The sequence below is a fragment of the Gossypium hirsutum genome, chromosome D10 (assembly GCF_007990345.1).
Source record: "Gossypium hirsutum isolate 1008001.06 chromosome D10, Gossypium_hirsutum_v2.1, whole genome shotgun sequence".
Taxonomy (NCBI): domain Eukaryota; kingdom Viridiplantae; phylum Streptophyta; class Magnoliopsida; order Malvales; family Malvaceae; genus Gossypium; species Gossypium hirsutum.
The window spans coordinates 61,102,875-61,174,433 of NC_053446.1; the positions used below are offsets into that span (position 1 = coordinate 61,102,875).

The window sequence follows — 71,559 nt, forward strand, 5'->3', positions numbered from 1 at the left end:
GTTTTTGCCACACTTTTAATTTTGAAACACACAATGAAAACAAAAGCTATTTTTTTAAAACAAATGATATCAAATTAAGAGTTTTCTGTGAAATAAATCAGTTTTTTGCGCAATTTTCAAAATAACATATAAAAGATTTGCTAAAAATTAATATTTTCGAATCACGTGATTACTAAAGTTAGAGTGCAATTTCTAAAAGTTTCTGTTGTTTTATAAGTAAATGTTTAAGAGGTTGTGTTGTGAAATAGATGTCGTCAAAATTGTGATTTTCCTGAAGCTCATATAAGCTTAGCTAAATTGAGATTTCAGGTCATACGATTTCTAAGCTAGATTTTAAATTAGTTTTTCATACAAGTTGATTCGGTAATAACGTCTAGGTCGAGTTTAGGGTGTTACATTCAGTGCTTATTGTGGAGTGTTAGGGGTTAAATTTGTGTACTCGCACTTGTGTCGACATCCAACTATTAGCGGCTATAAGTGAATAATGATAAGTCACCCTGATTTTGATATGAAATGTTATTTTTATTCTAATAATGAAATGCCATCTTGATTCTGGTAATGAAATTTCATTCTAAAAATAAAATACGATAATGATCATCCTAAAAATGAATATGAATATTATTGATACTGAAAATTGATAAAATGAAATGATATCCTGAAATTATTTTTTAATCGATTCAGTGTAATAGTAGTATGCTTATTATTTTAATGGTTTTTATGTTTAAATTGAAATTATGTTAGTACCACTAAGTTACTTAGTATTTGGATTTGTTTGTTTCCATGCACCGACTTGAATTAGGTCATTGAAGTGATTGTGTACTCGTCAACATCCAAATCATCAACCCTTAGTTCAACCATTAGTTGTAATGTTTTACTATGTCATGTTTTATATGGCATGTACCTAAGCCATTAGGAAGTCTTTTGGTTGAGTGATTTTGGTTTTACTTACCCTATGGTATATGGATATATATAGATATGTGTAAGTAACTTTAGTTGAATGGCTAGTTGTGCACAAGTTAATATTTAGTTTAATTGGACTACTTATGTTAAAATGAATGATATGATCTTTAGGTGTTTAAATGCAAATATACATGTTAAATAGATGTGCATTGGATTTATTACAGACATGTAAATGAAATGTGTGATCACGTACAGCGTACGATATGAAAAACGAATAATTACAGGGATATGTGATAGTTATATGTGTAAAAGATGCTCGTATAAACTTAGAAAGGGTTAGTAAATGATTGGCATGCCAATAGGGTCTTATGCACGCTTGTACAAGATTTGTGGTTATATGGAGACTGTCATAGGGTTATATTGAGATCTAGCATTTGTTGCGTATCATCGAGTTTTATGTCTCTACAAAGACATTGGTGTCGTGGATGCGTGTATTAGCATTTGGACATGCATATGATGCTTAAGACTTTACACTTTGATGCCCTAGTGTGGTGTAGTTTCAGCTTGAATGAGCAACTTGGTGTGGTGTAGTTTACCTGTGCATTCGAGTCCGTTTACTAAGGTTCCATCGGATGAAATGGTATAAATGAAATTGGAAACTTGAAAACATGATGAAATGTACTTGATAGTCAATTAGAAATGCCATTGCAAATGATTCAAATGCCAATATTATATAATTATGTGTTGATGTTAGGAAATGTGTTTGCAAATGGATCATAAATGCATGTTTTTATACTTATCAATTGTTGGTTGAAAATGTTTTGTCATAGATTATATGAACTATTATGAATTGATATAATTTGAGTTGTTTATAATGTTCATGGATATGTATAAATAAATATATGTTCATCTTGTGAATAATGTAAAGTGCTATTATCTAGCCAACACTATGCCAAACTAAGGTAGTTATCATGTTTAGATCTAAATAAGGTAAGCATATGTTTTCCTTTTTGAACTTACTAAGCATTGTTGTTGCTTACCTTAGTTGTTTTCTTTCCCTCGTAGATTGTCACCTTGCAAAACTTGTCAAGCCGGATCGTCTTGAAGCTCACACTATCATTGAATCGGTAATTATACACTTATTTTGAGTTTAGGGTTGTGGCATGTATATAAGGGCCTTAATGTGTACTTTGGCATTTTGAGATTGTTTGCTATTTGGTAAATACGGTGATGATTGAGATGAATGTTTGGCATTAACATAACTTATGGATGCATATTCGATCATATTGATGCTTTGAAAATGGTAAATATACTCTTGAATGGTTTAACTTGTTAATGTTGAAAATGTATTATTTGATTTAGCTAGATTGGTTGATGTACTAAACAGGTAGGTTAATGTGGATTACGATACTTAATTTAGTGTATGTATGTCTAATTCAAGTCAAGGCATGACATTGTTTACTCCTAAAATGGTAGTTGAAACACAATTGAATAGGTGAATGGTATGCTTTGAGAATGTAAAGTTGATATGAAAATTTCATATGTAAAATATTTGAATAGTTGGATTGTTGACATTGAATGGTTGATTAGGTTGAGTTTATGTTTGGTTTGGAGTGGATTGGAATGGTTAGGTGATTTTTTTTGCATGAAATGATATGGATTTGAGTTTTTTTTTATGGTATAAGGTTCTGTGAACCATTTATATAGTATTGCACCTTGATGAATGGGAATCAAATGGTGTTTTTGCAAAAAAAAAAAAAATAGGGTCCTCGTTACGACCTCCAACTCTCAACGTTGCAACGTGGTGCCGAAATAGAATGTTGTTGTTGCGATGTCAATAGGTATGAAGCCGCAATGTGACATACTGAGATGGCGACGTCATGACATGGAGAGTGTAAAGTCGAGATGTCAGCCCAAAAGTGTTCAAGCCTTACAAGTTCGTCCTAATTCTAGTTTGGGTTAAAAAAAGAGCTTTTGTAAGCTCGTGTAGGACCCAATAATGATTGTGTAATGTATTATGTATGTGAGTGTTATTTATTTACTTGTTTAAATGATTGAATATTGCATAGTGGCCTAAAATTTACTTCGTCAATAAATGTAACATCTCGTAGTTCGAACCCAACGACCGGGTCAAGTATAGGGTGTTACATAATTGGTGCAACTTTTTTTTTCTAACAATGAATCTCATCACATGTGCTAACTTTTAGTAAGGTCCTTCAAAAAAAAACATGCCGATGAGATGTGTTTAAATGAAAAAAACTTTATGTTATTAAAGGGATAATTTTCATTGATAAGGTAGTTGATTGTGGTTGACTGATAGTTTATGATATTCATGCACTAATGTTGCATAAAAGTTTTTTTTAAAATTTTATAAACGATTCACATTGTGGAGGTGTGAAAGGTCATACAACTAGCTAAGTAAGAAACAATTGAGAGTATTATTTGATATCTTAAGAGTAAATGTTGTCTCTAGGTTGATAGAAGGTACTCATAGGTTCTTCATGTGGATCCCATGAAGCTAATTGGCCCACAAATTAACATATTTAAACCTTTGACACGTGCATTTAGGAACTATAGAAAGTTCTTCATAGGTTGTCTTAAGTAAGTCTTAAAGTGATCAAGTGAGGTTTACATATAGAACATGCAAGAGACATGTGCCAATGACCATGTAAAGTAAGGTGTAGCCTTTTAATGATATATTTTCAGTGAGAAAAAGAAAACATCTTATTGGTAAAGATATTGACTTGGCGAGAACCTCCGTGCTAAATGAAAATATATAACAAACTTCATACCTAAAAAGATCAACCATTTGTTTTTAATTTTTAGTGAATTTTTAATATTTATTTAGATATTATTGTACTTGAATATTTTTAGGTCTTTTTTGTGTTTGCTTTAATAACTAAAACTTAAAATCTCTTTGATAAAAAAAACCCTAAAAGATATCTCCATTCCAAAGTCTAAAAGGGCCAATAACTTTTGAAGGAATTAAATTGACGTGAATTTTCAATGGCTACAAATGATCAAAGGAGGATTAAATTTCATGGGTGAAAATAGAAAATAAAACAATTAATGGGAATGGGTACAGGTAAAATTTTGCCATAGTCTAAAATGGAATTATCAAAGGCCCACTTCAAGAAAGACAACCAGAAGACAACCATTTTTAGAGATAGGATTGGGGTAATGTTGTTTCAAATCTAAGCAAAATTGTAAACAATATACATATGCATATAGTTATGCTTTCTAATATGGGTCCCCTACTGTCTTTAATTAACAATTATTTTGTTGTCATTTTAAAAATATATATATTACATTTACTAAAAAGATTGAAAATAAGACATCGATGGTAAGTATGAACATATAAATTTTAATTCAATATGCATCATAATACATGAATTTTAATTATATGCAATTGCATATATGGAATTTTTATTTTGGATTAGTTTTTCGCAAAACATATTTTGGTCTAAGACCTTTTGGTATCTAGTGGCTACATCAAACTTCAACCAGATCTAAAGTCGAGCCAACTCTAAATACAATTTTCTTGTACTAGTTTTCTTTTTAACAATATTCAAACAAAAAACTTGGTATTTGAAGTTGTTGAACTTTTACTTTATTTTCTGTTAAGATCAATAATTATAATCAAAATAAAATGTTATTTGAAACAAAATTTTTACATGACTCAAACCTGAAATTATCACACTGCTAAAGCCTCATTACCTAAGCTATCTGAATTTTAAAGGTATACAATTGAATTCAATTTAAAATTATAATAAAATAAAAAATAATATTTTATATGCATAATGATATTAATTTAAAGTAGAGTTATATATAAATTTAAGATTTTCCTTTTTAATTTAATATTTACCAATTAAAATATTTGATAATAGTTAAATTAAAAGTTTTGGTATGCTTTTAGAGTGTAGGGTAGACCCTCCCATGTTTAGTGAAATGGAGTAACCAATTTCATTTTGGTTACAATAATATTAGTTAGTGGAAGCTGAAAAAGGGCATTACCAACAATGCAGACTTTAGACAAGATTGATGTCATTTTCAATGTTTGGTTTCATCTCCAACTGTTTGTGTCTGATCCATTCATGTCTATTTGTAGTTTATATGTCTGGTTAAAGGGTCACTTTCTTGTTGCTCTGGATGTGTTATTAGATTGTCCATAATGTTTTGTTTTGATTGGATGCCTTCATTTCTCCTTTTTATTATCCCCAATAACTAAATAAATCAAGTGTGAGAATATTATATTAACACTATTATTCACTTTTTTTATGTGAAATTATATATTTTATTTTTTTAGGAAAAAAAAAGAGTGGTTAAGTTATTCTTTTAAAAAAAGTTTAATTTATTTGTGTATTTATATGAAATAATAATAATTTATATATTAAATAATAATAAGACATGAGTTTAAGTGTGTTCAAATACGCTTTACCCTTCTATTTATATACTAAATAAAAGTTAATATTTCTATGCATAATATAAAAAATTAATTTTTGTGAATATAAAACCCTATATTTTTTATTGATATGGAGCAACTAATCTTTATAATTTAGAAGAAGAAATTAAAATCGAATAAAATATTAATCCCAATCATATTAAAAAGTAGAAAACATAAAATTAAAATTAAATAAATATTAATAAGTCACCAAAATATTTTAAAAAATATTGGATGTTTATTTATTCTCTCAAAAAGCTTATTTAAAAAATTAAAAGAAATCATAGCATAATTGATTTTTTTTTAAGGGTTTGGCCATAAGACATTCACACAATTTATTTATTTTTTCATTGGCAAATATTATTAGAACATTGAAGTGCTAGACAATGGCTTACCTTTCTCCATGACCAATGTTGTCATAAATGTATATTTATAGTTTAAATAGATTGGTACCCTGTCTATATCAAATAATTAATATTGGGAAAATGATATATTTGTTGTTGAAGTTTGCTTTCCACTACTTAGCAAATTTTGTGAAAATATTATAATTATTATTATTTTATTTCATAACCATTAATGACAATTATTTCCATAAATAGCTCAAATGTAAAAAAAAGGCACCCAAAAAGCTAGCACTAACCATAATCAATTATTAAGAATTTTTTTAATTTATTCATCTCTTTTAACTTAATATTTGTGTTTTTATTTCATGTTGAAAAAAATAATAAATTCAAAATTTACCTCTAACCTTAATATGAGCTTGTAATATATCACTCTCTGTATATTTCCAAATGCACATAGTAAAAATCTTGATTTGGTAATTTTATACTTAAAAAAATTAGGTGAAACAATGTTTGAACTCATCATTGGTTGGATTGGGAATCGGTTGAGATATCGGTCCGAAGAATGATTTTGAATAAATTAAATTGGGAATCAATATAGACCAATTTAATCAACTAAAAAACTGGTTGAGTTGATTATTTTTATTTTTAATTTTTTAATCAAACATGTCGGGTCGACGAACCCATGACCTGATTAGTCCGACCATCGGTCTGATTTTAAAAAAATTGACTAGATGTGAAAAAAAAAACACAAGGAGAATGGAATATAAAATACAAAAAGGACACAGAAAATAACACAGACACATCAAAAATTCATGAATGTTTTAAAGCCTACTCACAATGATAGTGAAAAATATATGTAACAATTTTTAAAAAAAATAATATAATAATCAAATATGACTTTGATTGAAATGATAAATTTGAGAATAAAATTTATAAAATTTTAGGTTCAAATCCCGTCAAATGCAAGTAGTTTTCTAGATTCTAAATGAAAAGATAAAATTACCCTTAAAATAATATTTATTACTTTATAAAAATAAAAAATCTTTTATATTTTTTTTATGATCTAATTGATGGATCACATCAACTCCATTATAATGTTAAACATAATACAGGAAAATCTGTCATCATGTCAAGATATATACATTGTCTTTCCAAATTAAATTGCCACATTTAACTTTCTAAAATTTTGGTCAATTATTCTTTTCAGAACAATATATTTTAAAAAATTGTCAGAAACTATTCACCGTTAAAAATAATAAATGCAACAATTTTGTGAGACAAAAGATACATATATACATGTCACAACTTAAAATACTTGTTATACATACAAAAGTAATAACATGAATGCACAAATTGATAAATTTCTAAAACTTAAAATCAATTAAATATAAAAAAAATCTCTTCCAGGAGTATTTATTTTTCACTCTAAATATAAAACAGTTTTAAAATTCATGACCAATATCTACCTCCTAACGCAGAAAGATGATCGCTGATATAAATACATTGAAGAAAAGAAAACCCAACACCAATTGAAAAAATTACAAAAATTATTTTGGGGGGAGGGGGGTTGATTTGTTGGCTAAAATTTTGGTACCCTAAAAAGAGGGTCTAAAACAAGACCGACCAAGGTCTTAATCAAGTGCCGAATAATTTGGTTTTTTCATGCAACACTTGTAATCAAACAGATTAAATTGTCCTTAATCTCAATGTCACCATCATCTAATTTTACCAACTAATATTCCTTAATCCATGCATAGTCTCTCGCTTTTAATTATTGACCTATAATAATTATCATTATATTAACACTCTTTTTTTTCCCCAATTCAACAAGTCTAAAATTAATTTTAATACCCTGTTTAATTATAATTACTATAAATCCATACTCCATTAGTAATACCAACACCTTTTAATTTTTAATTTTTATTTATATATATCATTCCATTAAATAATAACCCTAATTTCAAGGGTAAATTTGTAATTTCATATTTTGATAAAAAAGTGTTTTTTTTCTTTGGAAAAAAATGTTAAACCCTAATCCGAGTAGTAAGGATAAAATCTTGTTCTTCGGATCTTAGGATCAAGAAAGACAATAACAAACACTGAAAAGAAGAGTCAAAGTGTTGACCAGTTAATTAAAAAGATAATTAATATAAATAGATTAATTAGTTTAAAAAAAGAGCCTTTAGATTTTGTAGTTTATGTAAGATAAAGAAAAAGTTAAAATACACTTGGCACTTACTTAATGGATTAAATAAAAATAAAAAGAGAGAGAAAATAGGTGGAAAAATATTTTTAATTTTCTTTGATGGAAAAAAATGTATTGATTTTTATAATAATAAAAAGAACTGAAATATTTTTCAATGGCAAGTGACATACATGATAATATTTTGGGAAATAAAAGTTTTTGCTTTAAATAAATATTTTCCTTAAATAATAACTAAATAATCTATTATAAATTACTCACCAAAAAATGATAATTTTTCGTTTCTTTTGGAGAAAAATATTGAATAGCTAATAAATTTTTAAACATTATTTATATAAATTAAAAAAATAAATAAATTAACCATGGTTAGTCCCGAAGAGTTAGGGCCTCGGACAAAATGAAAACTTTAAGTGTAGTCAGCCTTGATTTCAGAGTTGCATGAAAATCGTGATATCTTCCAGCAAAATATCGTGATATTTAAAATCAACATAAAAAATAACTTTTAATTTTGGGGATTATCTAAATATTTTAATTTAGGAGAGAGAGAGATTTATTAAATAATTATAAAATTAAATTCTCTGATTAATTTTTTATTCGTTGGATGTTTCCTTTTTCTGATTTATAGGGGATATGTTCCCACTTGCTTCCATGCCGCGTGGTCAACACTCCTTGTCAAAATAAAGCCACAACTGTCCAGGTCTGAAACAATAAAATAAAATAATTTATATTTTCATTTCAATTTTTATAAATCCTTTCCCGAAGCGAACCGGAACCGGAACCGGACCGAAGTAAATACTGACAAGGGCTTTTAACTGAGAGTTCCTGGTCGGCAAATAACACAAAATCTTTCATCTCATCTCCTCTTCTCATCTTCTTTAAAACTCTCACTCGCTCTTCACTTTCCCTTTAACTAAAACACCCTTTTACTCTCTTTTCTTATTTCCTTCTCAAAGTTCTTCAATTGTTCTTTCTCTCTTTTTCTTTTTTTTTTCCTTTTTGGCTTTAAAAAAGGGTTTAGTTTTAGTTTCTTTTCTTTTTTTTTTGCATTGTTATTCTTCTTTTTGATTCATCTTAATCTGGGTTTTCCTTCTTTTGGTGGAAAAATATCTCCTTTTGTTCAAAAGGTAAGGTCTTTTAATTCTTTTCTAATTTCTCATTTAAAAAAATAATAATTATGAATGTATTGTTCCTTTCTTTTTCTTTATTTTTTTCTGGGTTTTGTTCAATTGTAGCTAATTTGTGGATTTATATATATGTGTGTGTGTATAAATTTTGTTTCTTTAATATTTACTGAGGCATGTCTTTTGATTTTCATGTACTAACAGGTAATCATCAAGTGAGAAAAAAACAGAGTAAAGAAAGGGTTTGTTTTTTTCTTTTTGTCCATATAATTGGGGAAAAAATGATAACAGTCATGGATTCTAGGAAAGAAGTTGTGAAAAATTCAGAAAAATGCTTAGATCCTCAGCTATGGCATGCTTGTGCTGGTGGTATGGTACAAATGCCATCAGTGAACTCTAAGGTGTTCTATTTCCCTCAGGGTCATGCTGAGCATGCCAATGGGAATGTAGATTTTGGGAATCTCCCGATTCCGTCACTCGTCTTGTGTCGGGTTTCCGCCGTTAGGTTTATGGCGGATCCCGAAACCGATGAGGTTTATGCTAAAATCATGTTGGTTCCTTTGAGAGAGAACAGTTTTGGGGTTGAAGATGATGGTTTTGATGGGAATGTTGGGGTGGAGAACCCTGAAAAATCTGCTTCCTTTGCTAAGACATTGACTCAGTCTGATGCTAACAACGGTGGGGGGTTCTCGGTTCCGCGGTATTGCGCGGAGACTATATTTCCTAGGTTGGATTATAATGCTGAACCCCCTGTTCAGACTATTCTTGCTAAGGATGTTCATGGTGAGGTTTGGAAATTTAGGCATATATATAGGGGGACGCCTCGTCGACATCTTTTGACGACGGGGTGGAGTAATTTCGTGAACCACAAGAAGCTTGTGGCTGGTGATTCGATTGTGTTTCTTAGAGCTGATAATGGAGATCTTTGTGTGGGGATTCGTAGGGCGAAAAGAGGACTTGGGGGTGGACATGAATTTCCGGGATGGAACTCTGCGAGTGGAACCTCTGGTTCACAAATTGGGAGTTATTCTCCGTTTTTGAGGGAGGGGGAGAGTAAATTGATGAGGAAGGATTGTAATGGGGATCCAAGGGGAAGAGTAAGGGCTGACTCCGTGATTGAAGCTGCGAGTCGTGCAGCTAGTGGGCAGCCCTTTGAGGTCGTTTACTATCCACGAACTAGCACTCCTGAGTTCTGCGTGAAGGCCTCATCCATTAGAGCTGCAATGCAAATCCAGTGGTATCCTGGGATGAGGTTCAAAATGCCTTTCGAAACTGAGGACTCTTCACGGATTAGCTGGTTCATGGGAGCGATATCTACTGCTAAGGTTGTCGATCCCATCCGTTGGCCTAATTCTCCATGGCGACTACTGCAGGTATTTTAGTTTTACATTATCAACTGTCATTGAATTAACTTAGTCCTTGTATGTTAGAAGAACAGTTAACATCCATGTTTTAGTCTGCTCATAGATCTGTTTGATTTACCGTCTTTGCAGGTAGCATGGGATGAGCCAGATTTACTCCACAATGTGAAGCGTGTTAGCCCATGGTTGGTTGAATTGGTCACAAACATACCAGCTATTAATCTTAATCCTTTCTCGCCACCAAGGAAAAAGATGCGGCTTCCACAACACCCAGACATTTCCTTTCTTAACCAAATTCCAATGCCATCATTTTCCGGGAACTCTTTCAGATCCAGCAGCCCCATGCGTTGCATTACTGACAACATTCCTGGAGGTATACAGGGAGCCAGGCATGAACCGTTCGGATTATCTTCATCAGATCTCCGCTCCAACAAGCTGCATTCAGGTCTGTTTCCATCTGGTTTTCATCAACTTGATCGTACTGCCCCACCTACTAGACTTTCCGGCGACAACTTTTGTAGCGACAACGCGAACAATACCAATATATCTTCCTTGTTGACAATAGGAAATCCGACCCAGAGTTTGAAACAAAGCAATGATAGCAAGACACCCCATATTGTATTGTTCGGTCAACTCATTTTCTGTGAGCAGCGGGCTTCTCAGAGCTGCTCAGGTGATACAGTTGGAAACAGTTCATCAGATGGGAATACAGAGAAGACTGCTATTTCCTCTGATGGAACTGGATCTGTGTTACATCAAAATGTTCGGGAAAATTCTTCGGATGAAGGGTTTCCTTGGTGCAAAGAGCATCAAAAAACTGATCTAGGATTGGAGACTGGTCATTGCAAAGTGTTTATGGAATCAGAGAATGTAGGTAGAACCCTTGATCTTTCAGTTCTGGGATCATATGAAGAGCTGTTTGGGAAGCTGGCCAACATGTTTGGCATAGAAAGTTCAGAGATGCTGAGCAGTGTGCTCTACCGCGATGCTGCCGGTTCAGTTAAAAACACTGGAGATGAGCCCTTCAGGTACAACAACTTCCTTAGCATCACTTCCCTTAAGCTTACCAAATATTTTAGCTTTCAATTTATCTAAAACATTTAATTATGTCTTGCAGCGAGTTTATGAAGACAGCAAGGAGGCTAACGATTCTCATGGATTCAAGCAGTGACAACTTAGAAAGATAGAGAGATGAATTTGCGCCAAATTGTACAGTTTTCCCAGCCGTCGGTTTCCGATTTTCATTTCTTCTACGGTAGTTGTGAGAAATCTCCACTTGACCCATTTTGATGGAACTGTAAAACCACGTTTTGTTGGTTAACTCGAATTTTTCTTTCCAACATAAAAAGGATCTATGTCCTTTGTCATGTTTATTAAATCCCAGTCCTAGAAACTGTATATTTATGGAAGAAAATGGTGCTCGCATCATGTTGGAATAAACCGTTCATTTGTTTCATGTTCTTTGTTTTCCGTTGCCAAGCAATGAAACCCATTGTTACTCCGAAAATGTCATGGTCATTGTATGAACACAAGGTGGTCTTTGAACATTGCAAGAATCAGAAAAAAAAAACATCCTTAACTTTAAACCTGTTGGATGAACTAACCGAATCAAACTTCGGGATTTCTATTTCTTTAATGAGAGGGGGAGGGACATTTCAATTGCCTAGGTGGGAATGTCTTTGTTAGCTTTTTTTTCTTTGATGTTGAATCAATTTTTCTTAATAAATTTATTTGTTCAGATTAAGACAAAAAATAAAGACTTGTTTTTATGGGACCCTTTTTTTGTACATGTGTTATGTAAAAAGGTTTGTAGAAATCTAGAGATCCTAACCCATCCGAAAGTTGATCGTCATGTCTGTCTGAAAATTCCCAGATACGGATAAAAAACCAAACCAATAACTCTGCAAAGTAGCTGCTTTTGTGTTTCACATTTTGTGGCAACTCTATGGTGCTCGAGAACCATAAATCAGGGTTCTTTTTCTTCAATTAAAAACTTTGATATTTACTTTTAAAATGTGTATTTGATTAAATGGTAAAAAGTTTCAAAAACTTCAATTTTCTTTACATTATACTATTTAATAATATAAAAAAAAGTTTCAAATTGATTTTCTACCATCATTCTTTTGGTTTAACTAGTTTAAATAATTATCAATTAAATGAGGGTAAAAATATCATGGAGATCTTTATATTAAGAATCCAATTATATTTTGTCTTTTTTTCATAAAAAAAGGACAATTTAGTTATTTTACGTTAAATCAATGAGTAAATTGATCATTTTATTAAAATTTTCATTCATTCCTACTATAAAATACTGGTCTTTGCACGTCAACATGAGGCATACGTTATTTATTATTTTGTCAGACACATTAATGTTTAATTTTAGAAACAAATAAAACTTTTAACATAAAGAATCAGTTTACTCTTTAATTAATAAAAAGATAAAATATAATTTAACTTTTAATGCGGTAACTATTTTTGGCATGAAAAAAAGCAAAATACTTTGGAGTTGAGGTGATGTAATTATTGGAACCTGATAAAAATGTGTAAAGCCATAGGATCCATTTGATAACATATTTTAATGGCGGTGCTAAGATCTAAAAGTCAATGTTTACGCAAAACAAGTTTATATATATATATAAAAATAAAAAAATAGAACCATGGCATTGGGATCTATCACATGAAACAGTGCAAATGTATAGGGTCAACAAACATTTAGTCCTGAAAGACATAACATTTTATATTTTTAAAATTTCAAGTTGCCATCTTCAAATGTATACATAAAGCGAAACAAAGCCCTAAGTTTTTGTAAACTTGGGTTGGAATTTAATTTTTTTTATAAAATATCAACATTTACAACTCTCATTTTTTTACTTTAAAATTAAGAATTCTTTTGTACTAAAATATAATGCATGAGATGAGCAAAGATTATATATATATATTGCACAAACATCTCCTAGGGATTGTTGATTTACAGCATTTAAAACCAAAGTCCACTCCCACGAGCCATGCAACACTCTCTCTCACCTATATGCCCATTTATTTATTTATTTTTCACGTTAAAATTTCAATATAAAAAAAATTCACATCTAGAAATTTTTTCATAACTCAATAAAAAAATTGGTATCAAGTTGATTCATGACACCAATTCAATCGGTTACTTTATATATAGTATAGATATAGATACACAAATATACAAAAAATTTATATAATAAATATATTTACTAAAGTTTCATACAAAATAAAAAAAAATTGATGATCTTCATTGAATTAAAATGTTGTGAAATGGTGGTAAGAAAAAGTTTAAATTATTGCCAACGAACGAGAGTTTAGATTCGATCCCAAATAATACCATTTCCTTTCAATTATTAAAAAATAAATAAATTACCTATTCATTAATGTTTATGTTGTATCATTTATTATATATAAAATAGTTTTAATCGAAATTGTTGAAACAATTTGATGAAATCCATGCACCCAATCCTGTCTGGGGTTTATTTTCTTCAAGAAAACAAAAAATAAAATGGTTTTAAAATTTCAACCATCAAAGTTGACTCTTGCATTGGACAACAAAATAAAAATAAAAACATAGGGATTTGAATTATAAGAACGAAAAGAAAACCTAATTGCTTGGCTTCGCTTAATAATCTCTGTAGAGATTTAAATGTAATTTGAGTTATAATTTTATTATTTTTGAAAGAATTAAATACTTAAGAGGTCAAAGTACAATTTTATTATTTTTAGAGGGACTTAACTAAAACATTTCCTATTTTAAGGGGACAAGGCCTCTCCCTCAACTTTGCAACTTTGAAAATTCCGAGTTTCACCTCAATTCCAAAACATTGTATGCTACCAAATACATGAATAATGTTAAAAATAAAATAAAAAAGATGGAAATTTTTTATTTTACGTTTATAGTAAAAAATTTGAAAAGAAAAAAGAGGTGAAATAGGCAAAGCGTTGAACAGACTTTTCACTTGGAATTGCACGAGGCAGACAAAGATTCGCGAGTCAAGGAATGGTGCCCCACTTTTCTTTTTTAAATATTAATTATCTCAAATAACTTTGCTTTTAAAAAAATAAAAATAAAGAGAAAATGGATTCTCTAGATACTATCGTTCTGTCATTTCTCCTCCGTTAATTAAACCATATTAGAAAGGACATGAATGAAATCAACATTACAATTAATATTTTGGTGCTTTAGTTTATTTCTATTACAACCATATATATGAGCTATAGAGATGGTAGGATAGTAGTCGGTAGAGATTAAAATATTTAGCCCGCTCGAAAAATGAGCTTAAAATTTTACCTAAATTCGATTTGAAAAAAATATTAAAATTCGACCCGACTTGCATGTATTAAATTTTTTATATAAAAATAAATTTAAAAAAATATAATATATCAAATATACTAAAAAACTAAAATAATTGCTTCTCAATAAATGAAAATAATAATAAACTAACATATTTAAATAACGCTAAGATAAGTGCAACTTAGCAAACAAATAGATCTACATTAGTAGCAAAATTAATAATAAAACAAGAGTTATACAATATCCAAACAATGTCAATAAAATAGTAGCAGCAATATAATAGTAAAGTGATAGCAAAACAATAAAAAACAGCAATAGCTTACTCGATGCCCGACCCATTTAGAAAACGAGCCTTATCTTTTTATCCAAACTCTTTCACTTTTCAAGCGGGCCTTCAGATCAGACCACCCATGGACAAATCTATTAGTCATTTTGTGTTTTGAGATTTCTGCAATCAATTATCTGTAACGCCCTGAATATTTTATGCATGTTTTTATAAAAATTTACACAAATGTGTGTTTGCTTCAGTAGTTAAGTGTTTTGGTGTGTGTGTGAGATCTTGGGTTCAAGTCACTTTTTTGTCAAAATTTTGTTATTTTAGATCCAAGCCTTACCCTTGTTGAGTGGGCTTATATAAAATTGTTTGTTAATTCATATTAGAATGAGTTTGCAGGTTCGAGTGGTAAGGAGTTAGTGTCTTGGAGGTCTTGTGTTTGAGTCATTGTGTGAGCATGGATGTTAATTTTTGTTTCGGTTGGCTTAGAGAGTTTGAGTGGTCTTGAAATTCTGAGTTGGTTCTGTTGATAATTCTTTTCCCCTGCTTTCTGCCACAATTTTATTGTTCAATCCCAGTTTTGCGCTTCTTCGATGCTCTTGTGCATTTTAGTAAATGGCGATAGATGTTTTGCTCGGGTTAAAGTGAATTTTCTTTAAATCCGTTTAGAACGGTGTTGATTGTTTCATTGGTATTGAACTTGTGTTTTGGCAGCAGCGAATCGTGAAGAACGGGACTCTCCTCTCGCGAAATCGTAGTTGGAGTCGTTCAGGAAATCGGGTAAGCGTTGAGCACTCAAATTTTGCCTTTTTCGGTTTCGTTAGTTCGGTTTAACTGTGAATTTAGACTGATTTTGGGAGATTTTGTTGTATTGAATTTAGGTGTGGGTTGGCTCGGAAGTATTTTCGCATAAAAAACCAAAACAAGTCTGTTCCCAAAACGCAAAAAATCAGGTTTCAGCGAAAGCAAAAAAGCATTCTGTCAATGCCACACCGGCGTATGCCTGGCTGTGTGGTTGGCCGTGTGCAAGACACGACCGTGTGTTTGACGAAGGCGTGGCCTTGCGCAAGACACGGCCGTGTGATGGCGTGAGTGTGGTCGTGTAGGCTACACGGGCTAGGCCATATTGGGCGTGTGGGTTTTGGGCTAGGCCGTGTGAACCACATAGGCAAGGCCAATCTGGGCGTGTGGGCCCATACGGGCATGCAAACCCATAATTCTGAAATTTTCCCTAGAGTCGCACTGGTCGTTCCGATCGACTGTGGACTTACTGTAGGGCCAGTAAGGGCTAACCATAACCTTAATTGTGTGGTCTGATATTCTGATAGACTGCTCTGAGTAGGACACCGTTATGCATGTCTGACTATTCTGTTAAATATATATGTTATCTGTATACGAGTATGTTAAGCATGATATTTCTGTATATGTATTCTATATATATGTTTGGTTGGGAATCGTGTATGTGGAGGAAGTGATATGTACGACGACCTTTCGCCTATATTCTGGCAACTCGACTACATATTATCTGTGATGTGTCGTATCGACGCTATATGGTGTGTAGGGATGGATGGATGTTTTTAACCCCACATGGTGTAATGGGATGGTCAGAGCTGGTGTGTAGAGGATGGGGGTAAGATTCTGTATAACTGTTTTGCTTATCTAATTATGTTATTTGTATATGTAAAGGACTTAAGTCCGAATCTGAATTTGATTGTATATGTGTTTTCTGTATGTATAGCATGTCTATTTCTATTGGGTTACGCACTGAGTTTACGAAAACTCACTTCTGTTTATCTATTCTGTACAGGTAATCCACAAACTTAGGTGGATTGGTGCAGTGAAGTCTCACGGTGACCACAAGTTTGTGAACTATTTTTAATTAGTGGTTTTTGTTTAATTATGAATTATTTCTGGGAGTTTTGTAATTAAGGGACTCACCGGACTATTTGGTTTATTTTAGATTTGAATTTTCAATTTAACTCTTTATTGCGACGGTTGGCTAAAAACATTGTTTTTACTAAAACAAAGGTTTTTCTGAAAATACGAACGGGATTTTAAAATATAACGATTTCTAAGACTTCCGCTGTAAATTATGTGTTGGTAAGTGAATTAATTAAATAATATTTTTAGTAATAGTTATAAAAGGATATGGGTTATAAAACTTGGATGATTTATCGAAATGGCTTTGTTTTCTGTTTTTAAAACCCTTCTTTGTGACATCTCCATATTCGACCATAACGTTTAGGTCGAGTTTAGAGTGTTACAGTATCCCTCATTGTTCACAAAGTATTCTACATTTTTGTTTGGATAGTTGGTGAGAAAAAAATATATCATTTATGATAAAAATAATTTTAAGTATGTAGATGGAAAAAAAATTTAATCTAAATATCAATTTATGCGTTAAGCTTTAATGTTACTTCTAGTCTAAAAATTATTTTGTATTTGAACTTCTCTTTTAAAGATATTTTATCATGACATTAAATTAGAATTAAGTTATCTTTTGTTTTTATTGATTTAGTTAATTTTTAGATTGTATTTTAAATTATTTTAGGAGTTTGTATTTAGTAAAAAATTCTTTCTTTTTAACATTAAGGGTGGGTTTGGATGGGCGATTGGGTGCGATGCGGTGCGTTTAGTTTACTTTTTATCTCACGCTACAGTATCACTACAGTACCTAATCTCACCGCCACCGCTGTTTTTACACTAACCGCAGGTAAACGCACCGCCCATCCAAACTCACCCTAAATTCCGCAGTAGTTAAAAGAGGGAGGGACGTCTTTTATATTGTGGTTTTAACTTTTATTTTTATTTGGGTCATTTTAACCTTCAATCTTTAAATTTTAGTTAAATTGTTTGTTTTTGGACGAAAAAAACTAATTAAATTATTAAAATTTTAACAACATTGATGTGCCACTAGCATGGCAGTCCACGTATAATTCAAAAAAAATCATAAAAACTTTTAGAAAATTTATTTATGTTAACAATGAAATTAAAATTTTAACAGTTCAGTTAATTTTTTGTCAAAAAAAGAAGCAATTTGATTAAATTGTAAAAGTTGAGGGCCAAAATTATCTAAAAAGAATAATAAGTGCCAAAATGATAAAAATGAGTAAATGCTAGGGGTTAAATTTATCTTTATCCAATTATATATATTAGAAGGTTTTAGGTCCGAGTGGCATAGAGGTTTAATTTATTGAAACGTGACATACATATTTTATGACACGTGGCAATCGTTTATTTACCACCATTTTTTGTAATTTTAAAATTATATTGTTATATACTCCGATGTGCACGGGTTTTATAAAATTGATAAAATTTTAACAATTAAAAACAACTTGTATTAATGGAACAAAATTTAATTTTATTAAACTATTAAAAATTTGAATTTTTTAAATAATATTATTTCAAATATATATTATTTATAAATTTAAAATAATTATTTTTATTATTAATTAAAATGATGTATGTGAAGATATCAATAACAAAAACGGTTATTTAAGTATAAAATTAAAACTAAATTTTAAATAATGATAATTAAAATCAAATCTTAATTAACGCATGTTGTAATCATTACATAATTAATTTCTTCAATTAATAGATAAATAAATTATTTATTTTAATCACAAGCATTGTATTCTAATAAACTTGCTTCTACCTTTTTGTCAAATTGAAGTAATAATAATAAAAAAAAGACCTTTCATTCATTTAGAATAATCAATAGTATTTGAAATAAGCTTAAGACAATAAAATAAAGATTTATAGATTTTATGAATGGGTAAATTTCTTTTTAAACCCATTCATGTTATGTTAAATTATTTAAAGGTGCTCGACACTTCTAAATCACAATTTAAGTCCTCATTGTCTTCTACCTTTTAAAAATTAAAAAATTCCTTTAATTACAAAATTAGACCCTGTTATTTTTATTTGTTCTAAAAATCACATTTCTGTCAAATCAAACAAATTATTTAATATAAAAATAAATTTTGTCATTGTTATATTCCAAAGTCCGATTTTATAAATACAATCACAAAAAATATATTTTTAGTTTTTAATTACAATATTAATAGAAAATTTAATTATTTAAAAAAAATTAAACGGTAAAGAAAACTAGTATATATTATAAAAAAGTATTCTAACAATTTAGAAAAATTGCTTAAGTGACATGTTGCTTTCATAAATGATGCTTAAATGACAAACTTATTTAATTGACTTCTGGCATTTAATGATTGAACTGTGGATGTTGTAATATTAAGGAAACATAACAATAATGGCTTAGATATAAAATAAATAAAATATTATCTTTATTTATAATTTGACTATTTCACAAATTATAAAAGTAAGGGAAAAATGACTTAATTCCAATTTTATACATTATTAGAGTTGTGTGACTCGAATCCCAATTAATCTAACTTAAAAAGTTTGAGGTGCAACTCACTTGTTAAAGACATAAAAGTACGGACCTTACCGCACAAGTTGAATCCGTATAGTACTATACTTATTTTATTAGACGTTGATTAAAAAAAGTTTTTTTAACCCTTAAAAATTATGCATAGTTGAAAACCTCTTGTATTGTTGTTTTTCAACATTAGTGAATTTCACCTTCTCTGCCCGTATTTTTTCCCGATAAAGACTTTCCAAGTAAAATCTGCATGTTCTTATTTTTCTTTCTTATTACTTTGCGATTATTCATACTACCGTTGTCAACATATAGTTTAACATGCATATATGTAAACTAATAGCTTAATTACTAAAAGAAAAAAAAACCATATTTATACAACTATATACATATTTGTAAACTAATGGCATAAGTATAAAAAAAAGGAATATTTTTATTTTTATTTTTATAAATACACTATACACATTTAGGTAGTGTTTGGAAAGTTACCTAATAATTAGATTTAGGTGTAATTGTCTGTAATTACGCAAGAATGTCATGTTTGGGTAACCATTATAATTGGTGGATCCCACTAAATTGGTATAATTGAAGCACCTCAATTACAGTTTCCAATTCTTAAGAGAGAGTCAAGATTGGAGTAATTATGCACGTAATTACATCCAAATCTATTTTTTTATAAAAATTATATTATAAGCATGAACACATAAGAATGTTGGGAATGATTATGGAAAAAATTCTTATATTATAAATCCTAAAAAATTGTATTAAAAAACAATTTGTATATTTTATAAAATTATAACAAAAATTATATCATTTAAATCTTAAAAAAGTTTAAATTTATGGCAAAAAATTTTATCATAAAAAATAATTTACATGTTATAAAAGTGTTATAATATATTTATTTATAAAAAGTTATGGTTAATAAGTATGAACATCCCTTATTTATGTGTCCATGCTATATATCATAAAAATAATATATTTATTTATAAAAAATAGTTTTTTATCATAACTTATTTATAAAAAATAACTTTTGGCCCCTGAACCTTTTTTTATCCACTTTGACCATTAAACTTGAAAATCGTTATTCATTTAAGATCATCTTGTTAATGACCACGAAAGAAAAAGAGGGATAACGTAACTTTTTAGTTTATTTATTTGTTCCTTGTTCTAGTTTGTTTATCGGTAAAAGCACCTGTCAATTCGATATTGAACAAATTAGTATCTCTAAAAAACTATACTATTTGTAGTCACTTTAGGCTTTTATTTTAAAAAATAAATAAATAATATACATATGATGAGATTCAAATTCATACTTTATGTGTTATTATTAATTAGTTTTAAATCATACATTTCATTATTCATTATAAGTTATTTTTAAATACAAATCCGTATTCTAAATATATAATTTTTATACGCATACATGTGTAATAGAGTTTCTAGTAATACATAATACTTCAAAAAAATAATTCAGAAAATAGTAATGGGCTCCAAATTTAAAAAAGAAATTAAGTCCAGTACTCTATTTTGTAAAGGAGGCCCAAAATCTAGTTAGACTCTAACAAAATGAAAATAATATTATTTTATAGGTCTATCAACTAATTTGATAAATTTTAAAAAATTAAAAAAAAAAGTTAATCTCGTTCAATTCGTGTATCAACCTAGGTTTTGCTCATTTGTGTTTTTCTTCCTAAAAGGAAAAATATTTTTATATAAAAAATAATAATTATCTAAAGGATATTTTGGGTAGAGAAAAGACAGAAGAGAGGGGGGGGGGGGCAATTTGTTTTTATGTTAGAATTAAATTGGATATTCTATGGAATAAGAGATATAAAAGGAGTTACATAAAGAGATATTATTTAGGAGAAATTTTTTCTTTCACAAGGTTATATATATAATTAAAAATTAATATATATATATTTTATATTTCACAAATAACATACTCTGCCACATAAAATTATATAAATAAATAGTGATATCTTTTTGTAAGAAATTATTAATTTTACTGCGACTTATGAAAACAAATATACCCTTTATTAATAATTTATTTCTTTATTTTTTTTATTCATTCTTCTAATTTGTTTAAGAATGAATTTTATTAGTTTTAGAATGTTTTCTTTATTTACAAGCATAATAAGTTTTAGGGATAATGTGATCTTTTATTTCTGAATTTGGTAATTATGTTTACTTTAATACTTGTACTTTTTTTGTTCACTTTAGTCATTGAACTATTTGGTCCTTAAATTTAGAATATATGAAGATTTGATGATGTGATCAATACTATTGGAACAAGATTGGATTGGATGGACCGAGAACTGATCAATATAACGGTCCAAACACATGGGTTGAAAAGATTGACTCAAGAAATACTTGAAATTGGTAAAAGTCGACAATTGAACATGTTGAACCGGTTTAATAATTTTTTATTTTTTTAAATACCTGTAATTAATTATTTAATTATTGTTGGTCCGTTGGTTGAGCTGATCAAACTGGTTAATCAATAATCGGTTGTCTCACCCGTTCAACTATTGATTCGGTTATTAAAACACTAAATGTGACACTATGAGATTATACCACGTCATTACCTGAAAACTTTTATAAATTTTTTAATTTTTAAGTGATGATGTGATATAATCTTAAATTGTCACGTTATCAAACTTTTATATTATTCAAGTCCAAGAACCAAAATGAATCTAATTGTCAAGTTAAAGTGTCAAAATGGACAAAAAATATATAATACCAAAATGAACTTAATTAACAAGTTCAAGTGAGAAAAATTATATTTTCCCTAAATATATTCTAAATTTAAATATATCTTAAGCTTATTTTTAATCAAGTATTTACTAAATTTAAAATAAATGAATTACTATTAAGCACAAAAAAATCTGATTATGATCCATGAGATTTTATTGAAAATAATTTTTTTAATTAAAAACATATTCTTTAATAATATAAGGATTCCATTAATCATTAAAAAATAATTTTTGTTATTAAGAAAACAATTCTCTAACTTATGTGTTGCTTAACAAATTGAAAAATTAAGTGTTAAAAAAAATAAAAAATTTAAGTATTAACAGTATTGAAAAATTAAATACTGAATTTAAATTATAAAATTATTTGATATATTACTTCAAATTGATTATGAAATATAATTATATTTTTTTAATAAACATAAATTTTAAATTATAAAAAAATTCTACATTTTAGCTTTAAATTTTAAGTATTTATTCTTATTCTAAATAAAAAATTAAATTTTAAATGTAAAATTTTATAGGATGATATAATATTAAATTAAATTAATTAAAAATATTCTTCATTAAGTAATAAATATCTAAATATTATTTTCCACATTTTTTATAGAATTTTATTAGATTATTTTTTTTTGGAGTATTAAACATGTGTAAAAAAGTTAAATCATTTTCAATGGATTTAATTTTTTTCAATGGTTTATCAAACAAGGCCTTAATTTCTTTATCAAAAAAATTAAAATCTTGATAATTAACTTAGTGTTAATACACTATTTGGTACTTGAATTTGTAACACCCCTTAACCCCAAACCGTCGCCGGAACAGGGTTACGAGGCATTATCGGACATATCAAACAATTTACAAATAATTCTAAATAAATTACCAACATATTAAAATACTTCATAAATTGTTATAAATTTGTACTAATTGATTTCATTCATTTTTTTTAAATTTCGGCAGCATTTCGACTTATTTTTACATTAAACCCCCTGCAAAATTTCAAACATAACCAACCCAATTTCAGTATTTCAACCAAGGCATTTATATACTTAATCCTACTTGACATATAGACATAACAACTTAAGTAAATAAAATCCTATTATCATTTCTAATTAACACATAAAACTAACTAAGCCATTTCAACTTGATACTAATGCTAAAAAAACCTTATACCATTTTTCTAATATAATCATCAAAACACATAATATCTTACTTTACAACAAAACTATATAACATGCCAAAATAACTATTATAAATCCTATGTACATGCCACTTTCTCTTAAAGGAAGAAAATATCACCAAAATCTTTATGTCGGAGTCGGGATTGTCCTGGATGCTGAACCGAGACACTAACCCCTTTTCAACCTGCACACGGAAACAACCGTACGCTGAGTATTTTATACTCAGTGGTATTACTATAAATTAAACTATTTAATAATAATAAAATTTCAAATATTGACCATAGTCTTTAAAAAAATCACTTTAAACTAAATATAAATATTCATATATCATTCCATAAATCTGAAATTTATATATTTAAATATTTACATACTAAATCAATTCATAATTTATATCATACATTCTTTCTCATATTTTTCAATAGTGTCAAATCAACTAATCTCATTTTTAAATTTCCATTTCAATTTTTACCCTATTAACAAGGCTCGGACTCTGACAGATACGCGGATTCCACCCAAACACACCAAAATATCCAACCTAAACACACCCGAAATAATTTAAATCCTCCATAACACACCAGTATATCATAACCTCCCAAACACACCAATAAGGCATTTAATGCCTCTTCGGATAAACCGAAGCATTTAATAACATAATCATCTTCTCGGCCGAACTACAAATCTCCTCATCACATCACAAATCCTATGGCATGCCATTTGTATTCAATCTAGTCCGATAAGTTAATAGGGTATTATTTTACTTTTCCTATTTCGAATTCATTTCCACAACAATTTCAAATATTCAATCAATACAAAACATCTATTATTTCAATTCACATATAATTCAATATACACATATTCTTACTTAATTTCAAATGTTAATACTTACCTTCCTTTAAATGTCTCATGAATACAATTTCAATATAGCATTTATTAAATAGATTAAGTTATAGTAATACAAACCCGGAATACACGTTTACTCCTCAACGATCTTTTCTTTTCCTTTAGATGCCGATGCCTCGTTTTCCTTGTTAGCTACGAAAATAATAATTATTTTCACTTTTAATTATAATCATTAAAATAATAATAATTATATTAACAATAATAATAATAAAATTTTTATTCAATTCCTACTTATTCCCAATTTAATTCTAACTAAGCTTACTTATTTTTCTAACTTAATTCACACTCTATTTCTATTCAAATTCCTTCTAAATCCAAATTTATCTACTAAATTTTCAGCATTTTTCACTAATTTCGAATTTTCCTCAATTTAATCCCTAAAATTCAAAACTTATAGTTTAGTTCACAATTTAATCCTTTTATTAACTCTAACTAGAAACTCTATCAAATAAACCCTCAATTCCATCATTTATTCAACATAAACCCTAATTTAAGGCTTTTTATAACTTAATCCCAATTATGTAAAACTTACAACTTAGTTCACAAATCATTCTTTTTATCTATTCTAACTAAAAATTCTATCAACTAAACCCCTAATTTAACAACTTGTTCAAAATGAATCATGTTCAAAAACCTATGAACTTCCATAACCTCCACTTAACTTCAACAAAATTTTGTTTTAAAGCTTTTAAAATATCAAAATGAAGAGGAAAGGGCTAAATTTAGCTTACCAATTAACTTGAAGCTTTAAATCCTTAGTTTTCCCTTTTATTTTTCTTTCCCCTTTTCTTCCCCTGTTTTCGTCTCTTTCCCTGCTTCTTTTCTACTATTCTGTTTCTTTTCTTCTTTGTTTCTTTCTTTCTTTTACTTTATATCTTTTATTTTAACTAATAATATATTAAAAAAAAATCTTTTACTTGTTAATTAAGCACATATTTATTTTTATTACAAGTGTACCCATGTAATTATTACTATTACACATGTCTTCAATATTTACCATACATTTGTCATCTTTTTTTTTTACTTATTTAATATAATACAATATAATATAATATAATATATATAAAGCATAAAAATCTAAGATTTTTATCACTTTACCGTCCCATTTCTTATTTATGGCTTTATTGCCATTTTAATCCTTTTTTTATTAATCTATAATTCAACTTTTACCCCTAGATCAATTTAATCCTTTTTCTTAATTTCTCTTAATTAAACTAAATTCACCTAATTAATACCTAATTAAACACACAACTAGTCTAATAAATATTTCTAATAATTATTTTGGAACTCAATTTACTAAGACGGAGGCCCGATAATGTACTTTTTCGGTGCTTGTGAATTTTGGGTCATTACAGAATTTGACTTTAATGTTCAATATGATACTTGAGTTTTTTTGTCCTAATCGGATACTAGAGTTTAGCTCCAATGTTCATTTTGGTACCTAAGCTTTTTCAAGTTGATACTTAAGCTTTTTTGTTCGAGTTAAGTACCTTTATTCTTTTACTAGAGTACATGTGTCAAACATCTATTGGGTTGTTTGATCTTAGTACCGAATTGAATATTGAAGCCAAACTTAGGTACCAAATTGAGATAAAAAAAAACTAAAGTACTAAATTGAATATTAAAGCGAAACTCAAGTACTATATAGTATATTAACTTATTGTATTCACCAGGGATAAACTGTCCAATGCGTTTCAAAATATAAAATTCGGCAGGCATCTGGCAGCTTCTGAGATTACCCAGCTACTCTTTCTTTCCTCAGCTACCCCAATTTTGGTTTCACTTCCTCTTTTTCTCAGCCCATTGATTTTCTTCTCTTTCTGATCAAACCTTCCACCTCTTCAAATGGCAGGTAAAAGTTTTCAATTTTTCATTCATTTTCCCTCTTATTTTAACACAAAAGCTCTCTTTCTTTTGGTTAATTACATACCTCTTGATTAATAATTTTTTATGGGAATTTGATGCCATCTTGTTATTTGAGTAAATATGGTTAACCCTTTTTAGTTTATGCCTTATATCTTACATTTGTTTAGTCATTGAATTAATCTTTACTATGTTTCTGAATTTGGGTTTGATTAAAATATTTAACTTTTTTTTTAAATTTGGATTTGTGGTTGATAATTATTTATGAATTATAATTGAGTTCCTGCTTCCGATTTGCTTAATAGTTAAATAAGTTCAATAGTGATGGCTGGTTTGCGATTCTTGCTTTTGCCTAAGTTCCTGTTTTTTTATACTTGCTTAGAGGCCGCCACATTTCTTCTTGTTTTTTTTTTCCCATTTATTGGGGTGGGCTGTTAGAAGAATATGAACTTTTAAGTGAATAAAAAAAACAATGAATAGAAAAAAGAATGGATACACTAACAGGAATGAAAATTTTGATTTTATTGAATAATAATAGTTAATGACGAGGTTAACTAAATACTAAAGCAAGTTAAAGGAACACAGTCGGTGAAAATTATGGGTTTTGATTGGAGTTGAAGAATTGATAATGATGTAGATGACTCTGAACTATTAATGAAGAGTTTACCCTTGTGTAAATCTGATAAAATTGCAAATTTCATGCAGCATTGTCAGGGAAGGTTGTTCAAAATGTTTTTATTGCACAGTTCTACCAACAGAATAGGCAGTTCGGGACCCAATATCAAAGGGACAGTTGTGTCCCTTATATGCGCGCCTTGCCTCCTTTTCATGGAGGGAAGTTAGCATGGACTAGCAACTCCTCCATGCAAATGCGCAACCTACTGAAATATCAGAATGGTTTTGTTAACCGAAGAACTTTTTACTGCAACGGTCCGTTCAAGTCTCTCTATTTGGTTCATATCAAATACAACAATATGTGTGTTAAATGAAATAAAAGACTAAATTTCTTTTTGTTGTCACCATCCATCGGATTGGTATTGTATTTATCTTTTTGGTTATCAGGGTAGATTCCATTTGTAGGATGTTATAACAACTTTGAAATTTTCTCTTTGTATGGTACATTGAAATTTAAAAGATATCTATCTTCTGAATTCTTGTATTTTCCTTTGAAACCTATACTGCAGCTGCTTCATCTGCTACTGCAATACCATCTCTGGACAAAGTTGATTTTCTGAAGCTTCAGAATGGCAGGTGAGAAGTCCATCCATTGCACCATGCATTTAAACTTATAACTTTCTTAATTTATATTTTAGCATGACTGTTCCTCAACAATTAGTCCGCATATATTATATTCTTCTCTCCTTGGATTATCTGATCTTAACTGCATTTCAAGTCTATTACTCTTGTCTTTTGGATTAATTTTAAAACAAATTTTCTGTGGCTTTTGATCCTATTGAATGGTGGCTGTGTATCCTGTTTATTAACAGTTTAGCAGTAGGATGTATAAGATGATCTGATAGTATAAATTCCTGGTGGGCTGGTTATGATAATACATACTTTATCCACTGGTCCTAGTAGTATAAGTAAGCTTTCTCTTTTTAGGCAGTGCTGCCACTTTAGTTTACAGGTCTTTAGTATTGTAATGGAACCAAAATGCCTTTTTATTGTTTTTAATTTTTTTAACTGTTTGTCTATGGTGATCAAAGATTGCTTCTTCATTCATTCCCTTAATGACCATGCAGTGATATTCGAGGTGTGGCTGTTTCTGGTGTTGAGGGAGAGCCTGTGAGCCTTACCGAGCCAGTTACAGAAGCAATAGCTGCTGGTTTTGCTGCATGGTTGCTAGATAAGAAAAAGGTTGATGCATCTCGAAAGTTGAGAGTTTCCATTGGTCATGATTCTCGTATATCTGCACAGAAATTACAGGTATTTCCCTTACCTTAGTATTCAGTCTAATGTAGTGTAATGGTTTATATGAATCTTACCTGCTATCTGTAGATTTTACATTGTTCCTGTTTGAAAAGTATTTTTCAAGTCGTGGGACCTTCTTATTGTTACTTCTATCATCATCCGTGACATATGTGATAACCCTTGCCTATTTAGTATGATGCTACTTATAGTTGATCTCTGTGGCAAAGCTTTCGCATATAACTTTGATAGTTATTTTAGAATTTTATATATAAAGGGTAAGAAACAAAAATTTCAGTTTCTTTGGGGATAGTATTTACATTTCTCAGGGCCAGTTCTTCTATGCAAAAATGTGTAATCTGATTTAATAAATATTCAAAAACAGGGAGTATATGAATGCTCTTTTTGACTTATATTACTAGAATCATTAATGCTACAGAAAATTTTGTGCCTTTGAATAAATTTGTTTGGCTTTTCAGGATGCTGTTTCTCGAGGCATTGCTAGTGCAGGACTTGATGTTGTTCAATATGGGTGAGTTACAGTGTTCTATTTTAATGTTAATCTAATAATTGGACATGGAATGGTTAATGGGTTTAAGCATGTTTAATCCAGTTTGAAATTACAAGTCTTAACCAAATTCTAGGGTTGGAGATTTAAATTCTTGATTTCTTGTTGGGGACAGGCAGGATTTATGACATGTTCAAAGTGAATAATTTATCTGAACTTTTTAAGCTTGTCTTAAATTGTAGTTATAGGCTGGGAAAAGTAATTCCGGTCAGCTTCTCTACTAGCTGTCTGAGCATGTTTTAGTTTCAATGTAGAGTATTTGGCAACCTATTTTGGGGTCAAACAAATCAAACTATGGCTATAATTCAGGTGCTTCCTTTCTGAATACATGCAAGCAGTTTTATAGATTGATGTAGTTTTTAGTTTATAGTTTTGATGTAGTTTGTAGTTTATGGTTTTTCTGTTAACTGTTATGAACTCTAGTACTAGTCTGAGTGAGTATATTATTGAGAATTAATTCATGTCTTTTTTTCCTTTTTGCAGTTTAGCATCTACACCGGCAATGTTTAATAGTACACTTACAGAAGATGAGGCAATCTTATGTCCAGCTGATGGGGCCATTATGATAACAGGTAGTTTATCACTATGCTCTTCTGTGGATAGCTGATGCCATCCTTGAACATGTAAAAGGTTCAGCCATGGAGTGTCGTAATCATTATATTTGATGAACTATATCGTGAAAACAGGATTTTTAAAATTTAAATTGGTATACTTTTCAAAGTTAATTTGTTTCCTAATAAACTTTTATATTGTGAACAGCTAGTCACCTTCCTTATAACAGGAATGGGTTCAAGTTCTTCACTAATGACGGAGGTCTTGGGAAAAATGACATAAAAGACATCTTGGAACGTGCTGCAAGTATATACAGTAATTTCCTTGCCAAAGGTTACTCAGTAAAGGCTTCTGAATCAGTTAAAAAGATTGACTATATGGCCGTTTATACATCTGATCTTGTGAAGGCAGTCCGAAAGGCTGCTGGGAATATAGGTAATAGCTTCCTGAATTTAAATGATTAATTATTGATCTTTCTTTCTTTCTTCGTCATTGGAAGTGCAATATAAGCCAAGCTGCATGTCTTTCTTTGGCGTTTATCATTCACGAAGGTCGCATAATTATATTTATCAGAACTAATAAGGTTCTTTAACTTTATCTCACTAATCGTTGTTTGGTGTTATCAACTATTAGAGAAGCCATTGGAAGGATTCCACATTGTTGTTGATGCAGGAAATGGTGCAGGAGGGTTTTTTGCAGTAAGTTTTCTTGAGTCCATCAACTGCGTATCTTTCTTTTTTTATTGATATTATTCTGACTGCAATATGTTTCCTGGTTCAGTCCTGAGCTATCTATTCTAATTGCTTTTCCCAGGCAAAAGTACTCGAGCCTCTTGGTGCCATCACTTCTGGTAGTCAGTTCTTGGAGCCAGACGGTATCTTTTTTTCCTGGAAACTATCCCATATGTTAATTTTGTATTTACATATTAATAGTATAAGTGATATGTGGTTATGGGATCAGGTATGTTTCCAAATCATATTCCAAACCCTGAGGATAAGGCTGCAATGAAAGCTATTACGCAAGCAGTTCTAGACAACAAGGCCAACTTGGGGATCATCTTTGATACAGATGTAGATAGGTAATAGGTTCACTACCTATATGTCGGCTTTATCAATGCTTTTTATTTTTCCTCTCTCATAAGCATTTTCTTAAAGGTCTGCTGCTGTGGATTCTACCGGACGTGAACTCAATCGAAATCGCTTGATTGCTTTAATATCCGCCATTGTTCTTGAGGAAGTAAGATTTTTTCAGAATCTACATTTTCAACACCCCCTTTATAAACAAGTGGAAGTTTTAAATTTTCTTTTCCGATGCCGTTTTCCTCTCTACATTTAATCTCCTCATCTTGTTCCCTTCAGCATCCAGGAACGACCATCGTTACGGACAGTGTGACTTCAGACGGGCTTACTTCATTCATTGAAAAGAAACTTGGTATGACACAAACGGAATTGACATGTATGTACTTGCTTTGCCTCTTCTAGAGAAAACTCATAGTCTCAATTTCTTTTAGGGGGAAAGCACCATAGATTCAAAAGAGGCTATAAGAATGTCATTGACGAGGCGATTCGATTGGTAACTTTCATATTCTTTTAACTTAGCTTTTCAATATTTATATCAGTTATAGTTCCGCTGGTAGAGTGCTATCGAAATAAGTGAATGGGATATCAACAACTTATATCAGTTATAGTTCTGCTGGTAGAGTGCTATCGAAATAAGTGAATGGGATATCAACAACTTATATCAGTTATAGTTCCGCTGGTAGAGTGCTATCGAAATAAGCGGATGGGATATCAACAACTTAGCATGAATCATTTCGCCCGATCACTAGTGCTGATCATTAGTCCATTTCCATTTATACATGTAGATAGACTTTAATCGACAGATTGATGCCGACTATTTTCCGACATTAGTCATTGATGAAGTTCTTTCTTTGTTTTCATCCTTTGGAATTTTCCTTCTTAATCATGTTATCATTCGGTACCGAAGATCCTTGTCACCTATTTACACCATGACCCATCATCTCGTCGAACTTTCAGTTTTTTCTTACCTGTACTGAAGTAAAATAATTGCTGACAGAACTCTATAGGAGAGGAATCACATCTAGCTATAGAAACCAGTGGCCATGGAGCTCTCAAAGAGAATCACTGGCTTGATGATGGGGCATACTTGATGGTAAGCTGTTTAATTTTATGTTGCAGAGAAGCCTATTCTTGCATGTATTAGGTTGGCCCATATATATCAATGAAAACATTGACTTAATATACACATCGACTTGTCCATCTCATACAATTCCATTTGACCTTCTGCTGAGCGCAGGTCAAACTCCTAAATAAACTTGCTTCAGCAAGGGCTTCCGGCAAAGGTGTTGGAAGCAAAGTTTTAACCGATCTGGTCGAGGGTCTGGAGGAACCAGCTATTGCTGTGGAGCTGCGACTAAAGATTAATCAGAATCATCCCGATCTTAAAGGACGGTATGGTGCACTATATTGCTCTGATCTTTTTATGTCCGCATAATTTCTGTTAAAGTTGCTGACAGTTAGAACCTCACAGATCCTTCCGGGAATACGGAGAAGCAGTGCTGCAACACTTGGGAAACTCCATTGCTTCAAACCCCAAGCTTCAGAAAGCACCTGTGAACTATGAAGGGGTAACTAGAAGTTAGGTATAGGCTTTCTTTCACCACCTTACGGAAACAGGTTTTGCTAACTCCCTTTGAAAACAGGTTCGAGTTTCCGGGTTTGGAGGGTGGTTTCTCCTTAGGCTTTCACTTCATGATCCCGTCCTTCCTCTTAACATCGAGGTATGAATGTAGCATGCAAAGAATTTCATAAGTTGTCATAAGCATTGTAATTCACTGATTTGATACTAATATAAACAACACGTGTTGTAGGCGCCAAGCCATGAAGATGCAGTGAAACTCGGACTCGAAGTAGCTGCTGCAGTGAAGGAATTTCAAGCATTGGACACATCTGCTTTAGACAAATTTGTCCAACCTTAATGACACTGAATGGGTCGTGCCTTTCAGCATTTGAGTATTGTGTTCCAATAGTTTTGAGGTTGAGGAAGTTTCTTTGTATTCTTTTTTTTTTGAAGGGGGGGGGGGTTGATGTTACTTGAAGACAATAATAGAGATAAGTCTGAAGAGATATATATCCAATCTTAACAGCAACATCCATGGTTTTACTTACACCTATGTTGTTTTGTTTCTCTATATTATAGAATATTAATATTGTATATTTATAATTAAGTTTAAATAATATTTATTTGGCATTCGGGTATTTGGGTGAAATACTTTTTTTAAGTATCTTTATTTTTTTTATTTAATAAATAATTGAAGTTTAATTGATAATTGTGAAATAACTTCCCCTCATAAATTATGTGACATTTGAAAAAAATCTTACATAAATTTAAAATAATAAAATTAATATCAACTTTCAATTCAACTTCTGTCACCTAATCTAATTTAACAGAAATAGAAGTTGGATATCAATTGGACTCTAATTATTAAATAAAAAGATTAAAATTTTGAAATTAAAAATAAATGGAGTAAATTTCAAATGTTAGAAGAATGTAGGGGCTTGGAACAAAATTAGACCAACATTTAAGAAAAGTAAAGCCCTACATGAAATCAAATTTTCCTTAATAATCTTTCAACCTTAATTATTCCACCTAATTAAATAATAATGACGCTAAAGTAAACTATTAACCCTAATTATTCTAACTCTTTATGTTAAATAAATAAAATTAATTAATAATAACAACAAAGGAAAATATAAAATTTAGAGTTTAGTATTATTTCGAGGTTTGATTAGAGATGCAAAAACTAATGGTATTTAATTTGGTGTTGATTGATGTATGATATTACTGATAAAGTCTAAACAAATACAATGCAATAATGCCTTGAAAAATAACATTTAACGGTATCCTAATCCATATTAAACTCATATAAGATATATAAATAATTGTATAACACTAACATTGTTGGATTAAAATATTACTTTCCTAGCAAGTAACGGATTAGGAAACGATCCCTATAAAAAACCCCCCTATTTACCACTTGATCCAAGTCATCTGATTTAGAATATTACGAAAATCTTTCACCATGGCTGACACTATGAGTTTCATCATCATGCATGCATTGCTTGCATTATGGGCACTCATTGTTGCACTGATTATGATACTTATGGCTATCCTTTGTTTTCGTAAGGATTCTTCCAACCGAGATCATGAAATTGGGGTAACCAACTATCCGATAGCTGAACAGGGCATGCATGGACCGCCATTGCAGAAGCACGAAGAAGCTTCAAGGCCGATCATGGTCGGGACCGTTGTTCTGTACAAGAATGAAGAAGGAACTGAATCGCGTTGCACCGAGTGTGTTATATGCTTAGAAGAGTTCAAAGATGGAGATTCTTGTAGGGTTCTTACAAATTGCAACCATCTGTATCATCAACTTTGCATAGATGAATGGCTGGTTAAGGACTCGCATTGCCCCCTTTGTCGTGGTTCGACCATGTAACCATGTATCTTATTATTATTTTCAAGTATTTATCCGGACACGAGTATGAGGATATGATTACTCTTTAAATATAGAAATTCATTTAGAAAAGATTAAACGTATCTGTAACCAACACTCACAGATAATAAATACAGTACCTACAAATATTTGAAGCGAATCCCATCATGTTCAAATTATATACAACTAATTTCAGACACCCTATATATTTGCATCTTTGATGAGTTTTATCCGATTCTCTTTTTCAATGTTTGTGAAAGAATTTATGCAGTGGTAGTAGGGGTGTTTAGAAGCTTCATCATGAAGTTGAACTTCACATCGGGTGCGGTCTTCGGCTGGGGCCAGTTTGCTCCTTCCGACACCGTAATGCATCTGAAACCCTGGTCTTTGTACAGTTTTTTTGCATCGGGGTTGTTCAAATCGCAGTGCAATGCAACGGCACGGAAGCCCCAGCTCTTTGCTTGAGCTTCAGCCTTGGCTATGAGCCTTTTAGCTATTCCCTTACATCGGAATCTCTCCCGAACCGCAACATTTGATATGTATGCAATTCCAGTCCTGTGATAAAGATGCTCAAGTGTGTTATTTAATAATCACAAGATTAATAATTAGAGTACTTTCTGCATGTAAAGAGTCAACTTCAATGAACAAAACAATGAACACCGATATATAATGGTAAGAACGTCCAGCAGGTCTAATCTTACTATAATTGCTTAAAACTGGAACTCTATCATCTGCAGAACACCAATACATAAGGTCTTGAATTAAGAACTGTCTTCAGCCCTCTTAACTCGAGGTGATATATAAGGCTCCGAGTTAAGAACTGTGACTTGACAGAGGTTCATGCCGTCTCACCTCAGTGTCCGTTTTTCAGCCCTCTCACAATCGTTTGCCGGTATATTTTCTGTCCTTGCCAGAAAACTCTGATTACTTCCACTAAATAAGATTAATGGAGAAAGGAGGTTTAAATGAGTTCTCTTATCCCCATAGGCTTTAACAGGCATCAATAGTCGCATAGAACCATTCTTCAATAATGAACCTCTGGCCTTGTGCCGGAAATTTAGTTTTCAAGACACCGACACCAGGCATCCTTACCAACTATTGATTGTATGTATGTTACTGTTGGAACTAAGAAAACAGAATGAGAAATTTGACAGAAACTTAAGCAAGAAGCATCGATGTCTTGCTGAACAAACAAGAGAATTCAGCTTAAGAACTTTGAGTAAAATGCTTAAGTAAAGACCAGAAAAAATGAAGAAGAATTTCTGAAAGATTTCATTAGAAATGAATTGAGGTATAAAGCCATTACATATACCAGTAATTCAGCTGGTCAAAATGAAAACAAAGTCACCTAAACATTTACCTAACTCCACTAATAATCTAGTAACTCGTTAAACATAACTTGCACACTTGGTAAAGTTGATTTATCAGCTCAAACATCACCTAATTACATCAAGTACATTAACAACTTAGTTCTAATCTAACTAAGTTACAAAACATCATTTGAAAGTAACAAAACAAAACAGCAGCATGAGCTTCAGCTGCAATTGCATGGCTCGGCAGCTTGGTCTGCTTCTCTGTCTGCATGCAGGCCAACTTCAACAGTTGCCAAATGAAAATATCGAGAACGGAAAGACAACATAATTTATGTAGAAACTTTGCTAGGTTCACTCGGACTCTCATTGCTTATGAGCTGAAAAATAAAAACTCAGTACAAAAAGAACCGATTAAAATGGAGAAAACCTTTCTTTTTCCATTCCCGGCATTTTGGTATGAAGGGTCAGACAAAGGGTTTGGTTTAGCAAACAAGGTTGGACTAAAATAGTCTGCTAATGGTCCTAAAACCCTTATTTCAAACTAGAACACACTGTCCATAAGTTGTTAATGGATTCCAAAGACAGGACATGTAAGTTGTTTATTGATAACATTAATGGGGTGACATGCAAAATGTAAATTAAAGAAACAAAGACAAAGCTATGGTAAATTTGATGAGCTGCATTTACGCAAACATAAAACCGAAAATTTTCAGACTGTCATTTTGCATCCTAAGTATTTAACGTTTAACGAAACAAGTTTCTTATAGAGTAAGTTTCAAGCGGCATGTCTGTATTAAATGACATTAAACTAGTATAGAAGAGCAGCCAATAATTACACTCACCTTCTCTGTCGAAGTGGTCCTTTTCTAGGAAGAAAATCGGCAACGGTATCGATAGTTAATATACCAGTCACATACCCTTTATTAAGACTGAATTTTCCGTCGAAACCTCCGATTTTGAAATCTTCAGTTCCAAATAAAAACGTATCACCAACTGAACCACCAATGACAGCAACCAAACAAGTTCTCCGGCAACCAGGAGGAATAGAGAATCCAGACAGCATCCCCACCAGTCTATCAACTCGTAGCACGAAATCCAAAGGGAAGGAATATTCGGGGAAGAACGAGCTGCAGTGAGTCTCAGCTACTTCCCAACAATCCTCTAACCGTGCCTCCCGAACAACAATCTCGGGAGACACGGTCGGAAAGAGATCGACAACTTGAGTAGCTCTACATGCTCCTACAAACAAATATAATCCACCTTTCTCAACAAAAATGACCTCTAATCATAGCAATTTCACTTTTATGATTCTTTTTATTATATCCATATAATAGACAATCAAACATGAACTACCTGTTGAATGTCTAGTCAAAAAAAGAAATAAACCCAGATTCCATCACTACCAACCTTCCATAAAAAAGGAATCGTTCATAAATTCCATAAAAGAGGACACTTATAGTCAAAGCCAATTGGCAAATTCAAAGCAAACAACAAAAAATACCCAAATCCAATAAATTCATGTACAACAAAATTCACATGTAGACAAATGCCAAAAACCAATTTTCGTATTGAAAAGCAAAAGAAAGGAATAATCTTTGACATGGGTTAAATCCATTTTCATAAAAAAATTCTAAAAATACCCATTAAAGATAGAATCTTTACCAAATCTTATCAATTAGGATACTAAATTGACAGTGTGACTTCAGACAGACTTACTTCATTCATTGAAAAGAAACTTGGTACGACACAAACGGAATTGACATGTATATACTTGCTTTGCCTCTTCTAGAGCAAACTCATAGACACAATTTCTTTTAGGGGGAAAGCACCATAGATGCAAAAGAGGCTATAAGAATGTCATTGACGAGGCGATTCGATTGGTAAGTTTCATATTCTTTTACCTTAGCTTTTCAATATTTATATCAGTTATAGTTCCGTTGGTAGAGTGCTATCGAAATAAGTGAATGGGATATAAACAACTTAGCATGAATCATTTCGCCCGATTACTAGTGCTGATCATTAGTCCATTGCCATTTACAAATGTAGATAGACTTTAATCGACACTATTTTCCAACATTAGTCATTGATGAAATTCTTTTTTTGTTTTCATCCTTTAGAATATCCATTCTTAATCATGTTATCATTCGGTACCGAAGATCCTTGTCACCTATTTACACCATGGCCCATCATCTCGTCGAACTTTCAGTTCTTTCTTACCTGTACTGAAGTAAAATAATTACTGACAGAACTCTATTGGAGAGGAATCACATCTAGCTATAGAAACCAGTGGCCATGGAGATCTCAAAGAGAATGACTGGCTTGATGATGGGGCGTACTTGATGGTAAGCTGTTTAATTTTATGTTGTAGAGGGGCCTATTCTTGCATGTATTAGGTTGGCCCATACATATCAACGAAAACATCGACTTAATATACACATCGACTTGTCCATCTCATACAATTCCATTTGACCTTCTGCTGAGCGCAGGTCAAACTCCTAAATAAACTTGCTTCAGCAAGGGCTTCCGGCAAAGGTATTGGAAGCAAAGTTTAACCGATCTGGTCGAGGGTCTGGAGGAACCAGCTATTGCTGTGGAGCTGCGAATAAAGATAAATCAGAATCATCCCGATCTTAAAGGACGGTATGGTGCACTATATTGCTCTGATCTTTTTATGTCCGCATAACTTCTGTTAAAGTTGCTGACAGTTAGAACCTCACACATCCTTCCGGAAATACGGAGAAGCAGTGCTGCAACACTTGGGAAACTCCATTGCTTCAAACCCCAAGCTTTAGAAGGCAGCTGTGAACTATGAAGGGGTAACTAGAAGTTAGGTATAAGCTTTCTTTCACCACCTTACGGAAACAGGTTTTGCTAACTCCCTTTGAAAACAGGTTCGAGTTTCCGGGTTCGGAGGGTGGTTTCTCCTTAGGCTTTCACTTCATGATCCCGTCCTTCCTCTTAACATCGAGGTATGAATGTAGTATGCAAAGAATTTCATAAGTTGTCATAAGCATTGTAATTCACTGATTCGATACTGCTATGAACAACACGTGTTGTAGGCGCCAAGCCATGAAGATGCAGTGAAACTCGGACTCGAAGTAGCTGCTGCAGTGAAGGAATTTCAAGCATTGGACACATCTGCTTTAGACAAATTTGTCCAACCTTAAGGACACTGAATGGGTCGTGCCTTTCAGCATTTGAGTATTGTGTTCCAATGGCTGCCTCTTTTGCTATGAGTTGTCATTGTAGTTTTGAGGTTGAGGAAGTTTGTATTTTTTTTTTTTTGAGGAGGGATGTTACTTGAAAACAATAATAGAGATGTCTGAAGATATATATATATGTATATATCCAATCTTAACAGTAACATCCATGGTTTTACTTACTCCTATATTTATAATTAAGTTTGAATTATATTTATTTTGCATTCGGATACTTGGGTGAAATACTTTTTTCTTCATATATTTCAAATTTAGTTTTTTTTTCTATTTTTAATGTCAGAAATTTAGTATCCTAATTGATAAGATTGTGAAATAACTTGTACTAATTATAAATTATGTCACATTTTAAAACCAAAAAAATTTTCTTACATGAATTTAAAACTATGCAAGAATGTCGAATTATTCTCTTGAATCTTATCTTTTTTATCATAAATGATCTGCTTGTCCTGAAATGACCCGCCCAATAGGGAAATCTCAATTCATTGGGTCTTTCGATACAATTAAATAGAAAGCCTGAAGGGCGCCATATCTTAGGAGCCTAAACTATGTGATTGAATAAATCCTCCTCTATCTGTTGCAAGTCGAGTACTCCTTCTCCTTCCCCTTCTTCAGACTCCGATTTGTATTTTTCATAGAGATTTCTCTGATCAATGATAGAACAAGATCCATTTTGCATCATATATAAGGGATTCCCTGGCTCAGACCGAAGAAGCAATGTCACTCAATCATTATCAAATTGACCGCAATCTTGAGGATCCCACCAGAACACCTTCTACTTCTAATAGGCCATGAACTAGATTAGAATCATTCTCAACGAACCCATAAGAAGTGATCCCATTTTTTTCATTGAGTCCGGGTAGAGACCAAAGGTCTTGAGTGACCGATTTGGCAGAACAACTCAAAAGATAAAGAAGTGTCGTTAATTTCTTTATGTTTGTTCCAAGCTTGAAGTACCATTTGTACAAATAAGAATCTCCTTCGTTACATGATTTCTTCTTCATATAGATAGATATAGGATCTAAGGGGCAATTACTTATAAGCACATTTTGTACAACAATCCTTCCTATCTGATAGAAAAGGATCCCATGATCCTAAACTAATCTTACCTAGGATCGTAAATCCCAAGTTTGTTTACGAAGAGCAGATCTAATTGTATTAGTATCTATAATTAATTTCTTCTGTGTAATACTAATCGATAGGGCCTCATTGTTAAGTGCTACAAGATCTCGTACATTGGAATCCACGGTAATGGACTCAAACCCATTAGTATGAAACATTTTCTTTTTCATTTAAAACCAAAAACCTTACAATATCATATTCAATATTTTTATTTGCTTATTTAGCATATGCCAAGTGTCACCTAATCTAATTTAACAGAAGTTATGCTATACTTTAATTATTAAATAAAAAATAAAATTTTAACTAATAAATAAAAAATATATAAAGATTAAATTCTTGAAATTAAAAATAAATAGAGTAAATTTCAAATGTTAGAAGAATGTAGGTACTTGGAACAAGATTAGACCAATATTTAAGAAAAGTAAAGCCCTACATGAAATCAATTTCTCCTTAATAATCTTTCAACTTTAATTATTCCACCTAATTAAATAATAATGACGCTAAAGTAAACTATTAACCCTAATTATTCTAACTCTTTATGTTAAATAAATAAATAAATAAAATTAATTAATAATAAAATAAAATATAAATTTTAGGGTTTAGGATTATTTCGAGATTTGAATAGAGATACAAAAATTAATGGTATTTAATTTGGTGTTGATTGATGTATGATATTACTAATAAAGTCTAAACAAATACAATGCAATAATGCCTTGAAAAATAACATTTAACATTATCCTAATCCATATTAAACTCATATAAGATATATAAATAATTGTGTAACACTAACATTGTTGGATTAAAATATTACTTTCCTACCAAGTAAAGGATTAGGAAACGATCCCTATAAAAAAAAACCCCTATTTACCGCTTGATCCAAGTTATCTGATTTAGAATATTACGAAAATCTTTCACCATGGCAGACACCATGAGTTTAATCATCATGTATGCATTGGTTGCATTATGGGGACTCATTATTGTACTGATTATGATACTTATGGTTGTCCTTTGTTTTCGCATGGATTCTTCCAACCGAGATCCCGAAAATGGGGTATCCAACTATCCGATAGCTGAACAGGGCATGCAAGGACCACCATTGCAGAAGCAGTTTAAAGAAACTTCAAGGCCGATCATGGTCGGGACCGTTGTTCAGTACAAGAACGAAGAAGGAACTGAATCGCGTTGCACCGAGTGTGTCATATGCTTAGAAGAGTTCAAAGATGGAGATTCTTGTAGGGTTCTTACAAACTGCAACCATCTGTATCATCAACTTTGCATGGATGAATGGCTGGTTAGGAACTCGCATTGCCCCCTTTGTCGTGGTTCGACCATGTAACCATGTATTTTTTATTATTTCGAAGTATTTATCCGGACATGAGTATCAGGATATGATTACTCTTTAAATGTAGAAATTCATTTAGAAAAGATTAAACGTATCTATAACCGACACTCACAGATAATAAATACAGTAACTACAAATATTTGAAGCGAATCCCATCAGGTTCAAATTATATACAACTAATTTCAGACATCCTACATATTTGCATCTTTGATGAGTTTTATCCGATTCTCTTTTTCAATGTTTGTGAAAGAATTTATGCAGTGGTAGTAGGGGTGTTTAGAAGCTTCATCATGAAGTTGAACTTCACATTGGGTGCGGTCTTCGGCTGGGGCCAGTTTGCTCCTTCCGGCACCTTAATGCATCTGAAACCCTGGTCTTTGTACAGTTTTGTTGCACCAGGGTTATTCAAATCGCAGTGCAACGCAACGGCACGGCAGCCCCAGCTCTTTGCTTGAGCTTCAGCCTTGGCTATGAGCCTTTTAGCTATTCCCTTACGACGGAATCTCTCCCGGACCGCAACATTTGATATGTATGCAATTCCAGTCCTGTGATAAAGATGCTCAAGTGTGTTATTTAATAATCACAAGATTAATAATTAGAGTACTTTCTGCATGTAAAGAGTCAACTTCAATGAACAAAACAATGAACACCGATATATAATGGTAAGAACGTCCAGCAGGTCTAATCTTACTATAATTGCTTAAAACTGGAACTCTATCATCTACAGAACACCAATACATAAGGTCTTGAGTTAAGAACTGTCTTCAGCCCTCTTAACTAGAGGTGATAAATAAGGCCCCGAGTTAAGAACTGTAACTTGACAGAGGTTCATGCCATCTCACCTCACTGTCTGCTTTTCAGCCCTCTCACAAACGTTTGCCGGTATATTTTCTGTCCTAGCCAGGAAACTCTGGTTACTTTCACTAAATAAGATTAACGGAGAAAGGAGGTTTAAATGAGTTCTCTTATCCCCATAGGCTTTAACAGGCATCAATAGTCACATAGAACCATTCTTCAATAATGAACCTCTGGCATTGTGCTGGAAATTTAGTTTTCAAGACACCGACACCAGGCATCCTTACCAACTACTGATTCTACGTACGTTACCAAATGAGAATATCAAGAACGGAAAGACAACATAATTTATGTAGAAACTTTGCTAGGTTCACTCGGACTCTCATTCCTTATGAGCTGAAAAAAAAAAACTCAGTACAAAAAGAACCGATTAAAATGGAGAAAACCTGTCTTTTTCCATTCCTGGCATTTTGGTATGAAGGGGTAGCGGTAGACAAAGGGTTCGGTTTAGCAAACAAGGTTGGACTAAAATAGTCTGCTAATGGTCCTGAAAGCCTTATTTCAAACTAGAACACACTGTCCATAAGTTGTTAATGGATTCCAAAGACAGGACATGTAAGTTGTTTATTGATAACATTAATGGGGTGACATGCAAAATGTAAATTAAAGAAACAAAGACAAAGCTATGGTAAATTTGATGAGCTGCATTTACGCAAACATAAAACCGAAAATTTTCAGACTGTCATTTTGCATCCTAAGTATTTAACGTTTAACGAAACAAGTTTCTTATAGAGTAAGTTTCAAGCGGCATGTCTGTATTAAATGACATTAAACTAGTATAGAAGAGCAGCCAATAATTACACTCACCTTCTCTGTCGAAGTGGTCCTTTTCTAGGAAGAAAATCGGCAACGGTATCGATAGTTAATATACCAGTCACATACCCTTTATTAAGACTGAATTTTCCGTCAAAACCTCCGATTTTGAAATCTTCAGTTCCAAATAAAAACGTATCACCAACTGAACCACCAATGACAGCAACCAAACAAGTTCTCCGGCAACCAGGAGGAATAGAGAATCCAGACAGCATCCCCACCAGTCTATCAACTCGTAGCACGAAATCCAAAGGGAAGGAATATTCGGGGAAGAACGAGCTGCAGTGCGTCTCAGCTACTTCCCAACAATCCTCTAACCGTGCCTCCCGAACAACAATCTCGGGAGACACGGTCGGAAAGAGATCGACAACTTGAGTAGCTCTACATGCTCCTACAAACAAATATAATCCACCTTTCTCAACAAAAATGACCTCTAATCATAGCAATTTCACTTTTATGATTCTTTTTATCCATATAATAGACAATCAAACATGAAATACCTGTTGAATGTCTAGCCAAAAAAAGAAATAAACCCAGATTCCATCACTACCAGCCTTCCATAAAAAAGGAATCGTTCATAAATTCCATAAAAGAGGACATTTATAGTCAAAGCAAATTGGCAAATTCATAGCAAACAACAAAAAATACCCAAATCCAATAACTTCATGTACAACTAAATTCACACGTAGACAAATGCCAAAAACCCAATTTTTGTATTGAAAAACAAAAGAAAGGAATAATCTTTGACATGGGTTAAATCCATATTCATCAAAAAAATTCTAAAAATACCCATTAAAGACAGAATCTTTACCAAATCTGGGGATTGATAATTCATTAGAAACCCTGGGAGAAGGAGGGTAAAAGGGTGGAGGCTGTTTGATTAAAAGGGAAAGAGGGGATTTTGAGGAAGGTGTTGGGGTTGATGATGATGGAGACAGTGTAAGTGAAGTACCCAATGTTAAGCTCCGCATTTCTAGGAGACTTGCTTGTCTTTCGTTTCACCTCACCTTGTCTCTGTTTTAGCGTATGGAGATTCTTTGATTGTTGGGGAAGAGAAAGGGAATGAATTGAAGTATGAAGGAAGCAAAGGAATTTTGTCAACAAACAGACAAAAGGCAAGCAAAGGTAATGGTATGAATATCTTTGGACACAAATTTGTTTGTTCTTCTGTGTGGTTTTGCTGACACTCTCCCTTCATTCACTGTTTATTGCAATGTTCTTTAAATTGGTTTAATTGGATGAATTGAATTATTAAATTATTATTAAAACTTTTGAAAAATAGTTAATTTGGTTTTTAATCGATTTAATTAATTGATATCAATTATAATTTAATTGATTTAAATTTTTTAAATTATTCAAATAATATTAATTTACGGTACTATTAGTAATTTTAATTATTTCTTTCCTTTTTGGCGAACATCTTTTTTCACTTTAATTATTTGCATATTTATTAATAATCATGTTGATCTGTTAATTTGTCAGTTATAATTTAAATAAAAGGTAATGTTTTCTCATATTATGATTTTAATAGACTGCAACATAAGTCAGATGTAAATTAAGTTTATAAAAAAGGATTTACACCTCATATGATAGAGTGTTAAAGAAATGTTATTTAGGAGAGACCCTAAAATAGTTTAAAATTTGCATATGATAATCTACAAAATTAGTTATGTAGATATAAAAACCGTATGATGAAATGCGATATTATTTGAGAGATAAAGCTACACACAAACATTAAAGACGACTTGTAAATTTTTCAATTTGAAACTTTTAAATCTCTGAAATATGGTTAAGAGGAAATTTATTATTTTAAAGTTTTATTCCTCGTATTAACATCACCATCTCAATCTAATCTAAAAAAAAAAAGTATGAATTGTGCATACATACTTCATAACTAATTCATATTTTGGAAAGTCCTTAGAAGAAGATTCTAGTAATCTTGATGATACAAATTCATATTTCAATTCAAGTGATGAAGAAATTGGTCAATAACTTAGAAATTAATGAGTATATGTTAAATGCCTGAGAAGGAATAACCCAACATATATGGAATATTAGAACATTTTTTATACAAATGTCTAAAACTATCCATAACTCCTTCTCAACTTTTAAATAGAAGAATAAACACGTTTCCGCACACTCGAACTCAAGTTTTCCTGCAATGGCAACAATGTCAATGTCAACTATTTTCTTGTATTGTCAACTATTTTCTTGGACTAACATATTATATACAATGATCTGATTTTAATTTTGTTATTTGTTTAGAATTTTTTCTTTTAAGTATTGTTAATAAGTTTTATAATAATTAATATTTTTTAAATTTAAATTATGCAACTGTGTAGTTACAATTTCTACTACCAAATATAACATAATGAATAACGATATCATTACATTTTGTTAAGCAAACACATCTAGAAAATTATAATTTATTGTAATTACGATAGGATGTAGTTACTACCTTAGTAATTACTCTTTCATCTAATTATTCTATTGTGGTCAAGCACAATGTAATTATTTGTAATTACTTACACAATTACTTTAATTCTCACTCTCCACTAAGAATTAAATAGTGTAATTGGGATGTTGTTTGTAATTACTTGCATAATTACTCTAATTCTCACTCTCCGGTAAGAATTGAATAGTGTAACTGGGGTACACTAGGATGCTCCAATTACACCAAATATGTCATACGTGTGTAATTACAGACAAGTCATAATAACTTATTTGACCCTTCAATTTTACAAAAAATAAGGTCATTTCAGCCTTCAACTTAATATTTTACTTATTTTAAACCTTGAACTTGTACTATTATCAAATCACCCCAAAATTGATGAAAAATTTAACATCTATTAACTTTGTTGACGTGGCATCCACATGGCAACCCACGTGTATGCAACGTTAGCAATTAATTAACTTTTAAAAAATTAAAAAATATTTTATACTTTTTAAATAATTTTTATTTTTAAAAAATTAATTAATTACTGATGTGACATTCACGTGGTAGTCAATATGTATGCCATATTGGCAAAGTTAGTTAACATTTTCCTCTATTTTAAAGTGATTTAACAAATAATATAAGTTTAATAGATAAAAAGAGTGAAACAATGAACGACTAATTTTTTTTTATAAAGTTAAAAAGCCAAATAAATTATTATACTTATAAACACTTGCATTTTTCAATAATTAAGTGAAGGGAATGAACTTACTTAAAATCGAATCAAAACTTTTATACCACTTTTATCAAAAGGTTGTTGAAAAAAACATTTATATTTAAATCCAATTATTTTCAACTTGGATAATGAATGAACTACCGAAAGAATTAATTTTATTTTACTTTATATATAATTAGAAGAGACAAAAGCTTCTAATCATGGAATATTCTATTTTTATAGAACTGTAACCAGAAAAAACAATTAATTATTAATTGTAAAAAAAATATATCTAGAGGAGATACTTAAAATTATTTATAGTCCCTCTCCAACCTTTAAATTAGAGAATAATACGCTTCAACGCATTCGAATCCACATTCTCCTAGACTGGTAACAATGTTGATATCAACTAAACTAAGACTCAGTCGACAAATATTATGTATCTTTTAATTGCAAAAAGAAGTTTGTAAAAGTAAAAAGGAATTTTAAAAAATAAAAAATTGAGAAGGATTTTTAATTAAAATAATTATATATTATTCACTTTACTCACAAATTGATACTTAATTTATACAATTTTTTTATTTTATTTTGATATTTAATTTTTTTGTCACAAATAGTATTTAACTATTTTTTTTTCTAAGTTAATATCTTTGTTACTCAAACTCTTAAATCTATTTAAAAGAAAAAGGCTTAACCCATAAATTGCTACCTAATTATGCATTTTTCTCATTTTGACTCTAAACAAATTTTTTTATCATAAGTGGTACCTAAACTATCGTTCAGTTACTCATATTACACAAAAGTGTTATATTCGTTAAAAAGAATCCAGTCAATAATAATCTGCCACATCTAGACCTGATTATGGGCTGAGTTGGGTTGAAGAATGTTATAGGCTCATTTTTTAGGTTGGGGTCCAACTCGACCCTTAAAAATGGGCCTAAAATTCTACTCAATCCCAGCCTAGATTAAAAATGCTAAACCCAAGTCATACTCGGCCTGCCTGCATTAATTTTTTTAGAATTTTTATATAAAAAGAAATTTAAAAATATAATACATCAAATACACTAAAACATTAAAATAAATGTTTCCCAACAAATTAAAAATACATTAAAAAAGTGTTTATATTTAAATAGCACTAAGATAGTTGCAACTTAACAAGTAAATGTCTCTAAAATAGTAGCAAAATTAACAACAAAACAAAAATTATACAATATCCAAATAATAACAAAATAGTAGCAATATAATAGTGAAATGGTAGCAAAACAACAACCTAACAACAATAAAACAACAACATAACAGGAACAAAACAACAAGGAAAAAAGTTTAGGCTTATTCGGGTTGAGTTGAGCTCAGGCCAAAAAATCTTACTCGAGACTCGACCTATTTAGAAAATGGGTCTTATTTTTTAGTCCAAACTCATTTTTTAGGCTTATATTTTTACTCAAACCCTCTCACTTTTCAGACAAGCCTTTGGGCCTAGATGGATAGTCCAACCCATGATCAAGTCTAGTCACTTCATTAAATTTTTAAAAATATTTTTAATTCTTTTATTTTCTTACATTCTCTCTCTCTCTTTATTTTTTCTATTTCCTTTTTATTTTCTTTCTTCTTTTATAATGTATGATAATATCAGTGATGGCTCGAAATTCGTCCTCCTGAGATTAATATGCTAGCGATTAATTTTGTTTTTGAACTTCATTAATGTTTTCTTGCTTGACCTGACGAGATCAAAAAGTTATTTTATCGATCAAAACTAGTATTTTTAGAACCAAACCGAAATGGCTAGTCAAACTGATTGGACAAAAAATCAATTGGGGTATCGGTCCGGAGATATATTGAACTAATTGTTCTGTAAACCGATATAGGTTGGTTAAACCAAGATAGAAACAATTAAATTGGTTTTCTCTATTATTTAAATATTTTTTATTTTTAATAATTTATTTGATCGAACCAGAATAACTAATTAAATTGAGAACTGATGACTTGATTGATTCAAGTCATCTCCTGATTTCAAAGAAATAGAAAAATAAAAGCAATAATATATATAAGAGAAATAATACTTATTTTTGTCTTTTTTGACACATGCCAAATTTTAATTGGTTATCTTTTTTTTTTTAAAGTGATTTAATGATTTAACTAAGGTTGAACTAACAGATGTACCATCTTGGGAAAAAAATAGTTTCGGTACCACTTGTAACCAAAAAATATTTAGGTACCAAAATGAGAAAAATACATGGTTTAGATACTAATTTATGAGTTAAGCTTCTTTTTTAAATAAACTTAATAGAACTAATGGAGATACCAACTTGGTAAAAAAGAATTTAAGTATTACTTATAACAAAAAAAAAAAGTTTAGGTATGGATATGGAAAAAATATTATAGTTTAGGTGGTTTAGCATATATTATTATTTTAGGGTAAACTACACCCATGGTCACTTTTGTTTACCTTAGGTTACGTTTTAGTCACTTATGTTTGAAATGTTATGTTTTAGTCATTTACGTTATCATGTTGTAACATTTTAGTCACTGAGCCATTAATCGTCGTTAATGGTGTAATAGTAAGTTAACGTGGCATGTTAAATAATCATTTCAAACAAAATTTTAGGTTAAATTATACAATTGATCCCCATATTTTTTTCGTTTTAAGTAATTTAATTTTTTTCTTTTATGTTCTTTAAACTTTCCTCTTTTTTCCATTCTCTTTTGTTTCTCCCTCTGTTTTCATATCTTTCCCATTTCTTTTAACATATTAGGAAGTCGAATTGGCAGTGAAAAAAGAAGTAGGAAGTCGACTGCCATCATTTGCCTATAACCAAAACCCTATAACCCATACCATGCTTATTTCTTCACTACCAATTCGACTTCCTGGTATGTTAAAAGAAATAAAGAAGGTAGGAAAATAGAGGGAGAAGCAGAAGAGAATGGAAAAGAAAGAAAGAAAGTTAAAAGAATATAAAAGAATTAAATTGCTCAAAACGAAAAATTATGGGGACCAATTGTATAATTTAACCTAAAGTTTTTGTTTGAAATGATAATTTAACGTGCTACGTTAGCTTATCATTACACCATTAACGACAATTAACGGCTCAGTGACTAAAATGTTACAACACAATAACGTAAATGACTAAAACGTAACATTTCAAACATAAGTGACTGAAATGTAACCTAAGGTAAACAAAAGTGACTATGGGTGTAGTTTACCCATTATTTTAATATGTTTTATTACTTTCATTTCTTATATTTCCAACTTAGTAATTCATGTTTCACTTACTAAAAATATTAAGTTTAAGAAATTAAAAAAAGAAAGGTTTAATATAGTATTTGGTACCTAAATTTGACACTTTTTTCTAATTTAGTATTTAAACTTTTTTTTGGCTCAATTTGATACTTGAATTTGACACTTTTTTCCTAATTTGACACTTAAAAATTTTTTGGGGTCCAATTTGGTACCTAAACTTCGTATTTTTTTTCTTAATTTGGTACTTAATCTTTTTTTAGGTTCAATTTGATACCTAAATTTGTTAAATGTTATACAAATGACGTAAAACACTAACGATGTTAATTTTTTTTTGTTATGCTATAAAAATATTGTTAGTATTAGAGGAAATTCATGTTTAAAAAAAATAGGAATTGAGATATGCTTAACGAATTAATATTAAATAAGGAAAAAAGAATTTTAAAACCCCAAATTAAAAGAAATCCATTACTTTCAATTAATAAAATAAATAAATAAATAAAAATAAAAGTAATTGAACATATAAAACACAAAAAAATATCATATCATTTGTCACATTTCGGTCATACATTGATTATTTATTCTATTTGTAAAACGTTTGGCAAGTACCAAATCAAAAAAAAAAGGTACCAAATTAGGAAAAAGAGTCAAGTTCGGGTACCAAATTGGACCTCCCAAAAAGTTTAAGTACCAACTTAAGAAAAAGTGTCAAGTTTAGGTATCAAATTAGGAAAAAAGTGTCAAGTTTGGGTACCAAATTGGACCAAAAAAAGATTAGGTACCAAATTAGAAAAAAGTGCCAAGTTTAGGTACCAAATATTATATTAAGCCAAAAGAAATAATTTATTCTTATTTCTTCCAATTATTTCAAACTATACCTTACTGGCCATAATAAATACAAATATGCGAATATCCAAATCGTTTTCAGTTTCAACCCATAATTCAAAACCCGGTTCATAAAAACCAAAACGGGTCAATATAAAATCCCAAAATCCACCAAAAAGGGGGTCACTCAATTCCAAAGAGGCAGGCGGAGAAACGGTTTATTTTCGGGTCACCACTCACCATCCCCCCTTGAGAGATCCCGGCCGGCGGGACCTCTCTTTCTACCTTTCCATCTCCATTTTCCGATAAACTTTAGTAACCAAAGAAAAAAGAATTTACGATAAATATTTGAAGCTTCTATTAGAATCTTCTGGATCTTTCTCTAAGAAATAGTTAGGGTTAGGGTTTTAGTTCTTTTTTTCTTCTTTTTGTTTTTCTTTTTTGAAACTAGAAAGAGCTATGTCTGGTTTACATCGGTCTTCGAGTACGCCATTAAAGAACGGTCTTCCTCCTCAAGAGCTTCTTGACGATCTTTGCAGGTTTCAACTTTTTCTTTTTCTTTTGTTGCCCGATAATTTGATGTTTGAGTTCTAGTGTTTTTCTGACTAGTTATTGGGTTTTTTTAAAATGCTTTTTATAGAATAAATTGTTAAGTTAGGTTTATTAGCTCATGTTCCTTGTTTGGAAATATCTGTTTTGTAGGTTATTATGAAAGTTAAACTTAGTTTCATATTGCATATTTTGGTATAGGGAATTCTTAATTGCATTGCTTTAGAACTTGGTAGAAAAATAATTTGATTTGGAAGCTTGATCCTTTGTATAAATTGAAGAAGCTGGTGTTTAGACCCTCAATGTTCAGATCCTTGTTCAATATTGTTAGGCCATGTATTTTTAGTTGGATAATATATATATTTGCTGTTGATAGATTGATAATGATGTATTTTGAAGATTGTTAGTGAGTGGGACTAATAATGTGGTGTGCAGATAACTGTGTAGATTAAAACTTAGTGGGACTGTGGAGTTGTTAGTTTGTAATGCTACCAGCCTGCTTGATGAGCATGGAGTTATGGAAGTTTGATCTGTAATTTCAACGATTTGTTTAATCGAAACAAATTGTGATCCTGATCCTGCAGATATTTCTATCCTAGCAAATGATGATGTTATTGCCTCATTTCTTAACAAATTTGTAGTTGCAAATTGTGAGGGTCATTCTAGCTATACTGGAAATCCTTGATTAATAACAAGATAAATAAGTTATTTACTGGAACCACATATATTATTGAATCGGTTACTGTATCCTGAATCTCACAAAAGAGGAAAAAGACTGAATATTGTGCGATCTGTTCAATTGGTATAAAATATATTGACTTTGAGAGAAAAGATTGAATTCAAATACCTTCTTTTATTTATTTATTAAAGTTTTATTTTTGTCAGAGGGAAATATAGATGGTATATCCTGTTCCGTGAATGCACTAAATGGGTTAAATGATATCTCTGGTTTTGTAGTAGCTGTTTGTGAGACTTAGTAATTCATAAGTATAAGGCTTAAGCTTAAGAGTCTTTAGATCCTTGCCATTTTTCTTTTTATTCCCCCCTCTTGATTTTATCTAAAGCTTACTGCTAATAATTTTTGTGCAGTCGGTTTGTTTTAAATGTTCCAAAAGAGGACCAGCAGTCATTTGAGAGAATTCTCTTCCTTGTGGAGTATGCACATTGGTTCTATGAGGACAACACAGTGGAAAAAAATCCATCATTGAAGTCATTGAACCTAAAGGAGTTCACCTCTTTATGTATCCTATATTTGATGCATCTTTTACTGTTATGTGATATGTTGTTATCAGGAAGGGTCCACCACTTAAAAGCATGGGTTCTATATAATGATTTTGTGAGCTCTACACACTTTAATATTGTGATTGGCTAATTTCATTGAAGTTATTATAGGTGATATACTCCCCTAGTTTATGTTATGATTGCAGAAGTTTGAACTTCTATTTCATAGAATCTGTACTATTAGAAAAAGGAAAAATAATATTTTTTAACAGGGAGTTGGAGCTTGAGCTTGTTATATCTTCTCTCTTTGAAGATGGTGGCCCAGATTCCATCCTTTTTTCCTCGATGCAATTGGATGCAAGAGTTTATACTATTAAGTGTAGTATTAGTCTAGATTCTTTTTGAGTTAACATTTTATTTTCCTGTTGGAAGATTATCTTTATGGCATTTTCTGATTTCTTTTTGTTATTCCATACTGAGTATGGTCTGTGTTTTTGTCTCTGTTATCAATATTCTCTATTTCCTTTACTGGTTCCAGTGTTTAACAGCTGCGATGTTTTAAGGCCTTATGTTGCTCATATAGATGATATATTTAAGGATTTCACTGATTACAAGGTTCGAGTTCCTGTAACTGGGGCAATTATTTTGGATGAAACATATGAACGGGTGAGTCTCTTCCTTTTGCTAGATAAAAAACAAGAAGTCCTTTGACCTTTGTGTTCCCTTTTTTTTTTTTTTTGAGTAATTCACTTTTTGCCCAAGTTGACTTCATTGCACTTCTATGCTCAACTCTAATACACTTCTGGCATAGGCATTCATGTGTTTGTGCTTAAGAGCAGAAGTTTTTCTGTTATCTTTTTTCTTTTGGAATCACTTCTTCACTCTCTTGATATATTCATCGGAGATTTTGTGTTAGTGCAACTGTATTTCTTGGGTTTTTCATTCAAATGTTGTTTTCTAATTGATGGAACTCAATGAAAGCTATTTTTTGCAATTAAATTCATGTTGTATAACATTTTCTAGGATTATCGTATATGTTGATGTTAATTACTGAACTTTCATTCTATGATGTCTTTGTGTTTGTTGCTGCAATTAATAGTGCATCCTAGTGAAGGGGTGGAAAGGGACAAGCTGGAGTTTCCCACGTGGGAAAAAGAACAAAGACGAGGAGGACCATGCATGTGCCATTCGAGAAGTAAGCTTATTTATAATGGATTAGGTTTTAGTATTGTTGGCTATTTTTTGAAGAGCTGGAAACTGATTCCTAAAGAATCAGATTGGAAGTGTATTTCCTTTGACTGATAGTTTAACCTCTTGCAACAAGATGAATCTATTCTCGTGGTTTGAGATCTTCAGATGGTTGTAATTAGACTCTACTAGGTGGAGATGGCTACAGAGTCAATGGTTGTTTCAGAATGATCTTGGGCTTTAGTTGTAACTGACATAGATGAGGAAAAAATGTGGAATCTACATTACTTTATTAACTAACTTACCATATTGGTTCTTTTACCTCTCAAAAATAAAAGCTTGAGTAGGGTTGCCAGTCTCTATTAAATTTGTCATTTAACTTCATTAGTGGTAGGCAGCCATTGTATGAATAAATCATTACTTGTAATTTATTCACTTCGTATTTCCCTTCTTGTTTGGAGAAATAATAGAGCTGATATTGTGGCACCAAAAGGGATGCATCTGGTTTTTGATGATAAGGGAATCCAAATAACTACTGATTACTCTTTGAAATCTTTGTTTCCCGTTTTCTCTTTTTTCTTTATTCTTCTGTGATTGTTGATGTGCATCCAATGAAAATGCAGGTCTTAGAAGAAACAGGCTTCGATGTTTCAGCTCTCCTAAACAAAGATGAATACATTGAAGTAATATTTGGCCAGCAGAGAGTGCGGCTCTATATAATTGCTGGTGTAAAGGATGATACTCCCTTTGCCCCACTTACGAAAAAGGAGATCAGTGTATGTGTTTCTTTTGTTGATAAGTGTTATTACTTGTTCTTAAATAAGATTTGGAAGGTTACAAAAGATTTAATGGCCTGATAGAATTCCAGTTTTAAGCAACCCTTGTACATGCAGTTGACTTCTCCTTGCAACATCAGAGCATTTATCCAATTAACTTGTGTTCAAAATGCTCAGTCCTCAAGCAATTTCACATTTGGGCTTTTTTAGTGGTTAATGCCTGTCCACTATAGATGTTAGGCATTTGCCTTACCTGTCATTACTTGGTATTTTGCCGCCTTATGGAAATGATGAAAATTAAGAGAGTCCTTTAAACAACTGTCTTTACCAAGGGATGGAGAGGATATCTGAGACATCGTATCTCTTAGAAAGTAATGATGTTGACAGCCTGCCTGTTATTATCTGGTTGCAGGAAATTGCATGGCACCGGATTGATGATCTTCAGCCTGCAACTAATGAAGTAATATCTCGTGGGATCACTGGCCTAAAGCTTTATATGGTGGCCCCCTTCTTAGCGTCAGTATTTTTTTCTTAAACTAGATTGTGATTAATTCACATGCATTTCAATTGTTGAGTAAATTGCTCATATATGATGTCTGTATGCAGATCTCTGAAATCATGGATTTCAAAGCATCCGTCCCCACTACCTCCTAGACCAGATTTGCCTCTAAAAGGTTTTTCCCTTCCCTTTATTTTAGAAAGTGATTAGTATTAGGCTTTTGTTTACCTTATCAAGGGAAGACTAGAAAAGGGGATGAAAAGGAGTAGTCGTGTGAATGAAGGAGTTAGGATTTTGTGAACCTTAAGTGACAAGGGCAGTTGAGGAAAGTAAAATAATCAAATCTACTCTTTTCATCTCCAACAGTTCTTTTGTTAGTAGAGGGATTATAGGTGAAGAGGTGAAATTTAGATAAGATCATATAACTGCTCAGAATTCAGCCTGTGACCTGTTGGTTGGTTTGGGAAGAAGAATGATACTATAGCTCATAATTGAATCACATAAAAGTGTTTGTAAATATAAATGTCATTTTGTTTAAGATGTTTGAGCTAACCAATTTAAAACACTAATTGGAGCTTTATATGAGCATTGCATGGTTTGCTTTATAAGTACTTATCTTTGTCATTAATTAAACTCAACCACTGTGATTTTGCATTCTGGCCTTACCTTAATCTACTGATGACTCCGTATATTTTCAAAAGCATATCGCTTGTAATTTTGATTGGTTGGTTGTAGTGTAATTACTCTTAAGGTTATACGTTCTCTAAAGACTTCGGGTACCTTGGAGATGTTTTAGTGTGTGTTTTCTGACGAGTTTTTCAAATTGGCAAGGGGTTTCTATTTGGAAAGCAAAGAACAGTTCCATAGGAAGTAACTCAATGATTGTAGAGAGCCAATCGAATAAGCTTCAATCCGATGCTAAGCCGCCTGATACTGGTCCTGGAAAGAGCTTCAGAAACTTTAGATTTGATACGGCAGCAATATTAAGAGCATTGGAGGGTAGCTTTTCTACCTGAAGATCAGAACAAGTTCTTACTGTGACGTCCTTTATGTTGGTATAGGTGGGACTTTTGGTTGCTAGAACTTGTTCACCTGTAAAACCAAACAGCATCTTCGCCCCAATCGGTTGTATATTCTTGTGGTCATGTCCGGGTTTGTTTGACATGTAAATTCTGTATAGAAAAAAGAACCTTTGGTGGCAATGTATGCTGTGGTCTTGTTCATTGTTATATGTAAGTCAAAAACTGGTGATTGGTGAAATATTAAAATACTATAGTCCCCTTTGTACGGCTAACAGCTCCATCGCTAAAAGCTGCTGCTCACTTGGTTGATTTCATGTTATCAAAATGGTGTGTTTGCCCTTCTTAGTAGCATTTCGATTAAGATCCCTGTTTCTTTAATGTAATTGATTCATTGACTTGGTTGATTTAGTGCTTAATTGCCTATCTTATCTGATTTGTATCGGATGTGTATATGTGCTAATATATGAATACGTTATAATATATATTTTTTAAACTCTAAAAATGAAGTCTTCTTATGGTCATTAGGATATGTTCTATACATGGGTGATGGAGATGAATACTTGAGAAAATGAAGAATCCAAGGTAATGTTGTTTGAACCCGGCTAGTTAGGTACTAATTTGGAGAGGGATTTTGAATCTATATGGATTGATTGAAATGGGTTTTTTTAAAAACTTTTTGAATCTTTTAATCAAATCAGTCGAATTTGTGAGCGATTCGACCACCATTGATCTGGATTAAGAAATATTGAATCCATGAGCTGATAGATCTAGTGAATATTGGGTGAGATGGTGCACGAATTAGGTGGCTTAGTAGGCCCTTTTATAAAGAAGTCGGGTTTTAGACAAGAATTTTTTTTTGTTTCCGATTGGCTTGCCTTGATTTGAATTCTAATTAAATAAAACAATTATTTTAATATATAAATTCATTAAATGGTTTGGAATGGATCTCGGCTACACAAAAACATTGTAGTTAAGAAATGAAACGTGACTAAAGAAATTGAAGATAAGACGTAAAAGAATATATTAATAGATCAATTTATATAAACGTAAAACACATTATAATCAAAGTTATGACATTAACATAAAATAAATTCATTTTGAAATGCTTTATTGGTCTACCACAGATAAAAGGCCTCTACTTTGTGGGGGTTTTTTTACCTATATGTTATAAAAAAAAATACTTAAATGGTATGTTAAATAAATTATGTACTAAAATGATACATCCAACCAAGTGGAGGGTGGTGCATAGGCGGCACCACCCTAAAACACTAACACATTTGACTAAAAAAATATTTTAATAGTGATGCCTAATTGATAGGCAGGCATCACTTTGTCCAGAGTGGTATAGAGAATGTATTTTATACTGTAATACCAATTGTTGCCTGGTAAAAATAATAAACCAAAACAGAAAGTAAAATCCAAATAAAGAGCCCATTTACATGGCCCAATATCATCAAAAGATACAAACCCAATAACCTAAATTACCCTATCCCAATAACTAACACCCAAATTTCCCAAACCCTAGCTTCATGTTTAGCGCAGCAAGCCCCTAGCAGTCTCCAGCAGACGTCCCAAGCGCCGCACGTCTCGGGGCTGGCCTCTCAACGTGCGCCGTTCACGCGCACGACACCTGCAAACAAAACGAACTCAAAGAGTCCAACAGAGAGAAAACAACAAAATAATAGATAGATGCGATTTAGTTTTTCTTTTTCGGGCTATAAAAGCCTTTGAAAATCTGTAAAAAGGAGGAGGAAAAGAAATAAAAAAGAAATACAGAGAAATACAAAAGGAAAAAATATTGAAAATACAAAGTTTTGTTTAAAGGTGATTTGCGTTTTATTTACTCAGCCTATTTTATTTTATTTTATTTTATCAAAAAACAAAGGGAAGAAATTTACCTTCGGAGCCCATCGTGTTGCATCTCCGATCGGCGAAAGCGCGGCGGAGACCAGTTGCGGCGGCGGTGCAAAAAGGGACCAAAAAAACGAAACCCTAACAGAGGGCGTTTTTTTAAAAAAATTTTTTTACTCAATTTTCAAATGATTTTAGAGGAAGGAAATTGATTTAAATAACGGATCAAAACGGCGCCGTTTTCCCAGGCCTGACCCGCGCGGTGACCCGACCTGAAGGGGAGGATCTGCGCGCTCTGACGTCAGGTGGGGAATTTTCGCATTTAGCCCCTCTCTTTTGCTGCACGTGTCAATTCAATCCTTTTTATTTTTTTTTAAAATTGGGCCGCATATTTAATTTTTGTTTCAATTCGGTCCCTCTCTGCGCTGCATTTTGGAGGTCTGGGTGAATTGCTCAATTGGTCCCCCTCTTATGGCGCGCTTTTGAATCTGCTCCCTTCTTGTTTTTATGTCCTTTTTATTTATTTATTTATTTTTTGAAATCAGCATTTAAATTTTGCTTGTTTGCAATTCCCTTCTTGTATTTTAGATTTTTTAGCTTATTTAATTAATATTGCTAGTATCATTTTTTTATTATTTTTACTATAATATTATATACTATTATTACTATGCCTATGTACACGCACCTGTGTTTCTTATCATATTCATGTATATACTGTATATATTTAAATGTTTTATATGCATATGCTATATTCATTATTATTATTATTTTATAACATACAGGCGTTGTTTTTTATGATACATATACATACGCATGGCTTTTATAATATATATACATATATATAGGCATTCTTTTATACAGTATGCATATACCTCTATATTTTGTACATTTTTTTCTTTTATTTTCTAACTTTTACATATATAAATAAACTTTTATATTTTAGTTTCTATAAATATGTATATACATATGTTTTTTTATATTTTCTTTACGATATACTTATACATTTTTCTGTAAATATATATATATATATGCATATTTCGATATTTTTATCTCCACAATTTTCATGTATACATACACATGTTTTGCCTGCATATTCTTAGAAATTATTGTAAGCTTGTCGTATATATTTTTACCTCCCTTTTTATATGTATACTTGTATTTACGTGTTAAATGCATGCTCATACATATTTTCAAGCTTACTTGTATATTGTGCTCATATATATATTTTGTAAATATGTATTCATATACGTTTTGAATTAACTTTCGATAAACCCATTTTGAAAATATATTTTGGTTTTAACCATTCATCAAAGTTTTTGATTTAAAGGTTTTTTTGAATAAAAGCATTTTTGGAGGTTTGGAATTTTCGAGGGGAATTGAGCCCTAACGTATTGGGTTCTGATTTTCCTTGTCAATCTTAAAAAGCCGAGAATAGTCTTTATTCAAAATGCATAAAAATCATTTTTGGGAACTTAACTTGTTGTGCCCTAAGGTATTGGGTGTGGTATGTTACTTTCTCGAAATGAAGATTTTCGAATAAAATAAAAGTGATATTCAAGTTTGGGGATTATGAGGAATTGTACCCTAATGTATTGGGACTCGATTTCTTTACATGACTTGAACAATTGATTATCCTTTTGCAAATTTCATCATTCAAGCCTATTTTAGAATCTTTTTCAACTTTCGACACTAAGACATTAAATAGTCAATTTGGTACCGATTTTTGGGCGTTACGAGGGTGCTAACCCTTCCTCGTGCGTAACTGACTCCCGAACCTGTTTTCAAAATTTACAGACCAAAATAATTTTTAAGGTGGGCCAGTCACACCTTAATAAAGGATCAGTGGCGACTCCAGTTTTATTTTTTTTTAAAAAAAGTCGATAACTAAAATTTTTGTTTTCAAAAAACGGTTTCGACATATACGAAAGGGGTATGGTGCCTATCTGATAGGCGGCACCAGTGATCCCTATCTGATAGGCGGCACTGGTGACCCCTATCTCATAGGTGGCACTAGTACCATTTCCCCCCTTCCCCCATCCGGATCAATACTAGTATTTGTTAAAAAAAAATAGTAGAACATAAGGAAGGAGAGAGGTAGAAGAGAAGAATGAAAGAAAATAGGAGAAAGAAAGAAAAGAAAAGAAAGAAAATGTATTTTTATTTTTAAAGAAAATGTATTTTTATTTTTATTGTTATTTTCAAATAGAATAGATTATGATAAGAAAAAATTATTTTGTTAGCATTATATAGTTTGTTTAGTGTTATTTTTATGTTTTATTTTAAAGTTATTTTGTTTATTGTGATTTGTTAGTAAGTTTTGTGTTTAGATTAATTATTTGTTTAAAGTTTATTGTGATTCGTTAGGTTATGAATGTTATGTTTTAAATTTTTTAAATATATTTGAAAGTTTTTATGTTAGTAACTATTATAAAGTAATTGTTAGTTAGTGATAACAACAGAAAAAATAGATAAATATTAAAAATATTTCTGTCATAGATATTGTTAGAAATGATAATAAATTTGATATTGGCTGATGAGATGATAACTTCAGCACAAAGGGAGAAAGTTAGATGATAAGAGAATTGTAAGATTACAGAATGAAACCAGAAGAAGACATCATTCAACACCTTATTACTGTGAATCAAAAGATGCAAGAAGTGTTATGAAAGGGTCATGAATGGATTAGAAAGAATAAAGTGCAATACTTAACCCTTAGAGGGACATCAATAAAACGGGAGCATCAAACCATTTTAGACCAACTTTGGAAGACATTGGTACCACAAACTTATTGGAATCTAGTTATATACTTCGTGAAGTTTATAATCTCTTATGGAATAAGGAAAATAGCGAGACAAAGTGTAGGTTCACGAAAGTTGATTGGGAAGCAAAATGTGTTTGACATACCAAGGATGGATAGATTAGTTGTTATGAAATTACTAAGAGAATTTCTAAATTCAATACTCGTTGTAAAGATTGAAGAGGAAGAAGAACATGAGGAATTTCTAAATTGATTGTAGAAGATGAATTTGAAGAGAATTCAAAATTTAATATAGAGAATTTCCTAAAGGAAGATACATGATCGGAGATGAAAGAAAATGTAAAACTGAATTTAAGTGGTTAAATGTAAAGATAAATGTTGTTCATGTACAAAATGAGAACTGAAAAAGTCTAAGCTTATGAATGAAAAAAATTGCATATTGATATAATTTTGGTCTCTTTTTATTCATTAAATTTTTTTATGTAAGTATTTTTATGTTGTGTGAAATTGTTTTGAGAATTTTTGTTTATTTTTAACAGATTAAGTATTGAAGATGAATAATTAATTTTTCGTATGCGTTTATTTCGACTTAATAATCTTGACAACAACCGTTGGATGTATATTTAAATGTCACCAACAAATAGCAATGAGATTTAATAGAAATGTCTCGTTCGACGATATGAAGGAAATGATTAACACAAAAATTATTGGATGTTGTGGGAGAAGGATCTCGAAACTTTTCTACAAGTTTCCAGTTTCAACAAATCCCATCAAATTTACCGAAATGGAACTTGTAGACGATGAAAACATGGAGACAATGATCGCTATTTATTGTGGGAATCGGAGTGACCAAAATGCATCGATTCTGTTATTTGCTGAGTTAGCTAGTGTGGAGCCAACTGAAGATCTCACTACATTAGGTGAAGAACATGGAGCTCAAGAACCGTGTATGGTGACTCCAATATTGTACATTGATAGTGAATCGACTATATGCGGGATCGATATCGATCTTAATGTTGCACCTGATATTGATGTGGTTGGTGATGATGAATACGATAGTAGTGATCCTTGTGATCATGAGGTCGATAGTGATAGTGATCCCGATGTGGACGAGGTCCCCGATGATATTGACGACAAAGACGTGAATGACGATGGAAACATTAACGCGTCTTCAGTAGTGAAATAGATTCCACGTATTGTGATACACAATAATCTTGGGCCAGACATGTTGCTTATAGACCCCGACGTGGTGCACATAGCCGAGTTTTCGGAGTACCCTGAAATATTATCTGCTCATCGACAAGCCGTAGATTCCGATTCTGAGGAGTTGTTCATAGGCCGAGATTCGAAAGTAAGAAATAGTGCGTATTTGCTATTAAGTGGTATAGCATGAATATATCAGTGGACTACAAAGTAGTAGTGTCTAAACCTACATTATATATTGGGGAGTGTTGGAAGTCGGCGGAAGACTGCAATTAGCGGATACGAGCTGCATTTATTCAAAAGTCGCAGATGTGGGAGATACAAAAATTTGTTGGGCCTCACACATGCACATCAACATGTATGACAAAAGATCATCGAAAACTTGATTCATAAACTATCTGTACGTGTATCATGCCAATTGTGAAGGACATGTCGACCATTAAAGTTTCGGTACTAATTATCGAAATGCTGGCACGATTCTAGTATCGAGTATCATATTGAAAGACGTGGATAGCTAAACAGATGGAAATAGAGCAATTGTATGGGGATTTTGATGCATCGTACAATGAGCTGCAAGGATGGATAGCCGCTATGCAAGAGTACATACCGGGGACTGTCATTGAGTTACAGACACGACCTTATTACGGCTTGGATGACCAACTACAACCGAGAAAAAGAATTTTCCATTGGATGATCTAGATGTTTGATCCATATGTGCGCGCATTTCCCCACTGCAAGCCGTTTGTGCAAGTAGATGGGACCTGGCTATACGAAAAATATGCACAAATCCTACTTCTTGCAGTTGCTCAAGACGGGAACAAGAATGTGCTCCCGATAGCATTTGTTATCCTAGACAAGGAGAACATGGAATCGTGGAAATTCTTTTTTACCAACCTGCGGAGGTATGTTATTAGCAACGATAATATTTGTATCATCTCCGATGGAGGGAAATGATTAATTGCTGCCATTAGGCGTTTCAGTGTGCCATGGAGATCTGTTTACTACATCCGGCACATCGCAGCTAACTTCCATCGAGATTATAAGAATGCAGATTGACGGAGACAAGTTGTGAGAATGGGTAAATGATAACCTTATCTTTTCAATATAAGTTTTAATATTTTAGGGCAATACTGTAACTTATCTTTTCTTAATACATATACAACGTACGAGCTAAAGCCACACATTTTTCGCCAAAGAATGACTTAACTTGAGAGTGACATGGAGGGTCAAACGAACATACCTTTCCGATAATGGTGGGTACCATGGAGCCGTGACAATAGGCTCAAAGTTTTGACGAGGACTTTTGCTATGGTCATATGACCACAAACTTGGTGAAGGGGATCAACTTTGTGTTGTTGAAAACACGACATCTTCCGATTTCATCTGTCTTCTCGACTACATTCTACAGGTTGGCTACCTTGATGCCAAGAATGGGTCAGCAACAAGTCAACCAAATGGAGGTGGGACACGTGTTTGTCGAATATGTTAGGGATGCAATGGTTGCAAACCGTCGGATGGCGAGGTCGATGAATGTAGAAGTATATTCACGACGTCTTGAAAAGTTTCGAGTTACGAAGACCATCGGTTATCGACCCGGTATACCACCTAGGTCCTATGGAGTTGATCTCCCAAATAGACGGTGCGATTGCAGGAGGTTCCAAACACTTCATTATCCATGTCCGCATGTCATGGCAGCGTGTGCTAAAGTCTTGCTCAATGTTGAACAATTTGTCGATGATGTGTATACCCTCGAGCACACGTTGTGTGTCTAGGAGAATGAGTTCCCCGTTCTGCCTGACCTGTCTATGTGGGAGGTGCCTTCGACGATTTTCGAGCTTGTCCTAGACAAAGGGTTACGTAGGAATCTGAAAGGTCATTTGCAATCATCCAGAATCCATAATGAAATGGACATTAGGGAGAAATTCGATGGTAAGCGTTGTGGATTATGCAGATTAGCTGGTCATAATCAGAATTAAATCAAACATACCTTAATAGCTCTTTTTAACCAAACAATACCTTACAAAAATAAAATTAAAAATTAAATCCGAATTAAATCAACAATAACAACAAAAACAAATTAACATTTATTTATAACAAAAAAATACTAAATAAAAAAATTATCTTTTATGATTTTTTTTAAACACCAAATCTTCCCTAAACAACAATCTCTCCTTTCCTTTTCTATTTATTTATTTTTCCTTCTCTTCCTCATTCCCTCTCTCTATTCTGCTTCTTTTTTTTCTTTCTTTCTTTTTCCCCTTCCTGCTCTCTCATTCTTCTTCTTCTTCTTTTTCTTCTTCTCTTCTTTAAAGATTTTCTTCTCTCTTTCAACAAAAAATGGGATATTGGGGACCTTATAATGGTCCCCAAAAACACAACTCACGGCCATGCCATCTGACCCGTCCAATTGCTGACAAGCCATAGGTGTGCCGCCTGTGGAAACGACGTGACCAGGGGTGTGCTGCCTCTCTGGTAGGCACGACCAGCCAGTGCCGCCTCTCCAGTAGGCATGACCAGTGCTGCTCAGTTGTCCTGTCCCATCTGTGACAGCAGGTCGGGTTTTGTTCGCATACGGGTCGTATTTCACCCGTATTTCTTTAGGTGTCGCCTATTTAATTGCCATTACGAGTTTTTTTTAATTATAATTATTTTTTAGTCAAATGTGTCAGTATTTTAGGGTGGTGCCGCCTATGCACCACCCCCACTTGTTCGGATGTACCATTTTGGTACATAATTTATTTAACTTACCATTTGAGTAATTTTTTTATTTTTATAATATATAGGTAAAAAACTCATGTCATAAAAATCTTAAAAAAATCTCTTTCAATATTCAGAAAATAAAATAAATAAGAAAACGTCTACTCCATGTCTTTGGTATGAGATCTGCAAATTGATTCAGATGCTTTTTCTTAAAAATAATTTACGTACAACGTCCATATATATATATATATATTTTTTTTAAGAAAATGAATTTAGGTAATTTTGTCATGAGAAAAATAAGGATTTTAAGATAAGATTTATTTGTATAAATTGTGGTGCTAACAAGTTAAAAGTGACTGATGGTTAAAGGTGATAGAATCGTCGATTGAGTCTTAGTTCGAATGGTATCGACATTATTATTAATATAGAAGAATATAAGTTCCTCCTATTTAAGCATTGAGGAGAGACTATATATAATTTTAGATATAATGAAATTAATGTTAAAAAAAAACGATAAAATCAACCATCAATGAATAAATAATAATAATTTAAAAAACAGACAAAATAATAATTAAAGATAAAACTAAGTATTGTTTTCTTTCTATATTGAGTTTTGGTTGGCTGTTAATGATTTCACATCAAGTGCTAAGCAAAGCATGATGGTAGTTTGAAGGGACCACCAGCAAGCCCCTGTCTCCTTACCTTTTATACCATCAAGGATTTCAATCTGGACAACGGCTGTATATATATTTAAGGGCTTAATTATGCTTTTAATCTCTATAGTTTTAGGACATTTAAATCTAGTCTTCTTACTTTTAATTTAGGAATTTCTTTTTGAAGTTAGATGTATATGTTAGAGTTGTATGACTCGAATCCCGTTATTTATTAAAAAAATAAAATAGAGAGGCAAAATAGGGGGATCTGTAGGGGCGAAGGATCAATGTCATAGCCCACCACAGATCCCCATTAAGCAACAAATCAGTACGGGACATACCGTACAAGTTGAATTGGTATAGGATTATACTTCTTCTATTAGACATTGATTATAACATTGTTGTTTAACCCTTAAATAGATGTAGTCGAACTCCTCTTGTATTGTATGTTTTTCAACATAGTGAATTTATCCTCCTCTGCCCGTAGTTTTTCTTGATAAGGAATTTTCATGTAAAATCTGTGTTCTTATTTTTTCTTTCTTATTACTTTGCAATCATTTTACTGTCATTATATATTGACGTTTATTATAACAATACAAGTACACAAACTTAACACATCTGAGTTGATTATAATCAAAATCAAGCATTTCAAAGCACAAGCGACTTATATACCATAATACAATTCACATGGTGAAATCTTAAGTCATAAATCTAGAGAGAACCTACACATAATTTGGGTAATAGTACTACAGAGGCACTTGTACTAAGAGTAAGATTGCATTTTGCCTCCTCTGCTAAAAAAATAAATCAGCCATTCCGGTTAAAAATTCCATCCATTTCTATTGGTAAAAACTGGCGTGGCTGATGTAATAACTAGGCAGTGACACTACCTCATGTTGATGTATATAGACAAGTTTTTAACAATAGAAATAGATTAAATTTTAACAGAAAGACGTATTTGCTCTTTGATCTAACATATAGGGAATAATTTGCTCATTTTTTAAATAAAAATGGCAAAATACAATCCAACTCTATGATACTTTTACCTATAATTTGAACCTAAATACTCAATTTAAACTTTTTTTTAATATACAATTTTTCCTAATGAAAACCTCATTGGTCTAAATCCAAAAATTCAGTTTTCCTATTCTTTTGATTAATTATTAAAATCCAATTGAGAAATTTGTATTAAATTGAATTACGTTATATTTTTAAAATAAAAAAGAATTGTTCATTTGCATGTGACGAATACACTATCTTCATTCTTTTAAATTAGATTATTATATATATATATGATTCATCCCTCCATTCACTATCTTCACTATGTATAAAACCACGTGCTTTATTCTTCTCTTCAAATCCCTTCAGTCCAGTCCCTATCTCCAAGGTATTCCTTCTTTTTTGGCATAATGCTTGATCTAGTCCTTAATATTTACCTTTTTTTTGTCACTTTGGTCACAATTTTTTTTATCACGTTGGCCCTCAAATTTCAAATTTTAGTCCAATTACTTTTCTTTTTTAATGGAAAAACTGGCACTGACATGGTAACCCGCGTAGTAATCCACGTGCACTTCATTACTTTTGTAAAAATAATAAATCTTATAAATTTAAGGTTCAAACCTTACCATACCCTTATTTTTATTATCAATTTGACATCGCAATTTCAAGATTCGAATTCTAATAAATGCAATAATTTCAAATCAAAATTTAGAGACAGAACAAATTCATTGATGCCCTTTAAATGATAATTGAGAGGTTTATTGTTCATAATAAAAGCTTCCATCAATTCTTACTTTGTCATGTTAAAGTGGTCCTCTTACTCACTTTCAACGTGAAAGGGCCTCTTTTGTATATATGTATGTATGTATGCTCATAATTCACTCCCAAAAAATCTCAAATTTCCTTTTCATCACATTTATTTATTTATTTATTTTTCCCAACCATGTGCTAATTTTGTATGGAGATTATGAGTATGGAAGTCCAATTTTCAACATCTCTCTCCAATGTTTGTAAGGATTCAATTTTTTTTCGGACATCAACTAGAATTAGAATAAACTCAATACAGGGATGGTGTCAACCTCGAACTCTAGACCCCATAAAAAAAGGTAATATATCATTTTATTCCCTTTAAATTTTTAAAATTATAAGTTAACTTAATGGTAAAAATACATTTTGACTCCTCAAGTATGATAAAATTTTAATTTAATCCCTTTAAAAATTCTAAAATAATAAGTATATACAATGATAAAACTATAGTTTGACCCTTTTAAAAAATTATAATTTATTTTTGGCCCCTAAAATAGATCTAGGTAGAGCTTACGTACACATGATAGGACTTCAAAGGTAATTGATGAATAATACTATGTGATTCTAATTCTAAGATGGAATTTTAGGTTATATGGAGATGACAAATGTTTGGAAAATTACTTTAATTTGTTTGTTAATTGGGTTATCAATTCACATTATTGATTTGCACAATTCCTTCTCAACCCATAAATAGGAAGATAATATATAGGTTTTGACGCACATAAATCCACGTCATCCTATATTGATAATAATACCCATACTCATCTAGTTAAGACTTAATCGACATTTTAAATTATCCTTTAATCCTTGTACTTTTGTTGCAATATTAATTAAGCCTTGTAAACAATTATTTTAACTCAAATGGACATTTATTTCCACTAAAATTAGGCTCTTGTAATCACGTAAGGGCAAGTAAAAAGGACGTTTGTTAATCAATGTCCGTCCAATTAATGACAAAATCAGGGGAAATTCAATTTTGAGGACTCAATTAATTACAATAAAATGATAAAAAAAACTTGAATAATAATTTAATTGTAATTTGGTATAAATGTACTCGTTTTCCTTAATAATAGAATCATGATTGATAAAATAAAAAATGTTTTTTTTCAAGGACTTGTTGGTTTGATTATTATCATTCAGGAACCAAATTATTAATTTTTTTTTTGTACTTTTGTTGTAAGAGGAATGAACTAGACATGTTCAAAACCATTTTTTTTTCTTTTTGGGGAAATTCAATTAAAATTTTATTTTGTTATAATGGAATTTGATCTTTGGACATGATATGGCATATCATACTTTCGATTGATGTTAAACTTAGGGTTCTTCTTTTTGGTTGTTCTTTGACAATAAATAATATACATACATCCAAGATTCATCCTTACCATTTTTTAAGTCACCAATAATTTAGTTTTTCATTCTTTTAAAAAATTGGGGCAATAATTTAGAGATAGAAGAATAAATTCTAACTTTTTGAAGAGAAGTTGCATAAATCACCTGAGTTAAATTTCGAGTTTAGTTGTTAAGATATTTACGTATATAAGTTTTTTCCTCATACCTAATGGAATTAGGGCTAAGTAAAAAAAAAACCGAAAAATTGATCTAAATTAGTTGTGTTTGAACAACTTATGGATATTGCAAGTTAATAAAATTACGGTTACTTAGAAATTGAAATGGTATCGAATTCTATTCTTATTTAATTATAATTAATTTTAATTTTTATGATATAAAAATAAATATATTGTATTTAAAATAGTGAAAATAATTTAAAAGTTTTATATATATTTTAAAAAATAATATAAAATTTATTGATTATTTTTTATTTACTTAAAAAAACTAACTAAAACTCATTTTGTCAAAATCAGTCTAAAAATTCAATGTTTGTTATAATAAATATCGATAACGGAGGTAGAATGATCGTAAAACAATATGAAAAGTAAAATAAGAACACGTATATTTTACATGGAAAATCTTTTCAGGAAAAACCACTGGCGGAGGAGGAGAAATTCACTAATGTTGAAAAACAAATGGTACAAGAGAAGTTTTGACTACATCTATTTAAAGGTTGAAAAACCCTGTTCTAATCAAAGTCAAATAGAAGAAGAATAGTTCTATATGGATTCAGCTTGTGTTGTATGGCCCGTGTAACACCGTAAACCCGGCCTAGACATCCAGACAAAATCCAGAGAGTTACATTGACGATACTGGGAAATCCACATTTTATAAACGCAACTAAAACGAAACCATTCAACATATTATAATTGTCATAGCAATCAACCCACTATTCAACCTTCCTAAAACGTCATAATATCATAGAAAGATGAAATTACTAATAGTATAACTAAAAGGAAAGATAAAGTGGATTGACCGAGCTCCCGCAGCGTCGACCCATTCAAGTCTGAGAACCACCTGAAATTCAATCAACAATGAAATAAGTTATGAACCTAGTGCATAAAAGATGTACATTCAACTTAAGCATGATTATAAGATAGTTCTTGAATCCCAAGTTTTAGTTGGCATCAGAAACATTTAGTACAGATTTAACGTATCGGTTATATGACAGAAATAATTCCAGTTTTAGATACAAACCAAATCAGAAATGTACAGGCCAATTTTGGGCCATCCCCAAAACCCAATAACTAACCTACCCTAATCCAAAAAAAACCCCTAAACAAAACAAGCCCAAACCAATACCAAAACCCTAGCCCAACTATTTCAAAATTTTTCAGCCGCAACTCAGCCCCCCAGGTGTGCTGCCGAACCTCTAGGCCAACCATCGGCCACTTTGCGCACTACCACCGTCGCACGCCCCACGCATGCCCCTCTCCTCCATGCGTCTGACACCCCTCAAAGCCTGCAAACAAGCAAGAAAAGAGGACACAAAAAGACAAAAACCATGTGCAAACAGCAAAGGAGGTAGCAGAAACAATAGGAAATCGGCTATAAAGCCTTGGGGAGGAACCCGATCTAATGGGGGGAGGATTTTTTTTTCTTGTAAAAACGAACACACATCAATGAATCAAGAAATACAGAACTGAGATTCTAAAAGGTTGATAGAAATCTGATTGTTTTCTTTAGTTTTTCTGATTTCCGTTTCTTATCATCTATCATTTATTTATTTCATTTATTTATCTACGCATTTTTTACGAAATTTTTACAAAGAAAACGTGAAAATAAAAAGGGGAGAGGGGACTTACCGAGGAAGCGCCGGGATCCGGCTCACGGAGGGTTCTCCTCCTTTGCGACCGCCGGATCTAGAGGGTGCTGAGAATCTTCCTCTTTTCTTGTTTAAGGTTGAAGGGTTCAGTCCTCGGGGTATTCTAAGGCCGAGGTCTTTCACCTCTTTTCCTCCGTCGTCGGCCACCGGTCTTCATGGCTGCGGCGGCGGTGCACTGGAGGCTAAGAAACCCAAGGGTCGGTGTTTGAAAAAAAGGGAATGATTTTGAAACTAAAAAAGGAAAAAGAAAACAGAGGCAAGAATGAGAATTTTTCTTAAATGCACCAAATAAAAAGGCGCCATTTGAGGGGAAGACCTGCGCATTCTTACCCTAATGGGTAATTTGCGCGTTTGGTCCCTCCATTCGGCGCTGAGATGCAATCTGACCATTTTTTTTCGATTTGGCCCGCGAGTTTTGTCTCTGCTTCAAGCAGCTCCTCTGACTATGTGCGATCACTCGCCTTGAAATGCCGCGTCTAAAGGGGTTTGGGATATTTTCTTCTTCGCTCCCTGATACTTTCAGCGCGTGGCGAATTGGTCCCTTTTTCCTCTTTGTTTTTTATATTTATCCCCTTTGTTTTATTATGATTTCAATTGCACCCTTGATCCTTTTAACACTATTTTTATATATTTTTAAACTGTCTTTTTTATTATTTAAGACTTTCTTTTATATATTTTATTTTAAACTATTTTAGATTAACTAGTATTTATCTCAAGTTTTTATTTTATTTATTTATTTATTTGGTTTAAATTTATATGTCATCATCTTATATATTATTATATTAAAATATTTTAATATTCATAATTTCAAATTGTTGATACATTTTTATAATATATATTTACGTACATACTTTTCATTTATTATAAATATACTTTTTATATTTTATATTTCATATTTTTATGTATACATAGATATAGGCATAAATACATACATCTTAATTCATATGTATGTATATATACGTACTTATACATACTTAAATATATTTTTCATATTTCATAATTCTTATATACTTACATATATTTATACATATTTTACATCATATACATACTTATATATATTCTTTATATTCTTAAAAATAATTTTTGTATATTTCACATATTTTATAATTCACATACATATATTTTATATTATTACAATTTGTAAATATATATAAACACATATTTACATTTTTATTTTTATAATACTTACCGATTTTTTATATATGTATATATTTATCTATGTTTTCATATTCTATAATTTATATGCATTTCTTATTTTTATGGCTTAAAATTATACATGCATATACATTTTTACATAATTGTATTTATTGTCATCATTGTTATTTGGTGTTTGTTTATTTATTCATGTATACTTGTGCTTTTTCTAAAATGTTAGTTCTATTTATTTATTTGTTTGCTTTGTTTATGTAATCGCCTCGTCATTTCATTTTGCCTATTGTATTGTTGTTACTCACTTTACTTTGCTCACCTCGTCGTATTCGTTGTTGTTTTGTCAAGCATTGACACTAAACATCAAAAGGAAAATTTTTCTAAATGAGGCAATATTTCGCGTTTGGAAAATTGAGAAACGTGCCCTAACGTGCTGGGTTTCGATTCCTCGTTCGACTAAATAGCCAAATATCCTCTTAAAGCTTCAAAGTATGGTTTCATTAAACTATAAGGTGATCTTGGTTTCGATGGTTTAAAGTGTCGTGTCCTAACGTGCTGGATGTGATATTCCTTCGGAACAAGAGAATCTTATATTTCAATTCACGTTATCAGAGTTTCTTTTAAGGATCGCATTTTTAAAACTCTTCAAATTTTCAATTTTCGACACTAAGACACTGATTAATCAACTAGGTACCAATTTTGGGCGTATCGAGGGTGCTAATCCTTCCTCGTGCGTAACCGACTCCCGAACCCATTTTTCTGAATTTCGTAGACAAAAATCGTTGTTTTAATAAAATCTAAATCGTTTATTAAAAACAACCGTTTTACGAGGTGACCCGATCACACCTCATCAAAAAAGATTGGTGGCGACTCCCATTTTTCGTTTTATTTTCAAAATCCAAGTCGACCCCGTTTCCATCAAAAAAATGGTGTCAACAAGAAACATATGCAGTTATTCCTACCCCCATCTGTTACACACCATCTTCGGTCATCTCAACACACTGTTAAGGGCATTCAATACCTATCAAACCCTACACACCATATAGTGTTAGTCCGACATAGTTACGAAAATATAGTCTAGCTGCCAAATCATGTTGCGACAAGCGCTAGGTTCACATTTAAGTCGTGGCTTAGCCACTGAGTCATAATATGTTACTTCCTCCTTTACATAATTCCCAACCCATGCAAATGCAAATAACAAATGCCAACAATATATGTTCAGTCATTCCAATTCAGTTCATAAGTAGGTAATAAAGACCAATCTCATCAACAGTCATCACAGTACATATATATTTATATAATTCAGATATTAATTTTAGAGCATTAGATAGTACTCATAGATTCTAATTCAGAACATAACACATTGTGGAGACTAATACATGTGTCAGACGACACTTGTGGCCTCAGAGACAAGTTTTAGAGTCTATTACACTCCACATGTCCTTGTACATGCCCGTTTGCTCACCCGTGTGGATTACACGGCCTTGGACACGCCTGTGTGCTCGACCATGTGGTTCTAA

General features: G+C 31.6%; 7 protein-coding genes and 3 long non-coding RNA genes across 12 annotated transcripts; 6 read left to right on the plus strand and 4 right to left on the minus strand.

Moving 5' to 3' along the window:
• The first annotated feature begins 8,597 nt into the window (after positions 1–8,597).
• LOC121222529 (auxin response factor 16) lies at positions 8,598–11,826 on the plus strand. Of its 2 annotated transcripts, XM_041103518.1 has the most exons (5): positions 8,730–9,012; positions 9,214–10,382; positions 10,503–10,815; positions 10,936–11,398; positions 11,488–11,826. In XM_041103518.1, exons 2-5 carry the CDS (start codon positions 9,291–9,293, stop codon positions 11,555–11,557), a joined length of 1,938 nt encoding a protein of 645 aa, XP_040959452.1. In that variant the 5' UTR covers positions 8,730–9,012; positions 9,214–9,290; the 3' UTR covers positions 11,558–11,826. The 2 variants fall into 2 exon arrangements, with proteins under 2 accessions (XP_040959451.1, XP_040959452.1); XM_041103517.1 differs by having other exon boundaries at positions 8,598–9,012; positions 10,503–11,398.
• An 11,291-nt stretch (positions 11,827–23,117) lies between these two features.
• On the minus strand, positions 23,118–24,307 carry LOC107921489 (uncharacterized). Its single transcript, XR_005919844.1, has 2 exons — positions 24,235–24,307; positions 23,118–23,458 (listed from the first exon to the last, which is right to left on the minus strand). It is a non-coding gene; the product is annotated as an uncharacterized lncRNA (long non-coding RNA).
• Positions 24,308–25,845: 1,538 nt separating this feature from the next.
• Positions 25,846–32,343, plus strand: LOC121222530 (phosphomannomutase/phosphoglucomutase). 2 transcript variants are annotated; one of them, XM_041103519.1, is made up of 18 exons: positions 25,846–26,026; positions 26,743–26,967; positions 27,222–27,288; positions 27,780–27,963; positions 28,425–28,477; positions 28,997–29,085; positions 29,273–29,500; positions 29,699–29,763; positions 29,879–29,939; positions 30,026–30,143; positions 30,220–30,301; positions 30,424–30,496; positions 30,576–30,637; positions 31,142–31,237; positions 31,382–31,536; positions 31,616–31,712; positions 31,788–31,865; positions 31,956–32,343. In XM_041103519.1, exons 1-18 carry the CDS (start codon positions 26,020–26,022, stop codon positions 32,061–32,063), a joined length of 1,848 nt encoding a protein of 615 aa, XP_040959453.1. In that variant the 5' UTR covers positions 25,846–26,019; the 3' UTR covers positions 32,064–32,343. The 2 variants fall into 2 exon arrangements, with proteins under 2 accessions (XP_040959453.1, XP_040959454.1); XM_041103520.1 differs by lacking the exon at positions 26,743–26,967 and having other exon boundaries at positions 25,871–26,026.
• Positions 32,344–33,167: 824 nt separating this feature from the next.
• On the plus strand, positions 33,168–33,584 carry LOC121222107 (RING-H2 finger protein ATL72). Its single transcript, XM_041102015.1, has one exon. It carries the CDS (start codon positions 33,168–33,170, stop codon positions 33,582–33,584), a length of 417 nt encoding a protein of 138 aa, XP_040957949.1.
• A 90-nt stretch (positions 33,585–33,674) lies between these two features.
• On the minus strand, positions 33,675–36,299 carry LOC121222531 (uncharacterized). Its single transcript, XM_041103521.1, has 2 exons — positions 35,737–36,299; positions 33,675–34,136 (listed from the first exon to the last, which is right to left on the minus strand). The coding sequence occupies exons 1-2, from the start codon at positions 35,955–35,957 to the stop codon at positions 33,845–33,847; spliced, it is 513 nt and encodes a 170-aa protein (XP_040959455.1). The 5' UTR covers positions 35,958–36,299; the 3' UTR covers positions 33,675–33,844.
• A 306-nt stretch (positions 36,300–36,605) lies between these two features.
• On the plus strand, positions 36,606–38,116 carry LOC121222532 (uncharacterized). The gene is made up of 5 exons (XR_005919845.1): positions 36,606–36,633; positions 36,713–36,774; positions 37,141–37,236; positions 37,381–37,863; positions 37,954–38,116. It is a non-coding gene; the product is annotated as an uncharacterized lncRNA (long non-coding RNA).
• Positions 38,117–40,147: 2,031 nt separating this feature from the next.
• LOC121222108 (RING-H2 finger protein ATL73) lies at positions 40,148–40,567 on the plus strand. The gene has a single exon (XM_041102016.1). It carries the CDS (start codon positions 40,148–40,150, stop codon positions 40,565–40,567), a length of 420 nt encoding a protein of 139 aa, XP_040957950.1.
• A 56-nt stretch (positions 40,568–40,623) lies between these two features.
• Positions 40,624–43,439, minus strand: LOC121222533 (uncharacterized). Its single transcript, XM_041103522.1, has 3 exons — positions 43,053–43,439; positions 42,236–42,632; positions 40,624–41,118 (listed from the first exon to the last, which is right to left on the minus strand). Exons 1-3 carry the CDS (start codon positions 43,210–43,212, stop codon positions 40,827–40,829), a joined length of 849 nt encoding a protein of 282 aa, XP_040959456.1. The 5' UTR covers positions 43,213–43,439; the 3' UTR covers positions 40,624–40,826.
• Positions 43,440–49,551: 6,112 nt separating this feature from the next.
• LOC107915844 (mRNA-decapping enzyme subunit 2) lies at positions 49,552–55,056 on the plus strand. Its single transcript, XM_016845045.2, has 8 exons — positions 49,552–49,989; positions 51,089–51,240; positions 51,759–51,886; positions 52,320–52,415; positions 53,032–53,184; positions 53,597–53,700; positions 53,791–53,858; positions 54,515–55,056. Exons 1-8 carry the CDS (start codon positions 49,910–49,912, stop codon positions 54,697–54,699), a joined length of 966 nt encoding a protein of 321 aa, XP_016700534.1. The 5' UTR covers positions 49,552–49,909; the 3' UTR covers positions 54,700–55,056.
• A 12,589-nt stretch (positions 55,057–67,645) lies between these two features.
• LOC121222534 (uncharacterized) lies at positions 67,646–69,167 on the minus strand. The gene is made up of 2 exons (XR_005919846.1): positions 68,871–69,167; positions 67,646–68,082 (listed from the first exon to the last, which is right to left on the minus strand). It is a non-coding gene; the product is annotated as an uncharacterized lncRNA (long non-coding RNA).
• Positions 69,168–71,559: the final 2,392 nt, after the last annotated feature.

Excerpts from the sequence above, each read along its gene's own strand:
- LOC121222529 (XM_041103517.1), top strand. The coding sequence starts at position 9,291 with ATGATAACAGTCATGGATTCTAGGAAAGAAGTTGTGAAAAATTCAGAA. Across the intron at positions 10,383-10,502 it reads CTCCATGGCGACTACTGCAG|GTAGCATGGGATGAGCCAGA; the intron begins GTATTTTAGTTT and ends CCGTCTTTGCAG. Across the intron at positions 11,399-11,487 it reads ACTGGAGATGAGCCCTTCAG|CGAGTTTATGAAGACAGCAA; the intron begins GTACAACAACTT and ends TATGTCTTGCAG.
- LOC121222530 (XM_041103519.1), top strand. Across the intron at positions 29,086-29,272 it reads TGGGGCCATTATGATAACAG|CTAGTCACCTTCCTTATAAC; the intron begins GTAGTTTATCAC and ends TATTGTGAACAG. Across the intron at positions 29,764-29,878 it reads GTGCAGGAGGGTTTTTTGCA|GCAAAAGTACTCGAGCCTCT; the intron begins GTAAGTTTTCTT and ends TGCTTTTCCCAG.
- LOC121222107 (XM_041102015.1), top strand. The coding sequence starts at position 33,168 with ATGGCTGACACTATGAGTTTCATCATCATGCATGCATTGCTTGCATTA.
- LOC121222531 (XM_041103521.1), bottom strand. The coding sequence starts at position 35,957 with ATGCTGTCTGGATTCTCTATTCCTCCTGGTTGCCGGAGAACTTGTTTG. Across the intron at positions 34,137-35,736 it reads GGACCACTTCGACAGAGAAG|GACTGGAATTGCATACATAT; the intron begins GTGAGTGTAATT and ends TCTTTATCACAG.
- LOC121222108 (XM_041102016.1), top strand. The coding sequence starts at position 40,148 with ATGGCAGACACCATGAGTTTAATCATCATGTATGCATTGGTTGCATTA.
- LOC121222533 (XM_041103522.1), bottom strand. The coding sequence starts at position 43,212 with ATGCGGAGCTTAACATTGGGTACTTCACTTACACTGTCTCCATCATCA. Across the intron at positions 42,633-43,052 it reads ATTATCAATCCCCAGATTTG|GAGCATGTAGAGCTACTCAA; the intron begins GTAAAGATTCTG and ends ATTTGTTTGTAG. Across the intron at positions 41,119-42,235 it reads GGACCACTTCGACAGAGAAG|GACTGGAATTGCATACATAT; the intron begins GTGAGTGTAATT and ends TCTTTATCACAG.
- LOC107915844 (XM_016845045.2), top strand. The coding sequence starts at position 49,910 with ATGTCTGGTTTACATCGGTCTTCGAGTACGCCATTAAAGAACGGTCTT. Across the intron at positions 51,887-52,319 it reads TGGATGAAACATATGAACGG|TGCATCCTAGTGAAGGGGTG; the intron begins GTGAGTCTCTTC and ends TGCAATTAATAG. Across the intron at positions 52,416-53,031 it reads ATGCATGTGCCATTCGAGAA|GTCTTAGAAGAAACAGGCTT; the intron begins GTAAGCTTATTT and ends ATGAAAATGCAG.